The sequence below is a fragment of the Astatotilapia calliptera genome, chromosome 18 (assembly GCF_900246225.1).
Source record: "Astatotilapia calliptera chromosome 18, fAstCal1.2, whole genome shotgun sequence".
NCBI lineage: Eukaryota > Metazoa > Chordata > Actinopteri > Cichliformes > Cichlidae > Astatotilapia > Astatotilapia calliptera.
This window is the reverse complement of record NC_039319.1, coordinates 27,003,201-27,074,802: the sequence shown is the minus strand read 5'-3', so window position 1 is coordinate 27,074,802 and position 71,602 is coordinate 27,003,201. Positions and strand designations below refer to the sequence as shown.

Here is a 71,602-nt window from a genome sequence, read left to right as displayed (position 1 = left end):
TGACAGGAACCCCCTCCCCATTAAAGAAATTACCCGGAAGTTCAGGGGGTGTGACCAGTCCGTCCTCACCGGTAAGCCCAAAGTGTTCCTGATCCAGGCCTGCCAAGGAAGTAACATACAGCGTGGAGTGCAGATGAACGATATGGAGATTGATGATGATACTTCACCATTGACCATCCCTGAGGAAGCTGATGTTCTGGTTGCCATAGCCACTGTTGAAGATCATGCTGCAATTAGAGATCCATTCGATGGAAGCTGGTTCGTTCAGTCTCTTTGTGAGCAGCTGAAGGAGCGCTGTCCCAGGTAATTGTTTTAAAATCACCAAACACATGTGCACACTGACCCTGACAGTGATATCAACATGTTTTTGTATCTCTATAAATGCTCTTAGGGGCGAAGACATCGTCTCCATCCTCCACTACGTGAACGATGATGTAGCACATTGAGTAACCTCCTCGTTGGCCAAGCAGATGCCTGAAGTGAGATTCACCCTGAGAAAGAAACTTGTGCTGCCACCTCAGCGCACCTGAAGTCATCATGGAAATACAGCACATCTTACTGTGCAACTAGGGATGCATGATTACTTATCAGAGTTACTTATTATGTTTCTTAAAATGTTCCCTTTATATTTTCCATCATTTTAAATCTTTTCTTTTTCTAAATCTGAATCTCGCATTGAGGTGTTGCATTTTATACTGTAGCAGTTTTATATCAAAGAATAAATCTCAGACTGGGAACACAACTGGTGTTATTTGTGTTGGGAGGTTTTTACATGTGCTGCAGTAGAGCTTCACGGGTGCTTTTCCTAAACTGAGCCTTTACATTCTTAAACCTAGTAACATTACTTAATCAAAAAAGTTACTTTTATTTCAAACAACAAATCTCACAACACTCTCCTGATAGTAACAATAAAAATGTTACATTTCACTTGTTATAATGTTTTTTAATTCTCTCAGAATACATCAGTTTGCTTCAGAACAGTTTGACTTGATTTCTCCCTCCACAAATCCTGAAAGTTACCATGGCTACCATATGTGGTTGAAAGAAACATGTTCCAGCAAAACCTTTTTTCAAAAATGTTGTTTATTTTCTTCTGTCCCTCATTTTGTTTTGTTTTTTTCATGTGGATCTCTGAACTGTTAGATGAAGGGAAATACTTGATTTAAAAAAGGAAGGTGAAGTTCAGAGAAGGACATCCCAGTGTTTGAGTAGTCTATGCTGGAGCAAAGAGACCACAGCTGAAGCCTATTATGGTTAATAGGTATTGCGTAAGTGCTGTAGGAAACATCTGCACTGGCCTTCTATCGTCTGATCACACATTGAAGTCATCTTGTCAGTGCTGGAAAGTAACAGTCTTAAACAATCTGTCTATATGCATTGAAATTGCTATAAATAGTACTGAATATATCCAGATTCAAGTCATGTCATAGATATTAACGTATGATATGCAGCTTATAAATGTTTGGGCTGCCTGCAGAGATGAGCATCTCCCTTTGGTTTGTGTGCTTTGACACTTTCAAGAACCTGGCTGTCTGATCACTGATGCAATCAGTGATCCTCCAGTCATGGTGGTTATAGACAGAGTTGCCCTGTTTTCATGTTTATTGTTAGTCTTTCAACCCAGTGTTAATAGGGTTGAAATTGAATCCATAAAGAAAGAACGGGTAGAGCCAAAAAACACCTTTGGTTACACGCTTGTCCATAAGTGACAGTGGCTTCCTTCTCAGGCTCCTCAGAAGCTGGTGTGCCCTCTGACTCTCACCTCCCTGCACTCCTCCACCTCATCCTATATGCAAGTCTGACTGAGTGAAATCCAGAATTTAAAAGAACTCTACATCACTCAGCCCTCTGCTTCCTGAAGTGTGGACACAGATTGAAAATGTGGGAGTCTTGCTGTCCACTACAAAGGACACTGAATCAAACATTTGTTTAAGGTTAAGTGGGATAGGTTTACTGTACATTTCTGAAGTCCTACTAAATTCAAAATAAGAATCCCCAAGAATATTGAATGAAAAAAAATCGACTTTTAGCAACAGAAACATAATATCTACAAATGTATCTATTTAGATTGTAAGCCCAACAAGGGACAATTGTTGAAAATTAGCAGTAGCTATAAACCTGTGTGCGGTACATCAGTTTCATGTCTTGCACTTGAAATATGTTAAACTGCACTGTCCCTTTTAAATAATAAAAAAAAAAAACCACTTAAGCTCCCTTGTTGCTATAACATGTGAAATGGCCATCATTTTGAAAAGCAAGCATGTTGCCTGCTAGACTGACCCCCACAAATGTGGCCCAGGATGTCCTCCTGACAGTACAGTAGGACTGTTTTTAAGATTGTTCTGTCTAACAGCTTTTGCAATCAGAATTATGATCTGAATTCACTATTGTATATTGTATTGCATAATTGTTTGCTTGATGTAAAGATCTCAGACTTAAGTAAATTAATTCACAAAAATTATTTGCTGGTTTTTAGGAGGAATAGTAATCAGTGTTCTTTGTTTTGTTTTTTATTAGCTTATGTACAGCGCCTCTATTTTTGTATAATTCCTTCCTCTAGATTGGGTGGTGAATAGTCAGCCTACAATTCACACATACAATGGTCTTTACGGTACTGCAGCGTCGTTGCCATGCCAACAGAGATTTGGTCGTCAGCTTCCCTTCCGTAGCAGAAAAATGCTAAGCAGTAAAAGTGTGGGATAAGACTGCTTTGCATAAAATTACCCAGACAGACTGCCTGTCGAGGCAGGCGAGTGTCCTGTGAAGTTGCTCCCACACACTTTTCAGGCTGTTTTAAAGATGGAAGCCACGCTGGGTGAACAGACTGCTGTAGGTTTTTCAGCGGGGACTGAAGGACCTGAACAGCGACAGGAGCTGGAAGCCTCTGACGAAGCTGTCACGTTCATGTCCGGCATCGGTGAGTTCGCATCCAATTTAGGCTAATATGGTCGGTAGGAAACAGCTGAGTCCAAAACTACCTGAAAAGCAAAAAACCGTGAAATCATTACAGATATTTGAATCTGTCCACTTTGGCTTTACCTTCTGTGTCCCTTCGCTTCTCAGAGCCTGCCGAGCTGCAGAAGTGTGTGTTTGCAGACTCGCTGGTGACTGTATCAGAGGGGGGGAGAGAGCTGGGGGAGTTCAGTGTGACGGTGGAGTTTGCCCGGAGAGAGCAGCCATGCATGATGCTTCATGCTCAGAGCCACGGAGCCATTGATGACTGCCCCTGTGGGACAGCAGTGACAGGTGACAGTAGGCAGAGGATGCTAGGACAAACTGATCTTTGCCGTTTCCTGTTGTTAGTATTTCTCTTCATACCCTTTACTCTGTTTAAGCCTACCTAATGACTGACCTGGACGTGCTGGAGGAAGATCACCATGAATATGTCAAGGTGAGTCGCTGAATCCTTTCCGGGCTGTTTCTTTTTACATTGACTCAGCTCAGCAGATGCATTAAGTGGAAATATTGCACCTTTGATGTGCTTCTATACTTCTCTCCTCAGCTCGAGGGCCATAGTGTGGACAAGAGGTGTCACATGGTGCAGTGTGATGGGCAGATGGTGATCCATAAGGTTACGACTGTGGGAGAGGTCAGATAACCACTGCTTTATAGGTCAACTCACTAATATATTAATGAAACAGTACCACAGTCATTCAGAGTAACTTCCATGCTCTCTTTGCAAGAGTTAGTCCAGTATTTACAAAATCCTTACTTACTGTTGCGCATTCACTGCATGTTGTCATTTGTGTGTGTGTGTGTGTGTGTGTGTGTGTGTGTGTGAGTGAGTGAGTGTGAGAGTTTGCTTGTGTCAAAATTGGGGACTTCTATCAGCTCACACACCAGTCAATTTAGGACACCTCTCCCTTTGGGGACCAAAACCACCGTCCCCAATTAGATTTACCTCTAACAACGTTCAGCATGCTCTAAAACGTATCTTAATCCAAAAATCTCACCAGTCCCCAAAAGTGACATTTTTTAGATTTTTTGTGTATGTGTATGACATTGCCCCCCAAAATTTTCGCAATCTGCGTATAACTCTATGTTTCCCCTAGTGGAAGTGTGTGAAATTGCAAGAATTTCCACTGTCCCCAAAAGTGACATTTCTTGGATTTTTTTGTGTGTGTATTACCTCTCCCTAACCCTTATATTATTATAGTGTAAGATTTCTTTTAATTTACTGATCTTTGTTGAAAATCTTATTCAACATTCTTTTGTATGAATGGTTTTATATAAACAAACATTTGTTCTCTTGACTAAATAACAGAAATCAGTAGACTATTTAGTAGATAATATTTTCAAAGGGTAAAGAAGACACTAGAAAATACAAAAGAGTCATATTTCACGTAATTATGATATAAATAGTTTTAATATTTTTTAAAGAGTTATTTGGCATGATGTGACGCAGATGCATGAAATAATGGAGCACTTTAGGTTCATATTTGCTTTCTGAACTGCAGCTTGACATAAATTACTCTAAATTCTTGATACTTGTATTGCAACATATTTAAGATGTTTCTTGAATTTCTGTTGAATGGTGCAGGGATCCAGAATTTGGTGAAACAGCTGAGCTAAATTTAAATTTCAATGTTAATACCTTTTAGGCAGTATGTAAAATACTGCCTAAAAAGCATAAAAAGTCACAAGCATATGGCATAAAACTTAATTCTCACCAAAGTCTCTTTAAGAGCTGATCAAAAACTGTGTAAGACAATGGTCATTACATATGGATCATGACAGACAAAAATGATATCCTGGATACAAGCAGGAAAGATTAGCTCCTGTAGCATGGTTGACTGGGCCTTAGAGATATGTGCAGAGCTTGACTCAAGTCAAATTCAAAGTCAGCTTTATTCTGAAAACCCACATGTACAGATGATACACAGGAATTTTAAATTGTAATGCTCCCATGGTCTACAGTGTACAGTGAACAACTTAAAGATAAAAACAAAACAAAAGTCCTATGTACAACATAATACAATGAACACTAGTGTCATACAATCAGAGTGCTTTCGGGAAAGAGTTCGTGTGCAAGTGGGGGTGGGGCAGTCAGTCAAAGGGCGATGTTTAGAGTTTTGTATGTCTGTCGGGTGGGGGGGATCAGAGGAAAGAGATGAATGCAGGTCTGGAGTTCGTGTGTGTGAGAGTGAAGAGGGACAGAGCAGGGACAGCCTAAAGGTAGGGGAGGTGAGGTAAGACCTCTATGTCACCATAGGCCTTGATCGCAGCCATGGAGGTGTGTGCAAGCAGCAGCATGTAGAGCAGCTTTAAAAGTATGAAGAGTGATTAAAACTTTTTTTAGTTTCTTATACCTATATCTTAAGTGTCTGCTGACAAGTTTCAGAATTTTCTGTTTGAATGTAAGAAAGTTATTTAGTAATAACTGCTAATACTGGTTTGCTAGATGTGCCCTTGATGATTTGGAATAAAAAGACTTGAGCTAATTAACCCGAAAAAGCTAGCCACATATAAGTTACACATTCAGAGCTGTCTTGGATTAAACATCAAGGGATGTTTGAATGAACCAAACTTTCAATATTTTAGGGGATTTCATTTTTTTATGCTTTTATGATTCTAAAATAATAAAATATGTTTATTAGCATCCTCAAGTTTTTCATGTGCAAGCTAACAATGAGGATTATCTTTTTAATTAAGAGAGGCTAATGAAACGGAAAAAATAAATAAGCTTTATGAAGGGGAATATTATGTTATTTGTTTAATTTATTTATTTATTATTCTGAAACAAAGAAACACAAATAAGCTGCAGGATTGTGAATGTCCCCATTTAGGTTAAAGTGGAGTGTATTCCCCAAAAGTCATAAGCATATGGCATACTAATGACTATAGTTGGATATGTTGCGGGATTTTTTTTTCTAAAAATAGTATCATGTCCCTTTTTCAGTATAAATCTACCCATGAAGTCTGTAAACAATTTATCAATGATCCCCACACTCAAGTAAGGGTCTTCTGTTGTGTGACGGCTGTATGCGGACAGGAATAGGACCCAAAGGTGCAGACTCCAGAGACAAACTTAAACCGAAACAGCTTTAATGCTGAACTCAAACATAACATAACTGGAAAAACTCAAAATAAAATAACACCACTGGACTGACAAAACACACAGCAAAATAAACGGTAGATCGCGACACAGACACAGAGAAACACAGAGCTAAAATACACAGAAGGAGCAATCAGGGAATGGGTAACAGGAGGGAAACACAGCTGGGGCAAATCAGGCCTAACGAGACAAGGGGAAGCAAAACCAGACACATTAACATCAGACATGGACTTTCAAAGTAAAACAGGAAACCCATAACACAGACTGAACAAAAGACACAGACTCACATGCAGGCACTACAACAGAGTAGGGATGGCACGATACCACTTTTTTATTACCGATACCGATATCATAAATTTGGATATCTGCCGATACTGATATAAATCCGATATATCTATTTTTTAAACTGTTTTTGTATAAGTTCAAAGTCAAATTTAAAAAGACAGAACACTAAAGCTATTCTCTTATACTTGCATGCAAGAAAAAGACTGCACCCAAAATATTGCTCAGTTCAACAATGCATATCTCTTTATTTAAACTTTAGCACTGTTTAGCTGTCACCACTATCAAAATATCCATCCTGAAAGTGCGCAACATAATGCAGAACTTTAAATGTCGAAGTATTTAAAGTAACATTCATCAAAATAAAAGTGCAACATTATGCAGAACTTTAAATCTCAAAGTATAAAGTAACATTAATCAAAATAAAAGTGCAACATTATGCAGAACTTTAAATCTCAAAGTATTTAAAGTAACATTAATCAAAATAAAAGTGCAACATTATGCAGAATTTTAAATCTTGAAGTATTTAAAGTAAAATTCAAGTAAATAAAAGTGCAACTTTATGCAAATTTCAAAACCCCTTTGGTACTGAAAAAATTTGCAATTTTAGCAGAGCAAACAACATTCTTGTAATAATGCAGTTGTAACTTTTTTTTTCACTTTAACATGAGCGGTAGGTTCTTCTTCAGAAAGATCAACATTTCAACCTTCTCAGCTGTCAGCCTGCTTCTCCTTTCATCAATGATAATAGAGGCTGTACTGAAGAGTCTCTCACTCTCAATACTTGTGGTAGGTGCACAGAGAAATTTAGCTGCTGTAGAAACCAGAGTGGGAAATCTAAGTTTGTTGACTTGCCAGTACAGCAGTGGATTATCTGAGCGTTGAATGGTTGGCTCACTAAGGTAAGTTTGCACTTCAACGCGTGCACTTGTCGTGGCTAACTGAGGAACAGGATCTTGAGTGTTTTTCTTCAGGATTTCATCAAAAACACTTTCAAGTCTGCTTTGGCTGGAAGATTCCACCCGTGGAGTCTTCTTTGCTGGCTCCAAGACTGCTGATGTCCCCTCTGCTGGCTCTGAGGAGTTTAATGTAGTTCTCAAAAACTCCATCTTCCTCATCTCTGCCAACAAAGCATCTTTAGCTTGTTTTGAGGTTTCTACACTCGTGAAGTACCTGAAATGAAAAAAGTCCAAACTTGAATATTAAACAATCATTAAATTTATCATTAGTATCATTCAGCAGTGTGATTAAACTATCATTCTTCATTCTTGCTATTTATTCCATGCCCATTATAAAGACCTCAACATACTTTGCTGTACTACTCTGAATCAGACAATACATGTTATAATGTGCAATGGTGGTGTCCTGACTGAATGACAAGTCTATCACAACTAATCTAGAATGTCCTCACCATTTTCTGACACACTCTCTCTAATGCACTATCACTTACACACACACAGACACACACAAAACAAGTTGATCTGTTAAAATAACATGAGTGAAGCCTTACATACCTGTCTTTATATCTTGGATCCAGCAGTGTTGCAACTGTGTATAGTGGCTCGGATTCCACGTCTCTGAAGCGTCTGTTAACCGCTTCGAGAAGAGTGCCTTTCATTTTCTTTATTCCATCGTCGGCCTCATTTTCTCGGGAGAGCACGCGCTTAAGGACGCAGACAATAGGGATGACATCAGATGCAGATGAGGATGATGCGCTTACCTCCTTTGTTAACTCCTCAAAGGGAGCTAGAGCTGTCAGGACCTTTTCCAGTAACCCCCACTGCTGTGCACTAAGTGTGGCAGGTAGATCATACTCTGCAGAATATGCACACAAGGCTCGCTTCTGTTCTGTGAGGGTCTTGATCATATAATATGTGCTATTCCATCTTGTTCGCACATCTTGTATCAGACGTTTGGGTGACATGTTCAGCTCCATTTGAATGTCCTCCAAACGCGAATATGCCTGTGGTGAGTGTTTGAAGTGACCCACTATTTTTCTGCCCACTGTCACAGCATCACATACACCACGTTGTGCAAGCAGTCCCTCATTCACCACAAGTTGCAAAGTGTGCGCGAAGCATCCCAAACTTGCAACACCTAGCCGGCTCATTGCCTTTTTTATATTGCTGGCATTGTCTCGCAAAACAACGTGGACTTTATTCTTCGGAATTTTCCACGCATTTAACATTTCCTCCATAGCTGCAGCGATGGACTCTCCTGTGTGTGAACCACAAAACTCTTTGGCCTGCAACACTGCTTTTTGCATTGTAAAACTCGAGTCTATCCAGTGTACAGTCAGGCTTAGCAGGGACAACGGACAAACGTCCGAGCTCCAAATATCAGTCGTCATGCTTAACGTGGGAATTATTTCCAAACTTTCGGAGATGAACTTGCGCACCTGTTTGTACTTGCCTGGGATAGCTTCCTCCGAGATGAAATGCCGGTTTGGCAGCATGTAGCGAGGCTCTAAATGCTCAATTAAGCGTCGAAAACCATCATTTTCCACAACGGAAAGGGGCTGGTCATCAAGCACAACAAATTCAACCATTTTCTCCGTTATCAGCTTCGCTCTATTGCTTTCCGGAGGGAATTTCTCACGTCTCTGAATATTTTCCAAAAGCGTTTGTTGATATGGTACACTTTTCTGCTTAGCTTTGGAGGCCAGGCTAAATTCCGCATACTCCTTTGCGTGGTGTTTCTGTAAGTGTTTAATCATGTTTGTGGTGTTAAAAATCCCCACACTGCTACCACCTCGCGAAACACTTGCATCGCATAAGTTGCATTCGGCAGTCTTGCTTTTTTCGTCTTTTAGTTTGAAATAAGTCCACACTGCTGACATGATGGCTCTGATGGCCTCTCCCACACGATAACCGCTCGATCACGTGACGCATATTGCTCTGACGTGCTAAGGTCATGACCTGGGTTATACCATGTTAGCGAGTTTTTGAGGTGCTTTTGTAACATTCACTGGATCGGATAAAAATTTTAAATTTCTCTCCGATATCCGATCCAGTAATTTACGTCAATATCGGACCGATACTGAATATCGGATCGGTCCATCTCTACAACAGAGGGAACAGAGACGTGGGACCAGGGCAGACACAGACACTGATTGGATGTGGGGATACAGCAGACAGGGGAGACAGCAACTATGGAACACAGACAGAAAACCAGAACACTAAAACTCTAACCAAACCCCACCCAGAGAACCTAAACTAAGAATCCTTCATTATGTCTAAGATTTGAAAATATGGAACAAATACCAATCAGAATGAGGACTAAGATAAAGCAATCCATCCCCCAAATCATTACACATACCTCAACATATGCATATGTTTAATAATCAGAGTTCATTGTATTTACCAGTTCCCTAAGGAAGGTTTCTCATTGAATGTCCCCATTTAGGTTAAAGAGGAGTGTATTTGTGTTAGAAACGTCCTCAAAAGTCATAAGCACATGGCATACTAATGACTATAGTTGGATATGCTTTGATTTAAAAAAAAAAAAATGGTATCATGTCCCTATTTTCTGTATAAATCTACCCATGAAGTCGGAGAACAATTTATCAATGATTCCCACACTCAAGTAAGGGTTATGTTGTAAAATCCTTCATTATGTCTAAGATTTGAAAATATGGAACAAATACCAATCAGAATGAGGACTAAGATACAGCAATCCATCCCCCAAATCATTACACATATCTTAATATATGCAGATGTTTAATAATCAGAGTTCATTGTATTAACCAGTTCCCTAAGGAAAGTTTCCCATTGAATGTCCCCATTTAGGTTAAAGCGGAGTGTATTTGTGTTAAAAACGTCCCCAAAAAGTCATAAGTATATGGCATACTAATGACTATAGTTGGATATGTTTTGGAATTTTTTTCTAAAAATAGTATCATGTTCTTTTTCAGTATAAATCTATCCATGAAGTCTGTAAACAATTTATCAATGATCCCCACACTCAAGCAAGGGTTATGTTAAAAAAAAAAAACCTTCACTATGTCTAAGATTTAAAAATAAGGAACAAATACCAATCAGAATGAGGACTAAGATAAAGAAATCCATCCGAAAAGTATTTACACATACCTTAACATATGCAGATGTTTAATAATCAGAGTTTATTGTATTAACCAGTTCCCTAAGGAAAGTTTCCCATTGAATGTCCCCATTTAGGTTAAAGCAGAGTGTTTTTGTGTTAGAAATGTCCCCAAAAGTCATAAGAGTCAGGTGTACCAATAACTATTGTTGCATATGTTTTTGCAATTTTTAAATGGAGGTATATTTGAAAGGCCAGCCGATTATATCTCTCGGCTGGCCTGGGAACGCCTTGGTGTTCCCCCGGATAAGCTGGAGGAGGTGGTTGGGGAGAGGGAGGTCTGGGCTTCTTTGCTTAGGCTGCTGCCCCCGCGACCTGGCCTCGGATAAAGCGGATGAAGATGGATGGATGGATGGGTATATTTCTGTATTTAGTATTAATCTACCCTTGAGATCAGTGACAAAACCGTTTATGGTCACTGATTGTTAATGACGATCAGTTAATGATCACTGTACTCTGGTACTATATCAATTCAATTTCATTTATGTATATCCCTTTTGATTGTCCTCATTCAGATTAACGCAGTGCATTTTTGTTAGAAATGTCCCCGGAAGTCATAAGAGTCATCTTCTTTGGCAGTTTTTAATTGTCTCTTGTCTATTTGTTATTCATGTTAAATCTACTCGTAACATCAGTGAAAACTAAAATTAAGATATCCATTTTAAAATCGTACAGCTTGTCTTATCACTCACAGATATGAGCTAAAGGATATTTTGATTGGTTCTAATGTAGGTTAAAGCAGTGTGTTTATTAATAATTAAATTAAATCTTTTATGATAGGTTTGGATAGTTTCTGAAAATCAAATGAACCCTTGGTAATTGTGTACAAATTACCTGTGTAAACAATTCATAGTTGAAATTAGAAATTTCTTTTAGTTTAAATAGAATATAAAAACTAGTTTAACTGTCTAATGTTTGCCTATTTAACTTATGTTTATCTACTCAAGACTAACCAAGCTGAAGCAGCATCATGAGAAATGCCTGAAACGTGAAAAAAAATTGATCTCCAAAATCCAGATTCCTCAAGCAATGAGATTGAGTCTCTTCTGTCAGGTATGGAGGCAACAAAACCACAATAGAATAAGAAAACGGATCAAGATGAAGACAGGGGACCAGGGACTTCTTCCCAGTGAACATATTTGGAAGCAAAGTTCTTGCCTTACAATTTGCTGGTAACAAACACTCAATACTACAGATGATTTTTTTTTATCCAAGTTTCTCTGCATTAATGATGTGCATATAAACTCCCAAAACAACACAGCAGTAACAAATGCAGTCAAAAATTTAAATTGTTCTGTGGCCGAGACGTTGGACATAGTTTTGATTTCTTCAAGATAAATAGAGACCTTAATTGGAGCACTGTAACAAAAAAAAATTTCCCCCAGGGATCAATAAAGTATTCTGATTCTGATTCTAATTAATTATTGTTTAGATTATTGTTAGATTGGGTAGTTAACCTTACATTGTACTTTGAAGGAACTGCCTTTAAGGGAAGTAATATCCCCAAAACTGACATAAAATAACTTGTGTATGTGTGTATTGCTGAAGACCCAAAAGGGAAGTAAGGTCCCCAAAAGTGGCATAAAATAGTTTGTTTATCTGTGTATCGCTGAAGACCCAAAAGACCCAGTCCCCAATGGGAAGGTAAAAATACTGTCTGGACAAATGTTGCTTAAAATGAAAATCTCAAGTGATTTTTTATTTGTGTGGTCTTGGAGGAGTAAAACTGAGTTGCCAGCTTGCTTCTAAACCATACAGAAAGTGGTGTCCCCAAAGGGTGGGAGTTAAGATATGCGACCCCAAACGGGACTTAAGCGAGTGTGTGTGTGTGTGTGTGTGTGTACAGGAGGTGACAGAAGAGAGCATGTCCTATCCCATGTCTGTCCTGAGAGGGCTGGTAACTGAGGGCTCCAGCTTGCTGCTGATGCGCCTGATCGCTCTGAGGAGGAAGATGCCAGAAAACATGACGTTTGTCTCCTTAGACCCAGGATTACACATAATTAACACCTCTTTTGTAAGTCTTTATGCCTGTGTAAGACATCCTGGTCCATCAGTAACTTGTTTGAGTACTGAGCTCTGATTGTGGTCTCTTTTGTGCTCAGAGAGAGCTGGGTCAGAGGCAGCTAGAGGTCGGGGGTGAGCTCCTGGATGTATTTGGGGTAGAGAGGATTATTCAGTCCATGGAGGGCAGCCCCAGTACCTGGCAGTGCTACTTCCTGGATGATGGGTAAGCTTAATATATGTACCTCTCCATCATCCCACACATGTTGGACTGTGTTACTGCCTCCCTCTGTGCACCAGACAGACTGCAGCTGCCCACTGTTGAGTTTCATGTTTATATTACCTACTGCTGATAGGAGGTCACTAATGTAGACTAAACAACAAATCATTTTAATCACACAATAGCACTACTTATTGAATGCTTCCCTTAATCACAAGGGATCCATTAGTTAGGAGGTTAAAAGGAGAGGACTGTTATCAGCATGGGCAACCAGTATGAATGAACCATCAGTGATTCCCCAGTGGTTGGGTTTATTTAACTTGTAGAAAAAGGTAGTTTAAATTACACAAAAGATTGCCACACATGGACTAGCAATCTCTTAAAAAGACCAAACAAGGTTAGATTTCAAGTCACTGACTTAAAGCTAAATAAGTAAATTAAGCTAACTCACCTTAGCTGCTCCCAGTCCAGAAGCAAACAGAGTGAGGTGGAAGGGAGTGCAGTCATTATATACTCTGTGCCAGGTAAGTTCAGGTATGGAACAAAGGAGCCCACCAGTGATAAGAAAACTCCGACAGTAAGTGAGGTTAAAGAGGTGTGGATGAAACAGGGAAAGGGGTAAATAAAAGAAGAATTTCTACTATTTCCCACATGTTTGATTAGGCATCCTTCCTGGTACAACCCTGCTTGTGATTTATGTCACCTCCTGGTCTTAAACTAGAGATCTTTCACATGTTAGCCAAAACTATTAACCACTGCTAATGGAGCCATTGATGCTTCTTCTTTGTGGGTCCAAACTATAACATTAGCTATAGTAGAATAGTTAACTGCTTTGTGTCCTTGACATCTTAGGAACTATTCAGTTTCTAAAAATGATCATTTTGAAGGGAAAGGTTCCCATAAAGTGTAGATATACATACGGAATAGGACACATCTGATTTTTGTATGCGAAAGAATATTGGTGATACATGAGAACTTTCTGGTTTAACTCAAGCGGTTTCTGAATAACAAGTAAGTGCTATTATTGTTGTTATGTGTTACACTAGTGCTTTCAATTTGACTCGTTACATTCTCTGATCAGGCATCTGGTGACCAGAGTTCAGGTGGGGTCACCAGTCACCATGAGACTTCTAGAGTTGCCATCAAAGGCAGAAAAAGGTTACACACATCCCCCACACACATATTCACACATAAGAGGTATGATTCCAATGAAAGATTCAGTGATATTTGTGTATTTGTAATTTTACAGTAGATTTCAAGAAGATCCCCCTTGTGTGGGAGGAAGACATGCAGATGCGTTCTAAGTTTCTGGACAGAAAGGTAGCTGGTCATGTGCAACAGGAGATTAATACTAGACTTCCATTACTCTACTGACCATCTGAGCAGAAAATGAATGTGTGTTTATGTCTTGTTTTGGCAGGAAGAGCTTAAGGCCGACCACTCCTCATACTTGAGACAGCATCCAGAGATTCGAGCACTAATATCTGACTTCCTGCAGTTGCTGTTGTTGAGGAAACCAGACGACGTCTTTCTGTTTGCCAGAGAGTACTTCACCCCTTTTGCCTCCAATCATCCTGCAGACGCAGACCAGGAAGCCCAGTCCCTCTAGTCACATTATCACATGCATAGCTGGACTGGCCATTGGGCATACGGTGGGCCGCTGGCGATTTTTTGTTTTTATGGGCCGATGGATTTTTTTTTTTTTTTAGGAAGGGTATATATAATGAAAGGTGTTGGATCGGCCAATTAATAATAATAATGGATTGGATTTATATAGCGCTTTTCAAGGCACCCAAAGCGCTTTACAATGCCACTATTCATTCACTCTCACATTCACACACTGGTGGAGGCAGCTACGGTTGTAGCCACAGCTGCCCTGGGACAGACTGACAGAAGCGAGGCTGCCATATCGCGCCATCGGCCCCTCTGGCCAACACCAGTAGGCAGTAGCGTAAAGTGTCTTGCCCATGGACACAACGATTAGGACAGAGAGCCCGGGGATCGATCCGGCGACCTTCCGGTTACAGATACGCTTCCCAACCCCCTGAGCCACGGTCGTGGTCATGATCGACTCTGGGCTGGACCAATTACAGCCGAGGAGGCTGGATGCACCCTCCCCCTTGTTTAGCAATCACGTGATTTTCGCGCATTGCATGCCGGGAACTCGTGGCAAAACAATCCAAGTACCGCATCAAATGCAAGCGTTTGCAGCACCGCAAAACGTTCATTCTCCGGTTCCAATACCTTCTTGTTTTTTCTTTGCCGCACAAAAAAGGAATGTACAAAACAAAAGGAGAACAATGCCGGTCCGTAAAAAGACAGACTCGACAAAAAGACAAAGAAAAATACGAGGAAAAAATCAAACCAGTGAAAGGGTCAGACCCTTACGAGCACACAGAGGGACAAAAGACGTCAGCGTGCTGCTCAACTTTCACCACGCTCAGATTTATAATTATACGGTTCTTGGAGTGAGTGCATACACTCATGAAGTTTAGTAACTTCAGGTCACTGCAACAAGCCCAGGTACAGTTTACCGACGGATGGGTGCAGGACCTTGAAATGCACCGTGTAGAACGAAAGACCATCGTATGAACAAAGGTAAGTTTACCAGTCTCACAAATCGTCGTCATAAATACACATTCGTTAACCGTTTATTAATATAACCTTTGAGCTCAATGGTAATTAATTAGTAGTGGAAATCATTTCTGGTAGCATTACAGAAATGTAGCAATGACAATAATAATGTATGTTGTAATCGCACTGGACAATTAGTGATACAAAACAACTGTTTTATCCTGTGAATAAAAGTATATGTTTTTGTCAATGTACCATGGTAATAACAGAAGCGAAGCGCAATATTGTGTCAGGACAATTTACTATTTATGCACAATAAACAAAGGAGCATAGCGCGACAATTTCTGTTCAGTGCCAGACTTGCTTGTAACCTATATCACCAATTATGTTAAGAAAAATGACGTATTAACTACTACAAAACTCTGACCTTTGTGGGAATGCTTGGAGGAGACCAACATGTGAGCTGAAGTGTTCTGAGACGTTATATTTGGTATATCCAGACCATCCGTTGGCTCTTACTTCGGAAACATGGCTTAAAAATTTTCTCTTCAACGACGTAATCCGATAAAAAAAAAAAAAAAATCTCTTTACCCGTCGGCTTCCCGTGGCTGTCATGCGACCGGCTATTGCAGTTAATAATACAACAGCTTCTTGGCATTTTTTGGGTTTCTTTTTATCACTGTGTAACTGAGTTTAATTGAACGCCTGCGTGCGCTAGTACCTCTTGCCACAAGTTCCCAGAATCCTTTGCGGTTTTACCCCTGAATGATGTCACATTTTCAATCTTTATCCTGGTGGGCCGGTCTCTAGTCAAAATGCCCGGGCCGATTTTTTGTCCCAGTCCAGCCCTGCTCGCTGACTTTCCATAGTCGTTGATAAGCGAAGCAGACTCTGACCCTGCGTCCCATATTTGATGAGTTAGGAGTGAGAACGTGTTGCAATGTATATATGTAGGTGTGGTTTGGCTCTAGAAGAAATGTGAGTTTCACTTGTCATTACACTTCAGCGGAAGTATCAACAGTGCATGCATTAACCTGGACATGGACAACAGCAGAGGTGGGCAGTAAAGATAAATATTTTGTTACTGTGCTAAGTAGAGTTTTAAATTTACATCTACTTCACTTGAGTAGGTTTTTTTCATTTTCAAAACAGGCTCGTTACTTTCGGTTTGACGTGTTTGAATGGAGTCATTACTTCGTCATTGCGAGAAACACATGAAAGGCAGTCCTGCTCGTGCATTAATCACCAGATGTGGTATAAAAAGAGATGAAAGAGGCAAACACATGTGCCATAGTTAGGGGTTTAAGTGGGCCTTTTTATTTATTTATCATCAGCAAGGAACAAGTGACTTTTAATGTCATAAACTTTATGGACAGGATTATACTTCTACTTTTTAACGACACCACCCTCTACTGGTGCAGTTTGATATATAGCATTACAGGAGGCAACAATTACTTGTGGCTGGAACGACTTCGGGTGTCCATAAGTTATGTTTGTGATACTTCAGCATCTAGCTAGCCCTACCGACGACCAGCGAGCATAAAGGGAGTGAGGTTTTTTTGGAGTGTCAGGTAATTTCAAATGCAACATTTCTATCAGCTCAACAAACAGCAAACACACGAACTGTTTGTGTGCAGTTTCTTTTCAGTGTTGCTAGCTAAAGGCCCAGCTGAGAAGAAGGAGAGAACAGTTTTCAAATGAAACAAGTACTTTCTAGGGTACGTGTCATGGAGGGACTAAGTGGGGGTAGGTTTTGATTATTGATTTTCCAAATAAAATCGATTCTAGATTGAGTAACACGATATCGATTCAGTGTAAAAAATAATTACACTGTTAGATCCCAAGTACCCTGTGATTACGTGTAATTTCATTTATACGTGTTGTGCCAAAAGTGACTTGAGTTATTTAGTTGATGATATTTTCCTCTAACCCAGGGGTCTCAAACTAACCACCCGTATATTGACGTGAAAAAAATGTGATGGAGTTTGGCCCTTGAAGTTACTTTTTTGTGTTAGAGAGGATTTGTTTGTTGTTGAGTGCAATGTTAAAACAAGTTGTGTGGCCAGCTCATTTAAGTTTGAGACCCCTGCTCTAACCCATTTACAACTGGACTAGTTATGGGAAATGAAACTGGTTATAAATACCAAGGCTGTAAACATGTTTATTCCTACTGTAGTGTTCGACATTTTAACTTTCTGTCTGTGAGGACTGAGTTACATTTGCAATTACCAGCCAAAATGGCAAAACAATGTTTTGTTCAAAAACAAAAATAAACAAATATCTTCAATGAAATCCTCTGATCACACTTTTCTGCTGTCACACAGAGTCACCCTCTGCTCATCCACTTGAATAAGTGCCTTTCGTTCCAGCCTGTTAAGGTCATTTAGGAAACAAGCCTGTATTAACTGGTGATAGTTACAGCTTGACTCATGCAGGTGCCTGCTAATGATCTACTTCGTGGTGGTGCTTTATAGGATGGGGACAAATGTGGCAGATGGGGACATGCAGCCTGAGGAAATATATCCCCTTTTACATTTGGGTAGGACGGAGAAAACCAGGGTGACTTCTGAGAGGTTATTAGTTATTCTCTCAAATATTATCTTTGAAAAAGAAAAAAACAACAAAAACAAACAAAAGAATCCTCATAAACTTGATTGTAGGACAGAGTAGTTATACACTACAGGTCCAGCCTGCTTCCTTTTTGATAGGTACTGATGGTGCACAAAACAGTTATATAAGCAAAATATATTTGTTATCAGTAGTATTATTATTTTGTCTGTCACTTAACATTTTAGACAGAGAAGATCTGAATTATTTGGTTAACGGACTGTCATACATTTCATACAGCTACATTTTGAATAGAAATTCCAACTATGTCTGAGTTTGCAGTATTATGGCATCAACATTTATGTCTAAACAAATTTTTCCCAACAAGTTGTTGTAATACACATTTTAGGCTACAGGGCACACATGAAATTATCATTCAGGCACATTCACATTTCTTGCTAAATTATCGCTTTGTTTCCAGCCATTATTAATTACTGCAGCAAGTACAGTAGCTTACAGAAGAATGGAAGTATTTGCTTTGAGGAGTTGCATATTCTTTTGCAGAACATAATGCAATGAAGCAGGGCCACTGAATCATCTGTGCGCACACTCTCAAGGACACCAAAAGAGGTAACATGCAATAACTATTACATTTAAAATGAAGACTTTGTAAGATAATAAAACCTGTGTGCTGCTGTTAGTTGCAGTTGTGATATTTAAACTGTGTAATTGTCTGTAATGCAGACTCAGCATGTCTGCCAAAGACATTGTGAGGAGAAATAAAACAGCCATCCAAACGATTCTGTCTGGAGACTACAGGCTGATCCTCAACAAAGTTTATGAGAAGGAGCTGATCAATGAACGGGAGTACAACATTCTTAAAAGTATCGGCGGAAAAGATGTGGAGGGACACATTGTTGAGCTCGTGGATAAGATCATGAGTAAAGGAGACGATACCTGCGGAGCTTTTCTGAACTTCCTGCAAACTGATGAAGACATTAAAACTACTTCCCCTCAGCTGAAGGACTTAAAAAATGACATCCTGTTTTTACATGGTAATTAAACACACACAGAAAAGTTGTGTCTGAGATCATATTCTGGTTGGATGTGTAACTCTGTTTCTCTCTATGTTCTGTCACAAGACGGCTCCAGTCAAATGGAGGTGAGGTCCTACTTCTGGAAATACAGAGCAGCTCAAATAAGTTACAACATTTGTGTCACAGAGATAGTGTGCTGTTTAATCAATTTCCTTCACATAATATTGCAAGATGTATGACATAGGGTCATCTCAAAGACTGTTGCTACATTCATATAGCCTATGGTACTTAGTGTTTGTATCTATCAGTCCATCCAGGCCTGTGATACAAAGCTTGTCCTCAACTCTAGAAGATGAGCTGGACTCTACCGAGGTGGCAGCACTTTGCTTCCTGTGTCGTGATGTTGTTAGTAGAAGTCATCTGAAAGTGGTCAGTGCTGCATGTTCTATACTGTTATCCTTCCACTTGTTTTACTGACATGTTTATGGATGCGTCACTTGTAGGACTGACAGTATGATAGATAGCTTAGATATGTTCATATTCACTGATAGACTTTCTAATGACCCCCCCCCCCCCCCTACCCCACAGATCACTAATATCAAAGACCTGTTCTCAAGCTTAAAGGAAAAAGGTCTCCTGCAGAACAATTGTTTCCTTTCTCAGCTTCTCTCAACTATTGATTGAGTAGACCTCGTCAGGTCCCTGGGCATAGATAGCAAACGATCAAAGGACACAGATGGAAGTCCTGTTCTGTCACAGTACAGGTGAACGCAGTCCCACATTGACTTTAATATGACAGCATGCATATAGTAGTAATTAGTACTTAAATGCTATCAGTTTGAATTACAAAATCTTTGTGTCCTTTTTCCTTTCTCTCCACATTTTTATTTTTTCTTCTTTTTTTCCCCACTGTTAGGGTGATGCTGTACAAAATATGTGATGCTATGAATAACGACAATATCGCAATCATGAAGTTTCTACTGAGATCAAAGCTGCTCAAAAGCACACTGGATCAATGCAAAGTGAGATAACATTTGCACACATCTCCAGCTATTTTAAAATCAACTCACCATATCTACATCTACAGGATGTAGTCATTAAGAAACAACTGTATCTGGGCTTCAGATTTTAAATCCTATGGTCATTTTCTTTTTAACAAAACATTTATTTCTCAATAAATGAACATCAGTACATCACAAGAAGAAAATAAATTGTCACAGGGCTGAAATATAATTGACCATATATAACAAAACACACTATTTTCTTAAAGCACCACTGAGAAGAAAAATCAGTTAAATTATTTGTCAATGGATACAATGGAAATTCAGCTTTAACCTCCTAAGACCCGAACTCTTTCATGGCATGAATTTTTACTTTCTCTTTGCTATTTGGGCTGATTGGGAGCGGATGAATGTAAAAACAAAGAATTTACAGATTTTTATTTTTATTTTTTTTCCTGATTTTTGTTTCTGAGAAAAGTGAGATCCACATATTGGGACATTTTAAATTTAAAAGAACAGTGGCAGTATAATGTCCTCGTGTGGATATCAGGCCCTTGTAGAGCTTGTAGACATCTATATTTAACCAGCTAAATGAAAGTTGTATCAACCCTTTTCCCTGCAATATTATTAATCTTATTTTTTCTTCTTTTATATATAGAATGTTTTGCTTGACCCACCACAAAATTTAACAGCTTCCATCTTACCAGCCTCTTTTTTGTATAGCTGGCACAAAACAGAAATGCCAATGAAGACAAACCCTCTCCACATTTTTCAAAGACATGTGTTAACATAATGAACAGTGGTTCATTTCTATGTTTCTCTTGATCATAGACTGGATGTAAAAAATAAACAAAAGATATATAAAGCTAACTTCTGGATCTGAAATGTGAAAGCATTTAAGAAGTGCTTTAAACTTGCAAGTATTCTAAGTGCATCCATCCCTAAATCTAAATTACAAACTGAAGGTCACAGAGAATTTCAGTCTATGATCTGTGCACCCAGCTGACTTGTTCATCACAGAGCTGAAGATTTGTGTCTTTAAACTGGCATTTGAGTAACATTTTGCTGTGAAGCAGTTGATAGATTTATAGTGTAGCTGCAGAGTGTAAGGAAGAGGACTCCCTTACTGCATGTATTTATATTAGATTATCTGTATAGCACTTTAGAACACACCTTTCACTTTATTAAAAGCACCTTATCAAGCACTTTATTTAGCATTGCACTTTAAGCATGGATTTGCACACAAGTTTAAATATTTATTGACTATTTATTGGGAATTTTAAAATCAGTTGGTGGCCTTGTTTCAGATCCTGCACAGCTGCTCCTCATCAAGGAATGTGGTGGTTGTCTGTCAGGAGAGAAGAATGGTGATTGAGATTGTGATTAAGGTTTACCAGTAAGGAAAACTAATGCAAGTGTGTGTGAAATCTAGGGATAAAAGTGGTGCAAATAAGTGTAAGATAATGATTACTCACCTTTCTTGCCTGTGTCCTCTTCAAGGTGTTTGGGCAAATGTTTCCCTGAGGGTCCAGACACCATTTAAAGGTTCCGGGAGAGACCATAGGTAAAGAGAGTGTGGTGAATCTTTGTGCTTGGGTTTCTGGGTTTTTATAATAGTGGGTTTGGTGTAACATTAAAGTGTGAAATATTTATTAATATGTAAATGTGAAAATGTATTTATGTATTTATTTATTCTAATTAATATATTGTATACTGTGGTGGAAGGTTGGGATTTAAGAATTTACCTGAGAGTGGAATAATGGTTAAGTCGGTGTAGACTTGTAGTCAAGACCGCCTAATCCGAGACCAAGACAAGACCAAGACCAGAGGGTATCGAGAGCAAGACCAAGTTGAGACGAGACCGAGTCGAGACGAGACCAAGACCAAGACCGAGACAGAGACAAAAAAAGTCTTTAAACTGCAGCCAGATGCTATTCTATAGACATATGCAGGACACCTTAAACTAGCTTTTTAATTAAGCAGCAAGGCAGAACAAAGTCAGGCCTGTATCAAGACACAGGGACTAAACCCCAATTCAACCAGACCCAGAACTGATCCGGAATTAAAACAGGACTACAACAGTAACCAAGACAGAACCAGAATCAGAACTAGATGATAGTAGCACTAAAAATCATCATAGACCTGCACTACACTTATTTTTTAATTCTACCAAAGTACAATATTTAGATTGAGAAAAGTTTATATAATTATTTAGCCTTGTTGTGCAAACAAGCCTGCATAACTTAATAAATATAGAATTTGAAAAGTAACAAATTGTATCTAAAAAGAAACACTAGGTACGAGATACATGTTCTGATGAGTTTTGGCAAACAACCATTTGACTAACATGTGTGTCTCACCTGCTCTTGTTCCATCTCTGTTCTGTCGTCATTCTCTCTCTCCCTCTCTGTTCCTCTCTCTCCCTCTCTGTTCCTCTCTCTCCCCCTTTGTGCTGACAATCAAGCCAAACACCAACATCATCAAATATACAGTTGAAACCAGATATTTTTGTACTCTTCAGATAAAAACACAAACACTTTTTTAATTGTAACATCAAATCAGACTAAATGTTTATTTTTTTAGATTGATAAATATAAAAAACATATTTGTTAACTTTAAGAGTAAAGAGAGAAACTATCTGTATTTCTTAATTGCAAATGGCACCAAATTGTATTCAAAATTGAGCCACATTTATGGAGCTCCACAGTTCTTTTCCTGGTGTTTTGATTGACATCTCTTGATTTTCCCATGTCAAAGAAACAGGCTCTGTGTTTTGCCTTATATGCATCCACAGCTGTTCCACCAGTTTACTCACATGGACTCTACTAACCTATCAGAAGCTTCTTCAGCTCAGAATGGAATCGTCTGGAGTTTTCCTATTAATTAACAATAAACTTAGTGTATATGTACTCCTAAATTTGATGAAAGTGATTAAAATAGACAGCTCCCTCTTTTTATTCTGACATTTAACTAATTCAAAAGATATTTCAACATTTATTTATCTAAAACAAAAGTTTACTCTAAATTGATGTTTAACAGTAAAAAAAAGTTTTTATGTTTTCTCCATAAAGTGTATGTAAATATCTGGTTTCAACTGTGAATATACTGTTGTGTATTGAAATTCCTCTTGTTTTGCATAGATATACTGAACAACATCCAAAGCATAATATATAAAATAACATCTACCTGAGTTTTTTCTTTGACAGAAGCTCCTTATGTCCATTGTTGTGTACATCAGTACACAATTGAAACCGATTTAGAGAGTTTGTTTATCCGTGGAGGGAAACAACTGAAAATATGAAATGTAAGCTAAGACTCTCTAAAAAATCAGCATTGCTGTTCGGCTTTTTATTTATCCATTTGTTGATTCACTCGAAGAGCAAGTAACGCAACCAAGTGATCAGTTTGATATCAATCTTTTGTGATACACCGTCATATTTACATTATTAGTTCAGTACGAATGATTTGCTTTGGTACCTGGTCAAACTTAAGCTCTCCTCTGTCTGCAGCAAACTCGCAAGGAGCAGCTTCTCCCCCCTCGCTCACATGGGTGCTGTGCTCAGTCGCCTAGTGCCTGAGCTCGGATCATACCAATATTAGGGGGAATTTACGACGGTGCGCTCTGTGCTTCGTGTGTTGTTTTTGTTTTATACAGTTGTCAGTCAGGCATCTAACTAACAAATTACACTCCAAAAGACCCCATGCTTCTGAAAAAATGACCCGGGCTTAAGCCCAGTAAGCCACCCCCCCGCTCCGCTGATGGTTGACTCAAATCTCCCGAACACTATGTCGATTTGAGAACACAAGACCGAAACAGCGAGACCGAGACCAAGGCAAAAGTCCGTCGATACCAAGACAAAAGTCCATCGAGACCAAGACCGAGACCAAGACAAAAGTCCGTCGAGACCAAGACCGAGACCAAGACCACGTAAAAGTGGTCTCGAGACCGGTCTCGAGACATCCAACTCTAAGTCGGTGACAGCTGAACATATTAAAGCTGCCAGTTGTCATTAGAGACAGATTATTTTTGTGCTGTGAAGAAGCTCGACAAGTTAATTGTTGTAAGGAGAGCTGTATGGCAAATAAATACTTTGTTCCACTACTTCTGCCTTGGTCCATCTCACTGTGTTTCCAGCTGCTAAGGGCCGCCCTGTTACAAGAGCCTCTGTGAACTAAAACCATCTTTGCTGTTAATTCCAGACAGCGCTGGATGTGTTTGCTCAGATGGAAAAGAAAGATTTAATATCAGACAAAAATGTCAGTGTGTTGCATGAAATACTCCAAGAGATTGATCCTGAGCTGGCAATGATTGTAGAGAACTACATTCAAGGTAAGAGAGACATTTTTCACTTTACCACAGAAAAACATTTAGATGTAAACAGTGTGTTTCTGTGAACATCATCAAATGATTGTACTCGTTACAGGAGTCCCCCAGCAGCAGCAGATGTTACCTCCTCATGTCAGTATTGACAACTGTATCTGTCTGTGTGTTTCTGAACATTTAATTCTGTGTGTCAGTTTGCTGATCACTGTGATGTTTATTCCCACAGAGGTTTTTTAACACAAATGAATCCCATCTTCCTCTGTCTGTAACTGAAACTCAGTGCAGTTGTAAGTATCTCTGTTCAGAAAAAATTGTAGTTATTTTTTAGGAATTCCTACAGTCACTCTGGTTTTTATTATTTTGTCATAATACTGAACATGTAAATATGTTGTTCTTTTGTCTCTAAGGCAGAGGAGAGATTATTTACACTGATGCACGATCACAGCCCATCTCTCTTCCTGATCAGGTAGTTCATTCATTTTGTTGCTATGATGCCAGGTCTCTCTTGGAAATGAGATTTTTAATCTCAATGAGATTTTTTACCTGGATAAATAAAGGATTAATAATAAATTCAGACTTTTATGCTTTCATTCATTCTTTTGTCGGAACACTAACATTTATATTAATGTAAAAACATAATACTTCACATTTTCTTTGTTTGTGTCCTGTAGTCAGAATACTACACTTTGACTCATACGTCTCATGGTTTATGTGTGATCATCAATAATGAGACCTTCACTACTGAAACATGTCTACATGCTCGAAGGGGAACTCAGAAGGATGCAGGTAGAGTTCTTACCTTCAAACCATATCATGACCTGATTTATGTAGGACTGTTTTAACTAGAAGCACTGAGACCTGCAACAATTGCTGCACATACAGATCAGATATTCTTTGGTTTTGTAATCTACTGCTATACCTTCATTTGTTTCTTTTCTAAATGGCACAGATGCTCTGAACACAGTGTTCACAAGCTTAGGCTTTAAAGTGCTGATACACAACAACCTGACTGAAGCACAAATACGAAATGAATTAAGAATGTACAGCAAGAAGAATTTTGTGAATGATAATGCCTTGGTAAGTAGATTCATACATCTTTGGAATTGTATCCTCAACCACCATTCTATATTCTTAATTTATTTTATATCCCTGGATTTGCATCTCCCAGTGATCCCAGAGGCTATGTTGCCAAGGACTTTTTGTAACCTGGTAAAGTTTTGCATGGCAAATTGGCCCTGGGTGAGGGACCAGACAGAGCAATTCAAAAACCCCTATGAGCAGAATATCCAGGGCACAGTTTCCCAGCATAGGGTTACCAGGATCTACCCAGGAGCCGGGCCTGGGGAGGGTGCCCAAGAGTGAGTGTCTGGTGGGCAGGCCTTAGTCTATGTGGGCTGGTTGGGACAGCCCGAAAAGGGACATGGGCCCACCCTCCTGTAGGCCCAACACCCACAGGAGGTGCCATAGGGGTCAGGTGCATTGTGTGCTGGTTGGCAGCCAGGGGCGGAAACCCTGGTGGACAGACCCTTGGCTACCGAGACTAGCGAATAGGATATGGAATATATTGCGTGAAGTCGAGATGTACCCGCTAGATCGGGCTCTGGAACCAGTCTCCTGGAGAGGGGCTGGACTCTGTCTCAGTCTGGTGTTGGTGTAAACCGATCACCACCTGGTGGTGATTCTGACCAGGTGGTGGGAGAGGAGGCTGGATAGACCTGGCAAGCCTAAACATATAGTGAGGGTGCACTGGGAACACCTGGCAGAGGCCACGGTCCGGCTGAGCTTTGACCCATCCCGAGGGAGACTGGGGACATTAAGTCCGAATGGACCACCTCCATTGCTGAAGCTGCTGCACTGACCTGTGGCTTAAAGATGGTTAGGGCCTTTGGTGGTGGTAACACCTGAACCAGATGGTGGACACTAGAGGTTAAGAGAACCATCTTAACCTCTGCTTAAAGCTGTAGCGCCCAGATTACTTACAGCTACTTCGGTGCAACTGATATAAGATGCGGTAAGCTGAAGCTGTCTTCTTTCTTTAAAACAGAAGCAGCACAAACAAAAATTTTAGCAGCACAAACCAGCACAAACGTAGCACAGTTGATTGACACCCATTTTGTTTGATTTAATTAATGTGGGGGGGCTGGTTGACCTCTGACCTCTAGAAATTTTTATTAATATCTTAAAAATAATAGCAGCACAAACGAAAATTTTTGCAGCACAAACGTAGCACAAACGTTTGATACCACTTTTGTTGGATTTGAAGAAGGTGGGGGGGCCAACTTCACTCACATCTGAAAATGTAGTGTTTTGTTTGTTTGTTTTTATTTCAAATATTGCATAATTAGACAAAACTGCAAACGTGAACCCAATTTTTTTCACAGTCTTAACTGAAGCCTTTTATTGAACTACCAAATAAACAAATTGGTACCCTCTTTTGGCCAGACATGTGGCAGCACTTCTGCTGTCATTTTGCTCGTATTTAACAAAATAAAAATGCAGACACAAGTGTACACATTAGTTTTTGACTGCTAGTGAAAATTGTTTTATTTATTTTTGTACTCTCTTATACCTCGGCCAGGTCCGTGGCTCCGAACCATAGTAAAGGGACCTCTGGCTAATATGTCGGGTTCCGTGTCGGGCTCATAGCCGGGAACTAGCTTTACTGTCTGGGTCAAATTTGCTAGCGAGAGACAGAGAGAGGCATTGAAGGGCTGCTCCAATGGAAATTATTGTTTTGGAGGCGGCAAACCCAGTGTGCAGTCGAGTCATGACCCCTTACAACTGGACTCGTCAGGCACTCTGCACTGGCTGCAGCGGTTATTATTATATTTACATGCTTCCATCTCCCGTTTCTGGTGGGTAGCAACTCATACTTTTTGACTTTCCTTTTTCTCCCTTCCTCGTGCTCACAAACACACATAACACCAGGGGCAGTCCCACACATTCTCCCTGCAACACGAACTACACTGGCCATTAGGCTACATTCTTTAGGGCTATGCCTGTAACACTCTGCTCATATTGCCTTCATATTAAATCATTCTTTGGATATTAATTTTAAAAAAATATTTCTTCACGTCATTATGCGGGCCGCAAGTAGAGGTGACATGGGCCGCGAGATTGAGACCCAGGCATTAGAGCCTCTTATTGCACGTTTTATTTGGGTTTCCACCGGTATGGATTACCAAAAAGTAAAGAGGGGATAGCCTACAATATGAAACAGGAAAAGACCACCGTGTTATCCATCTGTTTTTACAAAGTAACTGTATTCTGACTATTACCTTTTTAAATGGTAACTTTATCGAAAAACAGTTACACTTATTTTGCATTTTAAATACGTAATGCCGGTACATGTATTCAGTACTCCCCAACACTGACTGCCATGAACAAATTTTTCACCAAAAAATTTAAACCTAATTTTTCATGATTTATTTGGTTAACAGATTACTCGATTAATCAATGAAATAATCGATAGATTAGTTGATTACAAAAATAATTGATAGCTGCATCCCTAACTCATTGCATACGTCAGGGTTGGGTCCAGGGCAACTGTCAGTTTTGAATTAGTTAATTTAGTATCATTTACCAACATTCGTACTACCTTTTTACTGACCAGAGGTTGATAAGCAGCCCTGATAGTTCATATAACATCTGCCTATATACTGCACAATGTCCTTCTTCTTCACTTAATCCTTGCTTTTGGCTTCATTCACTTCCCCTTCTTCATTTCTAAACTTAACTTTCAGAGTACCATTTAAATCTACCTAGCTACATTCTCCCCTGACACCACCTTGCAGTATCCTCTCTCTTTACGATTCTGCACAAGATGTAGTTTACCTTTGTGAACCTTTCTCTACTCTTATAATTCTCCTTATATTCTACCTTCTTCTTAAAGTATGTGGTCACCACAGCTATTTTTATCCTTTTCACAAAATTCACTACCATGTGTCCTTTTGCATTTTTTTGTTCTTAACACCACATCTATCCAATATGCCTCTGATTTAAGGTGGTATGCGTGCTTTCGCATGGAACAAAGGGGTGTGTCTTTGGCACCGATGGGGAAAAGGTGTTCCTGAAAGATCTGATGCTCCCTTTTACAAGTGGAAGAGTCCCAACCTTGTCAGGGAAGCCCAAACTCTTCTTCATTGAAGCAAGTCAGGGTGAAGGATTACAAAAAGGATACTGTCCCTGCAGCTTGGGGCCTCAAGAGGATGGGAGGGAGACACAATTCTTCTTGGAAGGAAATGCAGACCCGGGGAGACAGATTGAGACAATGCCTTCAGAAGCAGACTTTCTGATAGGCATGGCCACCGTGGAGGATTTCGTGACGTTTCAAAACAGAGTCACAGGATGTATCTACACCCAGGAGCTGTGCAAGCAGCTGACAAGATCAGCAGAAAGGTGAGAGAAATAGTTTAATAGGATAAAATGCTACTTTGGAAGAAAACTGTAATATATGACACATTTCACAATTTATTTGTTGACATACAGAAAACATTTTAAGTAAGCCTAATTTTATTTATACTTTACTTAGGCACAACTGTCATGTAAAGTGACACAATCTGACATCTTTATAGCACACTGTTATAAACTGTTTTTATAGTTTTTGCAATGATAAAAGATATTTAGAAAGCTATACTTATGTGCATATCTGTAGGTCTGCTTTTGGTGATGTAAGATGTGCTTATGTAAAACATCAGAAAGCTCAATGTTTCAAGTATTCCAAAAATTCAAGTTGTTATTTTTAGTGTGTTTCTGATGTTTTCCTTGCAGTCAGGAGATGGATGATATCCTCACTGTCCTGACACGTGTTAACAGGGAGGTCAGCAAAAGAGAGTTTTTCAACCACAAATACAAACAAATGCCAGAGCCCAGATACACTCTCACCAAGAAGCTCGTCCTCAAACCTGTCACCCGCCTGTGACCAAAAATAATTCCCAGATTCACATAGACTTGATGAGCCTGATTTACAGCGTGTATGTATGAATGAATTTCTATTTTAATCTCATCTCAAAAATCAAAGAAAATATCATAATATATAAAATGTGGTTATGAAATTTAGCTTCTGAAATTGTTAACATGCCATTTCTCCTTTCTTCTGCCACATAATTATACGCTGCTGAATTGTGATTAAGTGGTGGTCATTTGTTTTACAAATCGTTCTTCCACATTTAAAAACTGATTAATAATGCCATTTAATGTGTACATGTCATTGAATTGGGCACTGAAGTGATTAATAAAATGTATATTATTGTGTTTTTATTGGTGTTTACATATAGGCAGAAGTGCCTGTGTCCTATATGTAAAGTTGGCGAGAGATCATATTTTTGGTGCTGCTGGTCTAATAAAATCAGCAATAACTTTTCAGACTTCTTCACCTTCTATATGTTCTGGTTTCAGACTTTCAAGCATCCAACCCATAACTTGTTATGACTAATTACAGATATATGTTAAGTACAATTTCAAAAGAAATTACATAAGAGTAGTAGAAATATGGTGACAATTATTATAAACAAATGACTTTCTTTTGGGACATGAGTTCAATAAATAAATAAAAAGGAAAGTTTCACTGTCATATGTATCGTTTTTAACTCTTTATTTGTAGAAACGTGATATTTTGTTAGGTCCTGTGTATGATACACAACAAATGAACTTCTATACTTAATGGCTCAAAACAAAAAGAAATATAATTATAGACAATTATAAAAAAAATATCTTTTTCTTTAAAGGAATGACTGCTGTTGTTTTTCTTTATAGTTGCTTATAAGCTGTAAACATGTTTATTCTTATGGAATAGAATAGAATAGAATAGAATAGAATAGAATAGAATAGAATAGAATTCTATGGACAGTTAGATGAAGCAGTCTGGATGTTGTAGGGCTGTCTTGGTTGACACCGCTCTGCAATGTTGCGTGAGGATCAGGGGCAGTACCCCTGGACTGACAGACCGGGGTGGTGGTCCCCATCTTTAAGAAGGGGGACCGGAGGGTGTGTTCCAACTACAGGGGGATCACACTCCTCAGCCTCCCTGGGAAAGTCTATGCCAGGGTGCTGGAGAGGACAGTTCGTCTGTTAGTCGAACCTCGGATACAGGAGGAACAATGCGGTTTTCGTCCTGGCCGTGGAACACTGGACCAGCTCCTTACCCTCTCGAGGATACTCGATGGCGCATGGGAATTTGCCCAACCAGTCTACATGTGTTTTGTGGACTTGGAGAAGGCATTTGACCATGTCCCTCGGGGGGTCCTGTGGGGGGTGCTCCGGGAGTGTGGGGTGTCTGGCCCATTGCTATTGGCCATTCAGTCCTTATACGATTGTTGCAAGAGCTTGGTCTGCATAGCCGGCAATAAGTCGGACTTGTTCCTGGTGTGTGTTTGGCTCCGCCAGGTCTGCACTTTGTCAACGATTCTGTTCTTAATTTTTATGATGAACAGAATCGGTCCATTAGAATGGACAGAATTTCTAGGCGTAGCCAAGTGGCAGAAGGCTTTCTCTTTGGTGGTCTCAGGATCTCATCTCTGCTTTTCGCAGATGATGTGGTCCTGTTGGCTTCGTCAGTTGATGGCGTCCAGCTTGCCTTGGAACGGTTCGCCGCCGAGTGTGAAGTGATGGGAATGAGAATCAGCACCTCCAAATCTGAGGCCATGGTCCGCAGCCGGAAAAGGGAGGAGTGCCCACTCCGGGTCAGGGATTCAACACAATCTTTAACCCATTTGGGCTCTGGAAGAGTCTCTCTGAAGGCACACCCACACAGCGAGGCCTGAAAGGCGCAGACTCATTTTCATCATTCGCGTGTCACATTACTGAATCCACGCGCTCTCCTAAAGTGCTCTCTGCTGCTGGCGCACGAGTCTTCCACACTTTGCAGAGTTTTGACTCCTTTCACCTGATATAATTTGAGCTGTTATTATTTGGATTCTGAAGTTTTACAAAGTGATGTAAACAAGCTCATCAAATATGCTGAATTTCTCTCAGGCTAATGAAGGCCAGCGTTATGATGAAGCTGATATTTACATGCGTCAGAGGTAACCTGAAAACATCTTTTATATGTGCCCTCTGCAGATCAGCTCATTCATGATTTAACATAAGGAAGATTTAAGTGAGATATATTATAGAGTACTGTGCAAGTCGTTAATTTCTTTATGTTTTGCTTCCAAGTAGCCAAACTTTGTTATTTTTCAAAATGATCTTGAACATTAATCCTATAGGCTTTCTGAAAGTCATTCAAAGGGTTTTTTGTGGACATTGGCTGCTTTTTCACTCATTTTCAATCCAATCCTTGTATCTGACCTGAAAAATGTTTTTCCGTTAGTATTTTTAGACAATTTATTGTTAGCAGCCTGTTCCAAAAGCACGTCTCTTCAAATTTATTGGATGCATTGTGTACTGTGTGTCCTTATGAAAAGGACAGAAGAGGATGTAGCAGACCTTTAAAAACTATTTACAACAGTATATGAAAGTCATGTCCCTAATAAATATGAAGAAAATCTAGCAAAGACCCGACAAAGGACCCGAGAGATCTGGCCCTTCAGTTTATCCAGCTTCTGTTCACTGAAGCATCATCAGAAAAAGTCTTAGTGGAAGGGTGACTGTCCACCCAGATGAGAAGAATGGGTTGAGGCATGCAAGATTACACAAGAACTGCAATGAAATCAGTCCATGTCTTATGCAGCGACGGATCCAAATTCTAATTTTTTGGTTCAAATGATGAGTGATTTATATATGACGCTTTTTTCTTTTCCGAGTACTCAAAAGTGCTTTATACAACCTGTCTCATTCACCTGTGGTTGTCACTGTGTACAGAGGTCGAGAGGGAAGTACAACAGTGTCTATATGGCGTATCTCTGTCATGGTTTGAAGCTGAAATTTATACTACGCTTACACTAATCCGTTTTCGTCTAAAAACACTCAGTGTCCACACTATCATTTTCAATCGTTTCCGAACAGTTGTTCATCCACGCTGAAACGACTAAAACCGCTTACACATCTGTGAAACATAAGACGATTCGACCTGCATCATATCGGTCCGCTGTTTAGGCTCTTTGAAACGTCACGGCAAAATGTTGAGGAAAAACACAGTTGTTTTTTAATGGACTGACAATGATGTGGCGTTGTTGCTGCGATTAACACAGAAGTACAAAGTTGCAAAAGCGAGTGAGAATGAAAGAATTTGAAGAAAAGCTATCTGGAACATGTACAGACTGATATTAAACTTTATTAGGGCTGTCAAAACTGAGAGCAAACTAAACAACTGCTGTATAATGCCCTCCGCTATCTTAGTTTAATGACTGCATCATGTGACTAAAATGTGTCATTGTTTTCGTAAAGGCTCCGGGTTTGCTGTCCACACTGCGACGCAAAAACGTTTTCAAATGTATCTGCTTTGGAGAGCGTTTTCAAAAAGCTCTGTTTCCCTTCACCAAAAACGTTATCTGAGTGTGGACGGAAAGCCAAAACAGAGAGAAAAAGATGTGTTTTCAAACGAAAATGAATTAGTGTGGACATGGCAGAGCACCTCTGCACCTCCTTTACCTGTAATGTTTCTTTTTGGCAGCTGCTTAAATAATACAAACCACTTTAATGTTTTTTTTATTTCATGACAAAAAACCAAACAAACATGTCTTTCCTATTAAAAATTTAATTTAGGTAAATAGCACTATAGGCCCAAGAAAGAATGTATGATTCTGAGGTGAAAAACATTTTTCTATGCAGGAATTGTGCAGACTTGCAGTGTTGTATTTGGTCACAGTCAGGTCATATATATTTGAGGACAAGCTTCTTGGTGAGAGTGTATTTGGGCTCCGGCATTTGTTTGTAGGATAAAAACTCTCCTTTGCTGATCTCCCTGTTCACACGTGTCAGGACAGTGAGGATATCGTCCATCACCTGGCTGCAAGGACAACATGAGAATAAAAAAGGACACATTTTGGATAGTTTCAAAATTTTAACAAAACACCCAACTCATGCCAACACCATGTCTGAAAGCACCAAAAGCAGGCAGACAGAAATGTACAGCGATTTGATGCATTTGATTTGCCTTCCCTCATTACTTTTGAGTCTCAGAAAATGGTGGAGTTTGTGTAAAGATGAGTAATTTTGGAACTGTTAAACTGTTTTGTAAAACTCAAAGCTCAAAGTCTTCACTTGAGTCACATCATGATTGTGTGAAAATTTATTGAGGTATTCTAAAAAGGAAAAACGACTACATTTTTGTTTTTGTCCAAAATTCTATGGACCTAACTGTATGTGACATTTTAAAAAATCTACTCTGTAGGAAACTACTGCACTACGACCTTCCCATATGACAGTGGTGTGGTCTGTTATAAAGAAACTAATCATTTTAACTCACCTTTCTGCTGCTATTTTCAGCTGTTTGCACAGCTCCTGGATGTAGATAGATCCTGTGCGTTTGTTTCGAAAGGACTTGCACTCCTCTACTGTGGACATGCCGATCAGAAAGTCTGCTAGCTCAGGCACTGTCTCATCAGGGATTGAAGCGTCAGCTTGCCATGCTTCTTTTTTTCGGTTCTCGTCCTCTCTACTGCAGGGACGGTATCCTTTCTGGTATCCATCACCTTGACAGGCTTGAATGAAGAAGAGTTTGGGCTTCCCTGTCAAGGTTGGAGCTCTTCCACTTGTAAAGGGGTCCGTCAGCTCTTTCAGGAGCACCTTTTCCCAATCAGTGCCAAAGACACACCCCTTTTCTCCATGTGAAAGCACGAACACCACCTTAAATCAGAGGTAGACCTATGTTTTATTATTTATACTAACACTACTGCTGACATGTTGCTGCTGTTACAATCACAGAGACATGCACTACACGGTGACATTTTTTAGAAATGTGCTGATCTAAGACCTTTTTGAGAAGCCTGATACCGCATATCTGCACAGTAAATGATAAACAATAGCTGAAAAAATGTAAATGTAATACTGAGAAGTTATGGTTTTATGGTAAAGTGTCTGTAGGTTATGTTTATGGTAAGAGCCTCAGAGCTCGCTGCTTGTATTACCTTCTCAGATAACTCTTTTTTCAAAATAATTTCAAAATAAGTGCATGTGTATGAAGTACTACAACTCTGAAGATGTGTGACTACGCACCAAGGCATCATCACTTTTGAAATTATTCTTGCCAAGATCATTTATTTTCTTCTTCATCTGCTCTGCAGTACAGTTGTTGTGTATCTTCACTTGAAAACCTAAGCGAGTGAACACTTCTTTCAGAGTATCTGTATCAGACAGAAAAGAAGCAAAAGAAGGATTATAAGTACATTACATGGTCATGGCATACGTATATATGCATTAATTGTTACAGGGCTCAGGAGCTTCCAGATAAAACAGTCATAGATAAATCAGGTCATTGTTTAAAGGCAAGAACTGTACCTGCATCCTCCTGAGTTCCTTTTCGATTATTCAGACCTCCTGTGAAGATCTCATTGTTGAAGACCACGCACCAACCACGTGGGTTATGAGTCAGAGTGTAGTAGTCTGACTACAGGACACAAACACAGAAAACAGACTGATGATAAATGTCACTGATGTGACAAAAGAATGAATGAAAGCATGAGAACCTGTGAATGAATTACCTCATTAGGAGGAGGAGTGGGCCGTGGCTCATGGGTCCTCTGTGGGAATAAAACACAGCGGTCAGCAAACTGACAAACTGCAACATTAACTGCTCAGAAACACACATTTACAGACACACATATACACACACATATACCTCAATATCCATGCTGACGTCAGGATGTAACTTGAACTGCTGCTGTGGATGCCGGGCCCCTGTAATGATCACAATCATTCGATGGTGTTACCAACATGTACAATTTCATGCGTACATGTTCTGGTATATGGAAGTGCATCCTGTACTTTGTGTGTAGTTCTCTAAAATAATTGCCAGTTGTTGATCCGGCTTCTGCACTGCTTCATGCAGCAAAGTAACATCTGTCTCTGACTCTCAGATCCTCATATAATGCTAAGAGGCTGCACAAAAGTGCCCTCAGTGACCCAAACTTTAGAAAAACTTCATATGTACTTTTTAATATTTTTAACATTAACTATGCAAGAAACATCTCCTGGATGCACTGGTATGCATCTTCGGCGATGTATCCTGGAGTAATCAGGTGTTTCGGGACTCGCAAAATCATACATCCTCACCCTGGCGACCAAGTCACGGGTGATCAGGCCACAACTTGCGTACCAATAGCTATCCACAGATCCGCTCTCTTTATCCACAGCCACCTTTGTGGCTCTCTCTGCAGTTTCACTCATAGCCTGGATGGCCCTCTTCTTGGCTGGCCCACCCACACCTAGCCGGCCGAGGACTTTGCAGAGTGATTGACCTGCAAAGTCCCTTCATCCCACTTCTATGGACTCATAGAATGTCTCCCAACCCCTTTCCCTGCACTAGTTCCTGGTCCTCAGCGCATTTCCTCTCGTTGGCCTCCTTGATCCGCTCTTCCCAGGGCACTGTAAGTTCCAGCATAATCAGTTGTTTTGAGGCCTCAGAAGTGATGATCATGTGTGGCTAGAGGGAAGTTTTTAAGATGTGCTGGGGGAATTTTAGCTGTTTACCCCGGTCAGCCTGTTGCTGCCAATCTGAGACTGTGCTGAGGAGGCCAGCTGTTAACTGTGGACACACCTGGGTTTCTCTCCAGCCTTAATGAAAGAAATTGCCTTCTCTGGAGCGTGATGGTGCTTGCTCAGGTACTACTCTAAGCACCTGGTTGTGACGCCAACAATACCGACCATCAGCCAGGGCCTTTCGGCAGCTCCTGAGGAGGTGTTCTAGGGTGCCTCTTCTAGAGCACAGCGGACAGTCTGATGTCTCACTCTTCTCCCCCACATGGAGGTTAACTGGGCTTGGTAGGGTGCTGTATACTTCCTGCACGAGGAATCGTACTTGGTGGAAGTCTGGGTTCCTGCATGATGACTTGGCGCTGCAAGGTACTCTCCCACCTTGTCCATGCTCCTTGCTGCCTGAGTCCTATGGCCCTGCTCACTCGCTTCTCCTCATCACCTGCTTGTACCTCTTCCTGGAGTAGCTGGTGTCCTTTCCCGGCACCTTGGTGACCTGGGCCTTTGGGAAATAAGACTATAAACATGGCCAGCATGTAACGTCTCACTCTGTAACAGTGAATAAGCTCATTGTGGGCCTGTGACTCAATGTCACAGGAACACAACACTGATTTGTGTCCTTGCACACAAACATTTCTCCAGATACTGAAAGTATCAACAGGGAAGATGTGGTGGGACATACTGAGCTTGTGGATAAGATCATGAGTAAAGCAGAAGATACCTGCAGAACTTTCCTCAACTTCCTGCAAACTGATGAAGACATTTAAAGTACTTTCCCTGAACTGAAGAACTTACATATCATTGACACCCTGTTTCTACCTAAGCCTAACCAAGCTTCGTTACTTCAGCATAGTAATTACACACAGAGAAATGTTGTGTCTGAGATCATGTTCAGGTTGGATGTGCAACTCTGTTTCTCTCTGATTCCCTCGCATGTTCTATCACATGAGGGCTCCAGTCAAATGGAGGTGAGGTCCTACTTCTGGAAAGGCAGAGGACCTGTGAGTGTCTGAGCGGTCAGCTGTTGAGCTGATACTTGTATTGCTAATAAAATTAGGAATATTTTTTAAGATTCTGCTTTGAGACTTTTCTGAAGTTATTTTTGTGGATTTGTGTCTGATTTTTAAACCTGACTTGGAGCAGGGTGCACCAGCTGAACTGTGGTTAAATGTTCAGATGATCAGTAACCATTAATAACTAAGTAGTAGTATTTCTAACTACTTATTTCAACACAAATCGTCAATATTTGTCAATTAAAGCTAGCAACACTGAGCTGTTGCAACAACCAGCAGACCTGGTTAGTTGGGTTTTTTCTGTATAAAAAAGAAAATGGAAAAAAAAAAATCCAAAACAATAACTAAATGAAAATTAATAATAATAATGGATACTTTATTGATCCCCATGGGGAAATTACTTGTTTTTCTCTGCATTTGACCCATTCACTCAGTGAAGCAGTGGGCAGCCACTAAGCAGGCGCCCGGGGAGCAGTGTGTAGGGACGGTACCTTGCTCAGGGGTACCTCAGGGTAGCCGTTCAGTGGATTCGAACCCCCGACCTTCCGATCATGGGGTGACCACTTTATCTACTGAGCTATCCCTGCCCTAATTAATTAATGCACGAGGACAATACCTATGATTAAATGTACTGACACTCAACTAATAAAATCGAGAACAGAATGTTTTGGAGAGACAAGAACTCATCCAGAATTCATTAACTGTGTATAGAGATGGGTGGAGCGATCCAATAAGTCACTCCCCTTTTACGCGCAATTTGATCTGCTGTCGATAATCAGGGTGTGAGGGGCAGAGAAAGCTTCCGCGCTCCCATGAAAACGCGTTCACAGACTAAAGCTAAAAGAATTTAGACTTTAGATTAAAACTAACTCAAATGTTGTTGTCAAAAGTAGCGCTTGTCTATACTGTGAAATATTGGTAAAGAGTAAAGGAAAACAGTAAATCAGCCACGTCTCATAGCCGGAAAGGTAAAAGAGAGCAGAAACTCACTGTCACCGGGATCAGGTTTTGAGAAGTTTCCACCTGTAGCATCCTCTGCAAAAATGAAGACACGGTGTTAGAGTCCGATCCCTGTGATGGTGTTTCAGTCGATCACACAGAGAAGAACAGTAATATTAAAACATCACACATGGGTGTAATATTACATTCATTAAAGTACCTGACCCACACAGCCATCACGTATTATGGCTTCAGTTGCACATTTATACAGAGGAATGAAGCAGCCAGCAGCTCCATCAGAGCGATCAGGACATTTTATAAGATTATTATTACTAAAACAAGTCTAAGTCCAGATTGTATTGTGGGACTGGAGTTAATTTAATTTATTGTATAAATGTGCGAATCTGCCATCAGCCCAGTTACTCGTTATTAGTCAATCGGTCGTTAAGTTTTCGCTCTGTAGCATGCAGTAGCCCAACACTCAGTCCTCATTAAACTCCGACCTCCGTCTGTGCGGGCTTTACTTTATCGATGCAGAATCACAGTCGTTAATCTTACCGAGTTCTTTCGCCAGCTGATTGCAGCCGATCGCTTTCAGGATCTTGAGAACCACCGTCAGAGCCCCCTCCTCGGTAAAAGTAGACACCAGCACGTCTGTGATCTGCAGACGGCTTTTGCCCTCCACCCTGTTGCGTTTTACCCGCGGCTCTTCTCTGCGGTCCAGAAGCTGGTGGCAGAACCTCTTAAAATCCCCCTTTGATAGGTTCTCCAGAGTGTCTGCCAAAGCGGATTTAATAGTTTTGGCCATTCTTCACCGAGATCCAAGACTGAGCCTCTGATTGTAACCGCTGTTGCTTCCTGGTGTGTTGCCAGAGAAGTTAACTACGTAATTCCTTTCTGAGCAATTCGAAACTATAGTCAAGAGAAAAAAAAAAGATACATTCAAATGCCTTTGGAAACAGAAGACCTCTAATGAAAGCAAATGGACACGAGTACTCATTAAAATAGCTCAGTCTGTTTCACGACTTTTACAGATTATTTCAGTGTAGTGGTTTCACAAGCCCATTTATTTATTTATTTATTTATTTATTTATTTTGTCATGTTGCATCGGAGCAAACACAGCATCTCCGATTCTCTCTCGGACACCTTTATCAAAGTTTATGCTAAACTTACACAGTCTTCTTTAACCGTGCCACCACAAGCCCAAAACATTTCAGCCTTTCTAAAGTAACATAAGGACACTGCGATGTTTGTCAGCATGGAACAAATGAGAGAAGCCCATTAACTGCAGGTCCTCAAAAGCTCACTGGATGAGTCACAAGCAGGAAGTAACAAGCACAGTTACAGTTACACAATTCCTCGTTCATCACTCATTTCCAGCCAACCACCTTATACATCACATCCGTTTATTACAGTATAACAGCATATTTTCAAGATATGAGTGCTAACAACAACATTTCATTCTTTTAGAGAAACACAAACAACTTTCATATTTCGGGGCTCACAAGTCAGTGACACCACCGCTTAAATCCAAAGGCGATAAACTCACCATGCTCTCTGTTCTCCTTCCTTTTTTAAGCACCATTTGTTTGCTTTTCTTTCTAATAATTTAAACTGCTGCTGCACCGGCTAACTAGGAACTGCGTACTCTTGTACAAATGAGAGGGAGCAAGGTCCGGATGTATAAGTAATGTATTTCCCAGCATATAAAACATTTCAGAAAAAAATCAGTGGACTGTGTAATGACTGTAAATTGAAAGTGAAAGCTTATATACATAAGGAAAATGTAAACTGCATAACAACAAAGTAGAACCATGTCATGAAAAAATAATGTCAGTGTTCCAGAGAACAGGGTACAGTGAAATGTTTTTCTGGTTACACCCTAAGCAACAAAAAGAAGAATACATTTCATTCATGGATGTGTTTTAATGTAATGGGTGAAAAAATAGTACAGTTTACAATACACAACAATAACAACACAGTGAAAATAAAAGTGCCACAGGTCCCCAGTAAGAGCCTTATACTATGAGAGTGCAAATTGCATTAATAAATGATATGTGCACTATAAATGTAAGAAAAACAGCTGGATGAAACTATAATAGAAAATATGTTTGGGATCTTGTGCCTGACAGGTGTGTTCACCGGTCACAGAGTGAAGGATTATTATACAGATATATTTAAAGAATGGAATGATTTCCTGAAGCGCTCTTTATGGCATCAGTGGGAGAAGGAGAGTGTGGAGTGGAGCGGGAGTGAAGCTTGTCCATAATGGAGAGCAGTTTGTTTGTTTGTTCAGTGACCTTTGACCCTCACTGACTCAAACGCCTCAAAATTCTGATGCTTCTAGCTTTGCAGATTAGTTTATTAATTTATACAATATAATTAAAATTTATTATATTTATTTAACTTAGACTGTAAATTTAATATTACAGAACATGTTCTTCATTAAGAACACAAAGTTTCATCAAATATTAATAATATTCTATATTTAAATAGCACAATAGCTTGTAAACACTGATGTTTTAACGTTTGAAACCCCTTTGAGCTCCATGTTTCAGTTACTGCGAACAGCTAGGAGATTAAAAGACAATGTGGTTTTCAAAAGGCATAAAACTTGACACATTTCTCGACTGTTCGGAGCAGGATTTGTTTATTTCCATCTTTTACAGTTTTAAAATAATAAAAAGGGCCCAAAGTAAATGTTTAGGGACCCCACAGTTCCCCACAGCATGTAAACTCTTTTTATAGCAGTTGAATCTCTTTTAATTCTTGTTTTGCAGATTTCTTCCTTCCACGTTCATCTGTTTCTGATTCTTGGTCCATCTTGCGTGTGGCTTTTTTTGGAACAGATTTTCCACAATGTTTATCTCAGGGGAGTGAGAGAAATGGTTAAACCTTCAGCTTAAAACCTTGGAGGTAGCGTATACTCATCTAAAGCAGGGTTAAGGAAAGCTTCCAGTCTGCATGCTTGCTTGAGTGTAAAATTTTATAACAGGTTAGCTCTGAACAGATGGATGATCCAGTTTGGCAACAATAGAAATGGAAAACACTGAGCTATGACTAACTTTACAGGAAAAAGAGAACTGGTTTTACTTGAAATGGCATTTTTAGCAATGAAATCTTTTTATTCTATGAGATCTGAAAGGACAAAATGCATCTAATGAAACAAAAATGGCACTAACAAAAATTACATAACAATGGAGTCTTATTTTATGAAATTCTTTGGGTTTAAAACTTTAACGAGACAACAGTTATTTGTTTTGAAATAAATCTGTAGTTGGAGCTTGTGTGTGAGTACTAGATCTCTCAGTTTACAGAAAACCTTTCACATTGAGATTTCCAGCTGTCGTGAAGTCTTTCACCTGCAAAACATAAAATAAATCATAGCATATAGTTCTTTATATGAACAAACGACAGGAAGATCAACTCTGTCCAGACGAGAATCTAATTTCCTCCAACGGCTTCTGTGACTGAAAAACACAAATGAAACAAAACTTTAACACTTTGTAGGGCTGCATTTTAACACAGACCATCCATCCATCCATCTTCATCCGCTTTATCCGAGGCCAGGTCGCGGGGGCAGCAGCCTAAGCAAAGAGGCCCAGACCTCCCTCTCCCCAGCCACCTCCTCCAGCTTATCCGGGGGAACACCAAGACGTTCCCAGGCCAGCCGAGAGATATAATCTCTCCAGCGTGTCCTGGGTCCAGTGGCGTGTCTAGAAAATTTTTGTTGGGGGGGGGGGAAGGTAGGGGCACAGATTTGGAGAAGGGTGGTAGATGTAATTCGCAGATAATGTTTAAAAAAAAATTCTACCAACCGTTAACCATAATTCAATAATCCTATAAACCTAATAACCGAATGCACTTTTAACTCTTATTAGAATGAGATTTTAACCACTACGGTGAATAGTTTTCAGATACTTCGTTGATAAAGTACAAGAGTTACAATCAGTCAGTGTTTACTCAGCATTCAAGGACATCAATATTTGCATAGTATTTTGACTGACATATAGTGCACATACACTCTAAAAAATATTTTGTTGCCTCAACTTAAAAAAGTAAGGTAACAATTTCCACTCAGCTTTTTAAGTTACAAATTTTGCATATTATTAAGTAAATTCAGCAAGTAATTTTTAGGTTTGGCTAACTCAACTTGTTTAACAAACCAACATGATTTACCTTGACCTCCACAAGCATAATTAAGTTTATTCAACCTAATATTAATTTAAAATTTCTGGTAAAATTAAGTTGAGAAATTACATTAGTTGAGTTACACCAACGAACTTTTTTACATATATCCTACTCACAATTATCCATGCCAATTAGTTTAGGTTTCTATAGTAGCTTTTCTAAAAATCACACAAAGCCATTTCACTTATTCCAATTGATTATTTTATTACAAAACATTTTCAAAGTAATACACTTCTGTGTCAATACAACATAAATGAAACATTACAGCAGCCCTTTAATTATAAATGACTAAAAAAAAAAAAAGTACTTCATGTACATTAACATTAACATAAATTGGTATCAACTTGTTCAACTTGTCGCAGAATCAAGGAAATGACAAAAGATTTTAATGTTCAACAACAGAACAATCCAAAGCTAAGATTATATGTATTACAAACTTTTCTCAAAACTACACTCATCTGGGACTGCATACAAAAACGTAAGAGGCACATCGGAATACTACAGTCCAATTCACATTCGTTTCATGACAGAAGTTTGCACTTAACAGACATTACCCGTGGACTGGTTTAAGCCCATCAAGTTCCAGAAATACCTCTAGTGTTCTTTACTTGTTTTGGGTAGCTCAGATTGAGAGTGTATATAAGCCCCATCATTAAGGCACACACTCTGGGCACATCAAGGTCTTCCAGGACTGCTGTTCCTTCAATCACAATTTTAGCGACAGCTTTGAGAGACACTGCTGCACGTCTGGTGACTACAATCTTTACCACTTCTTCTGGGAACTGTTGTTCACCATCCTGGCAAGTAGGTAGTTTAAATGGAAACATGTCAGCATTTTATGTGCCATTTAAAAATAAAACACAAAAGAATGCGAGATTCACCTACCAGCTGTTCTCTGAAGAGATCCTCTTCCTTCTCTTTCAGATACACCTTCAGGCAACGGATTGCGACCTCTCTCTTCATTTCCACCGAACTCTGGAGAATAAAAAAAGCAAAACAAAACTTAAACTTACAGTTTATTAGGTGAAAAGTCAAAACTATTACATTTATGTGACTTGCATTGTGCCAAATATTGATTTTAAATATGTTTTTAAAAGAAATAAAGATTTAATCTTTGTAACTTCAATTTAAACTGTTACACACTGGCCTGCTTTAAATGCCCACTTTGCTAGCAATAGGATAAAGTGACTAAAAGTAAATGTAACCTAAATTTCATCAACAGCACAATTGTGCTTTTGATGAATAGGACCTGAATCAGAGAATGACATGAACTATAACTGTAACTGTAACAACTAATTCATCAATACACCTGCGAGGTACATTATATATACTTTCCAGTTTTAGTAGTAGGTGGGCTAAATGTTTCTCAATTAAATTAGGCAATTCCCCAATTTCTTCATCCTCTTCATTTGCTACATCTTCACACAATGGATTTTCATTATGTTCCTCAAGAGGATCATCTCCTGCATTCAAACGACTGACACACCGCTGTATCAGCTCAGGCTTGAAGTCATCCAATGAGTGAGGAGTGTGTTTTCGGTTCCTATGAGAAGCATATGTTCAAATGAGCAGTTACAATCCCAGTACAGGCAAGGCATAAACAGTCCACCATGGCTATGTTTAAGCCTGTAATGCTTTAAGAGCTCATTCCTTCTTGATGTTTCAAACTTGCAAATTTTGCAAGTCCAATGCATTTTGAAATTTACTGCAACCTTTTGTAATGCAAAGAATTATTGAAGCTTTTGAGTTAACAAGCTATTTTAAGTATAAAACCTTCTCTAAAACACTACAATGCAACACTGAAAAAGATTAATCATAAAGACTGAACAAAATTGAATTTTAAAATTGACATCTACAGACTGCAGTTTAAACTTGTAATAAGGTGTCAAATCCAAATGTGCAAGAGAAATTTCTTTTAAACTATTTAAATACCACTGTGGACATGCCACAATCCCACACTTTACATTATGCTTACAATTACAGAAAGCAAATGCAAGTCGTATGCACGCGCACGCACACACACACACACACACACACACACACACAATATTGTTTTTTGTTTTTTTTTTTTGCTAGGTCAACCAACTTTAATCTCAGGCAGAATTCCCAGTCGAGCTTAGAACATCAACACAATTGATAGAAATACTTTTAGTCAGGGATAAATTCACCACATTTTACTCTGTCAGTAATTAGTTACCTCACCCGAGACCATCTTGTGGAAACACGAATTTACTCTGACACCATGATAAAAATGCAGGCAGCTACTGACCGGTTAATTTGAACATATACGGGTTCAAATTGAACATGCTCTGCTGTCGACATAGTCTATCAGCTAACCAAATGTACCCTGACAAGTGACATGTTTTAATTGTATCTGTACTCTTTTATTTGTGAGGAACGTTTGCTAGCTAAAAGAAACGGCTAGCTAAACTTAAAAAAACAACAACAACTATACTCTGCTAAATTACGATTAAAACCATCAAATTTCAGTTTTTTTTAAATATGACATTTTAGAGTGTACAAATATAACTTGTAATTCATCTATTTAGAATTCAGTACTTACTTAACTCACCGAACACAGTCGAGGGCAAACACACCTCTTCTCCCACGAAGCCACAAGAATCCAGAAACTGTTGCGCACGATACGAACATATGCTACGGGGTTGCCCTTGTCTGTCTGAATGGTCTCAATTCAAACAGGAAGGATGTTGAAACTCATTTTTACATGTTACACAAACTTAATATTTTCTGTTGTTGATTGATGACAAAAGTATTTTATTCAATATACTCAAACATTTAAGTTAAGGAGCTGTTTTTTAATTTTTGTGTTGCACTGACTTCTAACATTGATTATTCAACTCACTAAAACGTGTACATGTAGGCAACTTACTTTTTTTAGCAGAAAAATGCTTTTTTGTTAAGTTCTACCGACAAACACAACGAATATTTTTTAGAGTGTATGTTTTGGGCAAAAACATTTTTGAGTATTAAAATACGAACATTTGTAGCAAACAATTGACAAATTAGCCAATGCCAATGTAAAACTTTATCTGCCTGTTAAAAAAAAGAAGATAATCTTCTCACAAACTGGTGTTTGATTTTGAAACAGGAAAAAAGTGGGGAAACAACTGAAAAGACTAACATTTGAATAAAACCTGAAAGCAAGTAAATACTTTATATGCTGCCTTATGGTAAACTTTGGTAATATTGATAAAGAACAACACTGGCTGATGATGAAATACAGTCAGCTGGCATGGTGACACTGACAGTATTAACCTGCAGGGCTGGACTGGGACACAAAATCGGGCATTTTGACCGGCTCACCAGGTATTAAAGCCATAAAGACTTTGAATGAAAACAAATACTGTTGTGACAGTGCCCATATGGAAAAGAAATAGTAAAAACTTATATGATTTACTCATGAAAGTGGCCACTTTCTCATTACTTTCATATATTGTTTTAGTAAGTATCCAAAACATACAAGTTTCATTGTATAATTTTTCAAGGGATCTTATATCTGTTTTTACTCTTGTATCCTTTTCATACAAGTTTCACACAAGACAGATACAAACTTTATAAGATTTATATATATCTTTTCCATATGTACACTGTCTTGTTGGTATATGTATTTCTATATATATCTATATATAGAAATACATATCCAAATTGATTTCTATACATTTTACATCAGATAAAAACTTTGGTTGTAAGATTCAGATAATTATTTAATAAAAGCTAGATATTTTAAATGAGAATAAGAAAGAAAAGTATTTCTTTGTGCCCCCCTCTCCCTGTTAATGCTCTACCTGCCCCCCTGGCAAAACTTTGCAAGACCCGCCCCCGCTCCTTGTTCGAGGAAACCCCTGCACATGCGCGGTACGGATTGGGTAGACCAGATTTGTACGGTCTAACTTTGCACATGCGCAGTAAGGATCGGGAGTCCCGATCTGTCACTATCTTTTAATTTTTTTATTTTTGTCTACATTATATTAAATGTTTCATTATCGGAAACATGTTAAGAGATACTTGTTATTCTTAACATCTTAACAGATACTCTGACCTGTAACTATCGTAAAATGCTTCGACCGGAAGTAGACACCTTTCGCGCATGCGGGGTACCGATCGGGTTTCCGGTACGGATCGGGTAGTGACAGTGACAGTGCCCTGTACTTCTCGACAGCAGGAATAACAGGTTTACAGCCTTTGGTGTCACACTGAGAAGAAGCTGTGCTGCAGCACCCCCTGTCGCAGCAGGCAGACATCACAGCACTGCATGACTATGCAAAAATGTGTGTGCCCATGTAGGATCTTTGAATTGTAAATAATGATATAAAAACTCTCAAAAGCTGCATTTTAAGCAACAAATTTTATGAGTACATTGTGTATACCATGATAATTTCTTTGGTGAAGGCAGAGCCCTTGTACATATAAGATAAGATAACCTTTATTAGTCCCACACATGGAAAATTTGTTTTGTCACAGCAGAAAGTGGACAATGCAAAGATTAGAGAACACTGTAATACAACAAGAATAAGATACTGCACACAACTGTACAGAATAAAATAAAATACTATTGGTGGATGTTCGCTGTCTCATCCTGGATTGTGGTGCTGACACTCACCAGTCCCTGGCCTCCTTCCTTCCGCTTAGCGTACAGCCTCAGGGTCCTGGACTTGGGGTGAAAACCTTCATGCATGGTCAGGAGCTTCCTTGTCTTGATGTCAGTGGCTTCTATCTCCTCCTTTGGCCAACTTATCCCAGCAGGGTGAGTGTCCAGTGTGCGAGGCGTCCTTGATGATGATACTGGCTTTCTGCTGAAGTCTGCCAGTATAAATGTCTCTGAGTGAGTGAAGTGCCAATTGCCGGCTTTGCCGCACTCACCATCCGCTGGATTTTCCTTTTGTCTTGGCGTACTGCTTGATGACATCAAGCTGTATGCCAAACTTGTACTCATTTTTATAAATGAGTACAAGTTTTGTACTCATTTATATAGAGTACAAAACACAGTAGAAGTTAAAAGAAATAGAGGAACAAGTAGGCAGGAGGAGATAATTATAAGTAGAATAAGAAGAGGTCATTGTTTTCTTAATTGCACTCTTTTTAGGATGGGGAAACATCCGACTGGTTTGTGTAATTGGTGTAATGCTATGGAAACAGTTGAACATGTGCTTATTAGTTGCAGGAAGTATGTCAGTCAAGAGATTGTTGAGGGTAGAAATGAGTAGTACTAGGGAACTCAAATTTGAAAAGGTGGTTGAGTGGTTATGTTATGATGAAGGGAAAGGAGTGATTTTTCGTTTTTTGAGAAATACTCATCATGAGGATCTAAGGATTTGGAAGTAATGTTGTAGTAAAACCCAGGAGATGGCAGTAGTGCAACACCTTTGAATGCAAGCTGAAAACAAAGGGGAAAAAAAGGAAAGAAGAAGAATGCATGCATTAACCTGGGCGTGGACAACAGCAGAGGTGGGAAGTAAGTAAGTACAAATACTTTGTTATTGTAAAAAAAAGTTTTAAGGTATACCTACGTTACTTGAATAGTTTCTTTCAGACAAGTTTTTACCTTTACTCCCAACATATTCAAAACAAGCTGATTATTTCCGGTATGACGTTTTTGAAGGGAGTTCGTCACTGTGAGCCTTGAAACATCAAATCGAGTTGAGCCTAAACAGAAACACGTGAAAGGCAGTCCTGCTCGTGTATTAATCACCAGGAGATATAAAGAGATGAAAGCAAAATCGTGGGCCCGCGCTTTTATTTAGTATTGCAATGGTGACTGATAATGAAGTCCCCAGCAAGGAACAAATGACTTTTAATGAACACAGCACATAAACCTAGTTGAATGTAAGCCGGCATTACATGTGCCTTTATCAGTTAGCCAGCTTAACTATATTCCTGGTCAGCAGTAGTGATGTGCGGATCGATCCTGAAATATCGATTCCTCCGATACCAATCGTTTATGTTCTAGAATCGATTTTCACATTAAAATATCGATATTTTAGTAATTTAGGGTAAATTTGTAGTTTATCATTAACAGGAACACAGTGGAAAGAAACTATATCATTCGGATTGTCTACATTCAAAGGAACTACTTCCTCTTCCGCCTTTCATAAGAAACTGTGCGAAATACGGCTGTATAAATGTCTCGCAGCTGCTGGCGTGCTCACTCACAACAATGGCTGATCGTAGTTGGAGTCATGTGCGGACGTATTTTACCTCCACAAACAGCTGAGACGTGGTTTGTGATACATGTGGCAAAAAAGTGAGGTGTTGTCGCTGCTTCCACCTGAGGACCCGGCCTTCGCGGTCTAAAGAAAGCCGGGTAGTACGTCATGAGCTCCCTCGGTGGAGTGAAACTCTGCCGTCTGCTCCTTGCTATCTAAAATATAACCGGGCGCTGACTTAAACTCTCGACCGTCTCACACTTCTGTTTAATCAGTTTTCTGTTTGACGTTTATTCAGCTGTGTGAAAACCCCGGAGGAACCCTCCCGAGGGATTAATAACGTTTTATTTAATCTAATCTAATAACTTTAATCTCAGCCAAACCGATTTACTCACGAACAAATAAAACACTGAAAAAGCCAAACAATAACATTTTTAAGTTATCAAAGTGACTTATACAGGTCCTTCTCAAAAAATTAGCATATTGTGATAAAGTTCATTATTTTCTGTAATGTACTGATAAACATTAGACTTTCATATATTTTAGATTAATCACACACAACTGAAGTAGTTCAAGCCTTTTATTGTTTTAATATTGATGATTTTGGCATACAGCTCATGAAAACCCAAAATTCCTATCTCAAAAAATTAGCATATTTCATCCGACCAATAAAAGAAAAGTGTTTTTAATACAAAAAAAGTCAACCTTCAAATAATTATGTTCAGTTAAGCACTCAATACTTGGTCGGGAATCCTTTTGCAGAAATGACTGCTTCAATGCGGCGTGACATGGAGGCAATCAGCCTGTGGCACTGCTGAGGTGTTATGGAGGCCCAGGATGTTTCGATAGCGGTCTTAAGCTCATCCAGAGTGTTGGGTCTTGCGTCTCTCAACTTTCTCTTCACAATATCCCACAGATTCTCTATGGGGTTCAGGTCAGGAGAGTTGGCAGGCCAAGTGAGCACAGTAATACCATGGTCAGTAAACCATTTACCAGTGGTTTTGGCACTGTGAGCGGGTGCCAGGTCGTGCTGAAAAATGAAATCTTCATCTCCATAAAGCTTTTCAGCAGATGGAAGCACGAAGTGCTCCAAAATCTCCTGATAGCTAGCTGCATTGACCCTGCCCTTGCCTAGTGGACCAACACCAGCAGCTGACATGGCACCCCAGACCATCACTGACTGTGGGTACTTGAAACTGGACTTCAGGCATTTTGGCATTTCCCTCCAGACTCTGGCACCTTGATTTCCGAATGACATGCAAAAGTTGCTTTCATCCGAAAAAAGTACTTTGGACCACTGAGCAACAGTCCAGTGCTGCTTCTCTGTAGCCCAGGTCAGGCGCTTCTGCCGCTGTTTCTGGTTCAAAAGTGGCTTGACCTGGGGAATGCGGCACCTGTAGCCCATTTCCTGCACACGCCTGTACACGGTGGCTCTGGATGTTTCTACTCCAGACTCAGTCCACTGCTTCCGCAGGTCCCCCAAGGTCTGGAATCGGTCCTTCTCCACAATCTTCCTCAGGGTCCGGTCACCTCTTCTCATTGTGCAGCGTTTTCTGCCACACTTTTTCCTTCCCACAGACTTCCCACTGAGGTGCCTTGATACAGCACTCTGTGAACAGCCTATTCGTTCAGAAATTTCTTTCTGTGTCTTACCCTCTTGCTTGAGGGTGTCAATGATGGCTTTCTGGACAGCAGTCAGGTCGGCAGTCTTACCCATGATTGCGGTTTTGAGTAATGAACCAGGCTGGGGTTTTTTAAAAGCCTCAGGAATCTTTTGCAGGTGTTTAGAGTTAATTCGTTGATTCAGATGATTAGGTTAATAGCTCGTTTAGAGGACCTTTTCATGATATGCTAATTTTTTGAGATAGGAATTTTGGGTTTTCATGAGCTGTATGCCAAAATCATCAATATTAAAACAATGAAAGGCTTGAACTACTTCAGTTGTGTGTAATTAATCTAAAATATATGAAAGTCTAATGTTTGTCAGTACATTACAGAAAATAATGAACTTTATCACAATATGCTCATTTTTTGAGAAGGACCTGTATATCATGTTTAACCCGAGTAGTGAAAGACCGCGGGGGTTTGAAAATGATGTGTCGGTCGGCTCAGATATTTGAAGTTTACACAGCTACATTCTCACCTGAAAATATGTTAAAAGTTTTTTTGCGACCCAGAAAGAGAAATAAGAGTAATATTAAAACTAAGTAGCTGCCGTCATTGTTGGAAACTGGAATTGGCTGGGCCGCGCTATGAATTCTGCGATGTGATTTTCCTATTTTGTTGTCCGGGTGGAAAATCGGGAGAATGGTGGCTCTGGGAGATTTTCGGGAGGGGCACTGAAATTTGGGATTCTCCCGGAAAAATCGGGAGGGTTGGCATGTATGGTTGTGGCAACATCATTAACCTTGTCAAACACCTCAGAGTAAATCATATCACAGAATATGACGAGCTTATGTTGAGGCGAACTGAAGAAGAGGACAGGGACAGGTGCTGCTAGGGCGAGACAGACGTCCTTTAGTGCTGCAGGCAGGCAAGGTGTTCAAATAGCACACAACTTCAGTTTTTTTTTATTTCTATATGATGAACTCTGCATTATTAAGTGATAAGAACAAGAAATCTGATGTCCTGTAATCATTATGACGCTATAATTTGAGATACAATAAATAAAATGTTTTTGTACAAAGTATCGGTATCGGATCAGTATTGTTGATACCACCCTGAATATTACTTGGTATCGGATCGGAAAGGAAATCAGTGGTATCGCACATCACTAGTCAGCAGCATTATTCTTCTCCTTTTTTTACGACACCACCCTCTAGTGGTGCAGTTTTGGTACATAACATTACAGGACACAACCATTATTATTATTACTTTTGGCACAACACCAGAATGACTGCAGGTGTCCATACATTATGTTTGCGTAGGGTTAGCTAGCATCTAGGCAACCCTACAGTAGACGAGCTAGCACGAAAGGAGTGACGTTTTTGAAGTTTCAGGTAATTTCAAATGCAACATTTCTATCACCTCAACAAACATCAGCAAACGCACAAACTGTTTGTGTGCAGTTTGTCTCACCGTGTGTTGCTAGCTAAAGGCCCAGCTGCTGTATTTCCCAAGGAGAGAAAACACAGAGAGCTAACTTCACTCAGAGATGGAGAAAGATAAAGAGATAAAGAGAGGTCAGATTTAAAGATACGGACTGATCAGTGGTGTTTGATAAACTGGAAATTTAAAGCTCACATGCAAGTGTTTATAAATCAAATTTCAGGCCTGTACATCTGACATTATGATTTTCATATTGTGAAACCTGCTGCAAAACAAACTAAGGTAGACTCTCTGTGTTATTTAAAGGCTGCATGAAAATCCTCTGCAGAATAAACAGGTTAGTTTGCTGTGATGGGTTTAAAGTAAAGAACAGTCTGTGAGTAGTGCACAGTGGCTGTGTTTTAATGGCAGAGTTAGGTTACATAAAGAGTAGCAGAGATGAGAGTAAAGGTGATGATACTTAGATTCGTTCATTGAATTTCACCTTCATACCAACTTTATACCATTTAGAAAAAAGACAGCATAAACAGTGCACTGTCAGTGTTGAGGATGGAAATCAGCCAGTATAACTGTGAAACATCTGCTGACATCTGGTTGTATTCTGTAATGCACATCCACAAAGGCAGGGCTCTAGACTAACTTTTTGCCATGGGTGTACCGGTACGCCTAACTTTTTAAAGTTAGGCGTACCGGTACAAAAGTTAGGCACACACAAATTTTATAATAATTCATATAATATAATGTGTTTTTCTGGATACACTGTGCTTTTTCAGCTTTCAAAGATTGATGACACCGTGTCAGAGCACTGGCTATGAATTTCAGAAGGATCAGGCCTTAACTTAACAGAAAAGTTAGCAATAGTTCTTTTCCTATTACAGCTACATCCACTTCTGTCATGCCCAGGCTGCTCACTAGGGCTGGGTATCATCACTGATTTCTATAATCCATTCGATTCCGGTTTTCAAAGTCCCGATTCGATTCAACTTAGCCTCAGACAGTCAGAAATATTATAATTCTGATCATTTATCAGTACTGACTTCATCAGAATTGTGAACATCACAGCAGATGCCTTTGTGTGAAAGTAACTGAGAATAAAACACAGAAAAACATGAAGGAGATTTTCCTGGTCTGGCTTTTTATAGCAGATAACCTTAAAAATATTCTACAATGTTCTGCATATAAAGTTTACATGTCTTCAGTATTGAACAACAGAAAAAATAGGCTTTCTTGTCCGAGGTCATTTAAGTGAAAAAAAGAAAAGGACAGCAGCCGACAGCGCTGTAAACAACGGTACACTGGTGGGTAATAAGCGAATGAATAATACAGAAAACAGAGATTGGAGACAGGAAACTGTTCTTGAAGTACAGAGAGAGAGAGAGAGAGCTAGCTGTGCATGACCCTACGCTGTGTTCACTGCATCATTCCATGTTTGTCACTGATCACCACCTGCACTCATGTATATATCATGTATATATCTATCCACTTAGCACTTTAATTCTTATTCTTATTTTTATATTTTTATGACAGTATGTTTGCACTGAAGCACCGCAGCAATTTCCTAATGTTGTAAACCTGCTCAACATTTGGCAATAAAACCCTTTCTGATTCTGATGAAGTGTGATTTTAATAGTCGTGGAAGCAAAACAGCAAAATTCATGACGACATTGATCAAATGTGAAGCGCAGTTTGCTGCTTCTTTTGCTGCTGGCTCGGTGAATTTTGGTCAGAGAGACAAAACCTGCAGCTCAGGATCAGCGCAAAAAGACATAAACACAGCGCGGACCGGACGCATCAGGATCGCTGAGCTCCGACAGCGTGTCCGTCTACGGGCCGTCGGGTGAGAAAGCCGAGAAAGACAAAGTTGATTCTGATACGTCGGTCCGTTCTGTGTTTACGTCTTTGTGTGGAGTCCGTGTACCTGCTCTCATTTGCTGTTTGGTTGTTGTTGAAATGGTTTTGTGAGCTTTAATCTGAGAATCTGGCGTTTCTGGCAAAACACAGTTCTATTTAAAAGTCGATTCAGGATTTAATGAATTGATATCGCTTTATTCAAGCTACTCACCTCCCACTTCCACCTGCACTTTCAACTGGACCACGGCCAATCAGAGAGGTCCCGCCCCTTACTATCTCTGATTGGTTTGGTCCACGATAGGGGCATAATGTGTGTCTGTTGTTGACCACAGGGAAGGTTGCAGATTTATTTATTTATTTTTTGCTACCCGAACAGTTGGTCGCACAGGTGCAACCAAATATTTTTTTTTAGTCGCACCACTGAAAAATTTGGTCGCACTCTAGAGCCCTGAAAGGGCAATGAACCTCAGAGCAGTAACTGCCGAGACCAGCTGATCACAGCCTGTATACTAAAATCTACTACAACTCTCAATAGAAATTATTGTGAGTTTGGATTCTTTTCCCCACACTGAGCCACTACTAATTTTAGGGTTCACCACGTGCTGAATCCCTCTTTAACCCCTGACTGTACACATTTTCCAGGTTAGAGGCAAAGTCACCCTCTACAAGTAGCAACACAAAATAGAGAGTACTTCAACTTCTACTGGAGTATTTTTTTTTTTAACTCTAGTATCTGTACTTTACTTAAGTAGAGAATGTATGTACGTTAGGTAGGTCTTAACAGGAATAATTTCAACCCAAACATGGCTGGCAAGCTTGGTAAGTCATCGTGTTAAAGTCGTGTTTTCCAGTGTAACAACAGTGATTTTTGAGTTTAATCAGATTTTGTGCAGTTTCTACAGATAAATCCTTTTATAAAAAACAGCCATTTAGTCACAGGGAGGCACAAGGACCCCATATCTTCTTGGCAGTCATAACACTTGGCAGAAACACTGAAGAGGAAAAGCAAATGGTGCAATGGATTTATTAAATCATTAGTGATGCTGCAGACAAATAAAGCATGGTTCTCTGTACCCCACTAGGGCCAACCTGAAGGAACCTCAATTGAAAAATTCTTAGAAGAAAGTCTAGGCCTGGTGGAAGCCATTTACAGGTGTAATGGTCAGTACCACATCTTCAAAAATAAGCTGAAGGAGGTCAGTTCATTCATATAGCTAAGCCTGTAAATGTTACACACATCTCCACGTGTGTAACATTTACAGACTACAGAGTAGTTATACACTACAGTTCCAGCCTTTTTCCTCTTTGACAGGTGCTAAAGGTGCACAAAACAGTTATATAGACAAAATGTGTTTTTTGTCATTAGTATTATTATTTTGTCTGTCACTTAACATTTTAGACAGAAGATCTGAATTATTTGGTTAACAGATTATCATACATTTCATACAACTACATTTGAATAGAAATTACAACCATGTCTGATTTTGCAGTATTACGGCATCAATGTTTATGTACTGAACAAGTTGTTCCCAACAGGTTGTTGTAATGTACAATTTAAGCAAGTGTTTCAAAGGGCACACGTGAAATTATCATTAAAGAATATTCACATTCATTGCAAAATGATTGCCTTGCTTTTCAGCCATTATTAGTTATTTCAGTGAACACAGTAGCTTACAGAAGAATTTATTATTTGCTTTGAGTGAGGAATTGTATATTCATTTGCAGAACATAATGCAGTGAAGCAGGGCCACTGAATCATCTGTGTACACTCTCGAGGACACTGAAAGAGGCAACATGCAATAATTATTACATTTGAAATGAAGACTTTCTTAAGAAAATAAAACCTGTATTGTGCTGCTGTTGCAAACTTAAACTGTGTAAGCGTTCTGTAATGCAGACTCAGCATGTCTGCCAAAGACATTGTGAGGAGAAATAAAACAGCCATCCAAACGATTCTGTCCGGAGACTACAGGCTGATCCTCAACAAAGTTTATGAGAAGGAGCTGATCACTGATGAGGACTACAACAACCTTAAAAGTATCAACAGGGAAGATGTGGAGGGACACATTGTTGAGCTTGTGGATAAGATCATGAATAAAGGAGACGATACCTGCAGAGCTTTTCTGAACCTCCTGCAAACTGATGAAAAAATGCAAACTACTTTCCCTCAGCTGAAGAACACTCCGTTTCTACCTAAGCCTGACCAAGCTTCTTTACTTCAGCATGGTAATTACACACACAGAAATGTTGTGTCTGAGATCATATTCTGGTTGGATGTGTAACTGTGTTTCTCTCTGATTCCCTCACAAGACGGCTCCAGTCAAATGGAGGTGAGGCTTTCATTCATTCTTTTGTCGGAACACTAACATTTATATTAATGTAAAAACATAATAATTCACATTTGCTTTGTTTGTGTCCTGTAGTCAGAATACTACACTTTGACTCATACGTCTCATGGTTTATGTGTGATCATCAATAATGAGACCTTCACTACTGAAACATGTCTACGTGCTCGAAAGGGGAACTCAGAAGGATGCAGGTAGAGTTCTTACCTTCAAACCATATCATGACCTGATTTATGTAGGACTTTTTTAACTAGAAGCACTGAGACCTGCAACAATTACTGCACATACAGATCAGATATTCTTTGGTTTTGTAATCTACTGCTATACCTTCATTTGTTTCTTTTCTATGTGGCACAGATGCTCTGAACACAGTGTTCACAAGCTTAGGCTTTAAAGTGCTGATACACAACAACCTGACTGCAGCACAAATACGAAATGAATTAAGAATGTACAGCAAGAAGAATTTTGTGAATGATAATGCCTTGGTAAGTAGATTCATACATCTTTGGAATTGTATCCTCAACCACCATTCTATATTCTTAATTTATTTTATATCCCTGGATTTGCATGTCCCAGTGATCCCAGAGGCTATGTTGCCAAGGACTTTTTGTACCCTGGTAGGGTCTTGCATGACGAATGGGCCCTGGATGAGGGACCAGACAGAGTGATTCAAAAACCCCAATGAGCAGAATATCCAGGTTACAGTTGCCCAGCATAGGGTTACCAGGATCTGCCCTTGAGCCAGGCCCGTGGAGGGTGCCCAGGAGTGAGCGTCTGGTGGGCAGGCCATAATCTCTGTGGGCTGGCTGGGACAGCCTGGAAAAGGGACATGGGCCCACCCTCCTGCAGGTCCAACACCTGCAGGAGGTGTTATAGGGGTCAGGTGCATTGTGTGCTGGGCTGCGGCCAGGGGCGGAGACCCTGCTGGACAGACCCCTGGCTACCAAGACTAGCGATTAGGATATGGAATATATTACGTGAAGTTGAAATGTACCCGCTAGATCTGGCTCTGGACTCTGTCTCAGTCTGGTGTTGCTGTAAGCCAATCACTACCTGGTGGTTTTCAGTTTTTGTCCCGGTTGCGGAACACTGGACGAGCTCTTTACTGAGTTTGCTCAATCAGTCTACATGTGTTTTGTGGACAAGGAAAAGACATTTGCATGGAAACTGCTGCTTGCCTTGTACCGGTCCTCAGTGGAGAGCATGCTCTCCTACTGTCTAGGTGTTTGGTGTGCAGGGGCCACTGCTAAGAAAAGGAAGGCTGCACAGAGGGTAATCAAGACTCCCACCCCCAAAACATCATTGGCTGCCCTCTGCCACCCCTGGAGGTTATACAGGCCAGATCCTCCTGTCTCAGGAAAACCAGGGCCATCACAGATGACCCACTGCACCACCTGTTTGGCCCACTGCCCTCTGGTTGGCGCCTCAGGTCAATCAGCTCGCACACCTCTAGACTTTTTAAAGTCTGCTTACCCTTATGTTATTGTGATTATCTGTAAACATATAATCTGAGTTTAAAGTCTGCTTGAAAAAAATAGAAAAACATTTCTGACAGATCAGGAAATATCACAAAACACACAGGATGTGTTTGTGTAGTTTGTTTAGGGGTAGGGGTAGCATTAAGTAAATAGTGGACTTGTAAGATCTGGTATAGAGGTGAAGGAAGGATAGAACTTGCTCCAAAGTAATAACCAGTAGATTTGGGGGTGTGGGACAGGCTGTGATCACATGACCTGGGCTTTGGAGAGTTTACCAACTGTATTTAACAGTAAACAGGGAGATGTTACTTGAGATGTGAGGGCTGATTTCATCTCCACTTTCCAAAAGGTTTAAGATCACCAAATTCCATCATGAGTTTAATCTAAATCTGATGACTACTGCCATGGACCTAACACAGCTGTGTTCACCCACATTTGTGACTGAAACAGGCCTGCAATACAAAATTATTTAGAAGCGGGTGAATAAAAAGTCTGACAACATTTATTATCCAACAAACCCCCCAATTTTAAACAGAAACATTGATAACACCATAGCAGCAGTTTTGATGACCTTGGCAAAGTTTAACATGTAGCCAGAGTTTGTACACACACCGCAAAGAGCAAAAAGACTGAGCCGTTACTGAGACGGTGAACTCCGGTAGAGTGAAAGAAAACGTGCTTTTCATGTCCAAAACAGCAGCACTGTTCCTGTACTCACCATTAAAACTTTTACTGGGAAAAAGTTTGTTGATCAAAGCACCTGATCAACACAGGGAGGAATTTTCTAGAGAACAGTAACATCTGCCTGTTTATTGTTAAATATAGTTGGTAAGCTCTCCAAAGCCCAGGTCATTTTCTAGACAAAATTTCTAAATGAAAATCAAATCAATCAAAATTTATTTATATAGCACATTTTAAAGACCGAAGTACACCAAAGTGCTTTCCAGTAAAATCATGATACAGATAAAAAAAATATCACAATATAAAATATAAATTACAGATATAAATAAAATATTAAATAATTACATAATCTAAATGCAAAGCCAGATGTAAATTACCCTAATTAGCCTTGAATGCCAGGTTAAACAAATACGTTTTTAGACGTGATTTAAAAGACTGAATGGAATCTGATGCGTGAATATGAAGAGGAAGAGTATTCCATAACCTGGGTGCGGCAACGGCAAAAGCACGGTCTCCTCTGGTCTTCAGCCGAGACCTAGGTTGCACTAAGAGCAGTTGGCCCGAGGATCTTAGTGCTCTCTGAGGGCTATACAGACAGAGGAGATCAGCTAGAGAGAAAACCAGAGAAACTTTCCAAGGGTGGCACTGAAATGAAATGGGGTGGGAAAATCAAAGCCATTCTTTTCACATAATGCAGGTGTTACATTCTGTAATATGCATTATATAAATGGTTAGAACATTTCACACAGTTTTTCATTTGAAATAATCAAATTTTTACATGTTTAAATTTACACAAAATGTCAGGAATCTGCACTGTCATCAGTGTTGGGAAGGTTACTTTTAAAATATGTTCAACTACAGATTACAGAATACATGCCCCAAAATGTAATTTTTTTATAACGTATTCCGTTAAGTTACTCAATGAGAGTAATGTATTCTGAATACTTTGGATTACTTAATATACTGTCGTGCTTTTTAAAACTACATGAATGTACTATTGCTGTGTGATTTATTACTATTACTGAAGGCTACTCGCCATACCAATACCAATTAGATTTTTAAATCTTAATATAAAATGAGTAACAGTAGGGTGGACATTAGGGACCTTTTGCAGTGATCTCCTATAGAAAACTATTTCTGTATCAGTACATGATTATTTGCAGCTAGCAGGTTGTTAATGTAGCCTTCATTAATAGTAATAAGTCATAGCAATACTACATCAAATATACTGAATTGGCACATAACCCAGGTAGCTACCACAACTTAAACAAGGTTGTTGCAGTAGGCTAACGTTAGTTTTTTAAAAAAAAGATTTACCGTAATTGTCGGGCTATAAGCCGCTACTTTTTCCACAAGCTTTGAACCCTGCGGCTTTTAGTCAGGTGCGGCTTTTCTATGGATTATCCCTGATTTTTGTCATATCGTAAGACGATTTGTTTTGTTTGTTCCGCTGTTGTACGGCACTACGTTGCCTGGCGGAAGGGCATGTGATCAGACACACAGTATCGGGGTTCAAGAGTGGTATGTTGGTCACATGTCCATCCGCCAGGCAACATAGTGCCGTACAAGTAGCGCGAAAAACAAACTTCAAAGTAGCGCTACGCGTTCAGCGGGAGTCGTGGATGGTGTGCGGCAATAAACTTGCGAAAAGCAAGTTATGCTCAACTCCACCGGTGGAATCTGACAGCGTGGAAAAGTGTGAAAACATACATCCATCCACCTGAGCCTAAAAGGTAGTCTGAATCTATTTTTCTGGTGTGCTGTAGGTTATTGTTATGTACTACATTTGTTACTCGTTTATGAAGCACAGCACATGTTTTGTACTTGTAATTACCGCTACTTGTACATATACCTAAAAAGTTGTGCAAATATGTACCCATAACTTGTTTTTCAAAATATTAATAAAAGGGGTGTGTCTCCAAACAGCCATCTCTTTCCTGACAATTCGCTTTGTGCATATTCTCTTACATATGATAAGTCAACATTGAAACACCTGCGGCTTTTAGTCAGGTGCGGCTAATGTATGTACAAAACAGGATTTTCCCCTGATTTTAGCTTGTGCGGCTAATATTCAGGTGCGCTTTGTAGTCCGGAAAATACGGTACTAAAAGCAGAATATTACTTTAGGTCTGCACTCGCAGGCCTCGCTGGCTCAGAGACTCATCCCCATGAACAAAGCAAGACAATCAGAGCTCAATCGGTTTTTACTTGTGCAAGGGAAGTCGGTCCGGTCAGGATTCAGAGCTGCCAGCTCCTCACCTGATCCCAGACAACTCCAAATTCCAGCCTCCCCTTGCAGCCTTTTTGTTCAGTGAACACAATTACACAGTCCCCCGTTGTAAAAGTTAAGGCACTGTGTGTGTGTGTGTGTGTGTGTGTGTGTGTGTGTGTATATATGCACGTGCGAGCATGTGAGTGATTGTTTATGTGTGTGTGTGTCTGTATACGTGACTTCCTGGTTCTTGGTCGTTTAACCACATCCCTTGCTTAACTCCTCTAAATGGTTCACCATATACAAGCATAGGTGAGCCCATAAATGGCAAGAAGTAAACTTTCCTTATCAAATGAGGAAACCAGACTCTTACATGCAATGTGCCTGCAGTTAAACACTATAGTTAATAGCATCCCCCGCCATCCTAGATGTAGGGGAGGGACAGAAAAATATCTGAACATGCAGTTCAGGACAAGGTTTACAGTTTTAAGCACAACAATGACAACTTTTATCAAACTCACTCCAACAATTACTCTGTTGCGACATTTTGCCCCAGACCTGACCCTGTTCCTCCTGAACTTCCTCCTTTCATGGCCTTTGCTTTCTGTATTATTTTAGGTGTTTCTTCCATTTCTTTCATTCTGTTTTGCTTATCTACTACGTAATTGTATTTTATCGGCACCATTCTACTTGTACTCCTCATACTTCTTTCTATGAAGAATGAGGAGAATATTTCAATGGTCCATCTTTGTTTTGGCTCTTGGTCTTCCTGCACCAGCACTGGTGTCTTTCAGGGCCCCTTTCTGCTTTTGTTGTCTTCATCTGCTAGTCAAATCTATAATTTGAATTTGAGTCTTAAATGTAGAAAACAAAAGGGTTTGGGGTTGGTTTTTTTACATTCTTGTTGGACAAGACAGTGGATATGATGACCAATGAGACCATCAACAGTCAGAAATCTTTCTCAGTGTTCTGCAAAATTCTACTGTTACTCACTGACTTGAGATAAAATCTACTCAGCTGCTTTGAGAATAGCTTCTAACTGGTTCCTCCGATAACAGGATGGCTAGCTGGTTAAAGTGATCATGCAACCCAGAAACCTTTCTGCTTCTGCTTTGATTCAGCAGGGACAGGTAGAGTTTTTCACATCCTGATCAAATTACTGCTTGTGGCAGTAATTTGATCAGGATATGATGCAGTAGATAAATAACAATGAGAAGCTAAGATACTACTATTCAACCTGTAATTTTTATATTTTGTGTTTTCCAGAATTATATTAATAAAATTCTAAAGTTAACCAGCAACACTGAGAACAACACTCAGTTGAATTATGACCTTGACTCACAAATTTATTTTAAAGGAGAAAACTAGGTTACAAGGTTAGGGTTCCTGGGTCGTTGACCCAGTGGTTTCTGTTTTGTACCCTGTATTTGTGTTCTCTTCTTAGTTTATTTTTGTGAAGATTTTGGTTTCTGTTTTGCATTTCTATTTTTTCTCCAGTTCTTGCTGTTTGATTATGTAGTTCTCAGGTTTTGGTTTCCTTATTCCCTCCATTCTATGTCCAGTCAGTGTCTGCCCTGTTCCCACGTTTCTGTTGCCGTGCCTGTGTCATGTTTCGGCTGTGTGGCAGGCAGGAGAGGACCCAAACGCAAACTCACGGAGACAAAATGTAAACTCAAAACACAGCTTTAATGCTGGCATAAAGCGAGACACAAAAAACAGTACTAAACTGGGAAGACTAAAGTACAAGGAGCCACAGGGAAAAAATCACACAGCTATGAGGGAGACTACCACACTGACAAAGAGAAACACAGAGCTTAAATACACAGAGGGATAACGAGGGAATGAGACAAAGAAGGGGAGCACAGCTGGGAGTAATCAGGCTGGACGAAACAGGGACACAAAACTAGAAACACTCACATGAGGCATGGACCTACAAAGTAAAACAGGAAACACACTGACTGAATTCTAAACATGCAACTTAACAGCAACAGGGGAGACAGAACATAGGAACCTGAAACATGGTACAAAACATCACAGTAGACATAACATGGAACACAGGGAAGCCATATGACAAGGCCAAAGAACTAAACCTATGATAACCATAACTGAAATCTAGGGAAACAGGAAGCAGTACAACAAAAGACTCAAAACATAATCCATAATATAAAAACACGAGATCTCTTCAAAATAAAACGGGAAACATGAGAGGCAGACATGACAACATAAGACAACAGACATGAAACACACGAAGGGCAAGGGAGACTTCACAGGGGTTGAAAACACAAGGGGGAGCTAATAAGCAAATGAACATAGGAGACATGAGCTTAAACATACTATAAACATCAAAATGAACTAAAACTCAAAACACTGGGCCATAAGACCCAGGACCGTGACAGCCTGCTTGTGAGTCTGTGTCTATAAGTTCAGTCTGTTTTACTTTGATAGTCTTGTGTTAATGTGTCTGGTTTTGCTTCCTTTGTGTCGTTAGGCCTGATTTGCCCCAGCTGTGTTTCCCTCCTGTTTTCCATTCTGTGATTGCTCCCTCTGCGTATTGAAGTTCTGTGTCCTGTCGTGATCTACACCTGTCCATATGCCCGCCCGCGCTTAGGGTCCTCCATATCACCACTCCTGCCTGCACACAGCCTTCACATGACAGACAAATGCTTACAGTTCTAGAGGTCATGGCACAAAGTTCACAAATCTAAGTTTATTGTCAGGTTGCGAGTCACACATGTGAAGAAAAAGGCAACGCAAACAACTGAGTCAAGGGGAAGGTAAAAGTTGGAGCAAAGATGGATTCGTTCACCAAGAAAGTGAAGAAAAGTAAATCTCACAAACAAAAAAAACAACATCATTGGCAACAAGAGAAGTTACAAAGATACATACATATAGATATCTCTAACTAAAATAATGACTGAATACTGAATGTCCCAAAAGCCCACAGTAAGACTCTACTTCAACTAATAAATGACTAAGATAACATAAAAAGGAAATTCAATATGTCCACTGGATCTGCTGTTTGAAAACAGGTAGCAAAAAAAAAGACGATAAAGCTTCAAAACTTCAGAAAGAAGATTGAAAATTTTTTACGGGAACCTTACATATAATTCCCAAAATATTACATTTTTTGAACTTGTTGCTATCTGTAACATCATGCTAGGAAGTCTAGACAGGCAGGGAACGCTAAGAAAAAGTTTAAAACAATGATACAGAGCGGCAGTCATGTATTTCTATATAAAAAGATCCTGACTGTCATTCAATGCATGAGTGAAAATTTAAATTCGAAGCCAAAATTTTAACACCGTCCCAAGTGTTTTAATTCCTGCAACCAGCAAAGGTAATGGATTAAACTTCTCAGCTTCATCTCTGGCTTCATTTTCATATCTCGACTGAATCTTGCATCTTTCTTCCTCCACTTCTCTCTCACACTTCTCCTTTAACTTCTTCATGTCCCATTCTCTCTCCTCTCTCTCCTTCCTCTCCTCCTCTCTCTCCTTCCTCTCCCTCTTCCTCTCCTCCTCTCTCTCCTCCTCTCTCTCCTCTCTCTCCCTCTTCCTCTCCTCCTGTCTCTCCTTCCTCTCCCTCTCTCTCTCAGCCTGGAGTTGTCTTTTGTATTTCTGCATCTCTTTCTCATATCTTTCCCGTATTTCTCTCTCCATTTTCACTTTTTCTTTCTGTATTTCTTCTTCTTTCTCTTTCAGGATGCGTTGTTTGTCCTCTTCAATCGCCCTCTTAGCCTTTTGGAACATCTCGTTGGTGTAGTGGCTTCCTCTGTTCTTCTGGACTATCTCTCTGATCTTCTGGATCAGCTCAGTAACCTGAGAGTGCTCCTTCAATTTATTGTTGAAGACGTGGTACTGACCGTTACATCTGGCCACGAGTTCCTGAAGGTCTGAGCTTCCTTCTAAGAACTCTTCAATAGTGGTGCCTTCAAGTTGGTCCCCATGGGTAAAGAGAACCATGCTGTATTTGTCTGCTGCGTGGCCAAAGATTTTTTGAATCCTTTGCACCGTCTGTTTTTCCTCTTCAGTGAATCTGCCCAGTCTGATGACCACCAAGAAGATATGGGGTCCTGGAGAAGCATAGGAGATGCACTGGCATATATTTTTCTGAGTTTCCTCTTCATCAACCCTGGTATCAAACAGGCCTGGGGTGTCAATGACAGCAACGCGATGTCCATCCACTGTAGCTTTTCCTTTGGAAGATTCTACAGTCATAGATATGGGACTGAACTTGGATTTAAAGCACTCACGGCCCAGAATGGTGTTTCCAGTAGCACTCTTCCCAATTCCAGTCTTCCCCACCATCACAATCCTCATCTCATCATTTGTGTAGAAATCTGTGTAGAAAGATCAGAAAGAATGCATGGCAGGAAATATATTGTACTTATTATACATATACCTGATCATGCACCGGGTTTGGGGTTTGTATTTTAGGTTACAAATGTTCTGGTAGATGGTCAAAAGTTAATTCAACATCTACAGAGATGGGTCACAAGTCTCTATTCTGCTGTTGATCCTGTGAAATCAGAGTCATTCTCAGTAATGACCCTGACACTCTGCTATCAGGAAGTGCAATTAATCCTTTTTTTCTTTTCTGGTCGATATAATCACGAATGGCTTGTAAATATCACACTTATGAACCATGTAACTAGAATGTTACAGTGGATAACATATTTAATAGCAGGAATCTTAATGGACATTCAAAAGTTATGACCTCTCTTCCACATCTCAGAGCTAAATTCACAAACTGCTGTCTCAGAGACTTTAAATTTAATTTTAAATAAGGAGCACGTTGACATGGTTAGAAAGAAGCACTATGGACAATAATAATGACCAAAGGAGAACAGTGAGTCTTTGTCTTCCTATTGCCCATTATTATTGCTTGTTATTATTATTAGCTAATGAAAATGTAGGCAGTGCAAAAGTAGTTTTGTAGTTTTTATTTTTTGTTCATTTTTGTATAATGGGGTAGGTCTTGATAAACATTAAGCTTCTACCTACTCTCTTTCAGACTTAAAACATTTATTGAAACCATCACAGGTCTGTGTCTAATATTAACCTCAATGATCTTGTTTTTGTTTTTATAATCTATCGACCTACCTGCCAACCAACCATGATTTTAAATCAGCCATGATCACTGTTGTAACACTAGAAAACATGACTAACATGATGACTTACCGAACTTGCCAGCCATGCTTGGGTTGTAATTGCTTCTGTCGATGTTCAGTCTAAACAGTGTTGTGTAGCCAACAGAAGTGGAGCAAGAAGTGAAAGGCAAAGACTGTGCTGCAGCTTCTTCAACAGGCAGCATGAGCCAAACCACACCTACAATGACTCTACTGAACACAGAGTGAAAATGAAATTATAGTTTGGCCCCGTTATTTCCGTTACAAGCTGATTGTTCTAAAACCGGACATGGACTCAAATGTGTTCAGAAATCAGCATCTGTCTGCATTAACTACTATGTGAATAAATCTTTTTTTTGTTCCTGAATATTGTTTATTAAAAGTTATTTGTCAATGGAAAATTGTACTTAGTAGTCAGTATAAGCTTTTAATGATATAAGTTTGCATATGACCTTTTGATGACTTAGACCAGCGGTCTCCAACCTTTTTTGCGCCACGGACCGGTTTATGCCCGACAATATTTTCACGGACCGGCCTTTAAGGTGTCGCGGATAAATACAACAAAATAAAACTAGTACCGGTACCGAAAAAAAGAATTTCTTCATAACACACGTGAAAAGACCCAGGAAAACAGAGTTAACGATAAAAACGATAACAAAATAACGCTGAAAACCGATAAAAGCCCTGAAAACTATACATTTCACAACTGATTCTCAACTCTCGCGGCCCGGTACCAAACGACTCACAGTCCGTGAGTCGGTACCGGGCCGAGGCCCAGGGGTTGGGGACCGCTGACTTAGACTGTTGTCCACTACAAGACTTGTTTCTGTTTTATAAATCTTTCTCACAGCGATAATAGCTGAACAAGCTATTACTGTTTCACTCCTGCCAGGAAGAGGAGAGCTGGACACTTTTATCTGCGCTCCCTAACAAGAAGCGGGGCCGCGTCCTTCTGAATCCCACAACACACACACATACACCTGAACCACTCTTATCTTCACTCCCTTCTTGTATCCAACAACACACACATGCACATACATACGCACTAACATTCTTCTGTCTATGAACAGACGTATTCATTATTGTATTACTTTTCTCGTGTATAAATAAAGACAAGTGCAAGAACAGAGCGCACATCACAGGGATCCCACTCTGGTGTGAGCGTTCTGTGATCACCATTGCAAGTAAAAACTTCAGCGTGTGTGTCTCCACTCTCTGACTCTCAGCTGAAGAAGTGTCTTTTAGAATAAATCTCTTGACATTTATTTTGGTCCTTCGTAGCCGGGGCAGAAACATCAGAACTGTTATCTGTGACTCTGTTCTAGGATCCAGCACTGATTTCTGATGATTTCTGCTACCTGCAATACTCCAATCTTCTCAGTAAAGAAAGCTAATACTGGAAAGTATCGTTTGGTACATGATCTGCGAGCAATAAATTAAATTACTGAAATGATACCACCAGTAGTAGCAAATCCTCACACTATACTGAATCAAGTCACACCAAAAGAACAATGGTTCTCAGTGATAGATTTATCAAACGCCTTTTTCTCAGTGCCTTTACATCCTGACTCACACCATCTGTTTGGCTTCACATTTGAGGGACAGAGATACACCTATACTAGGTTACCTCAGGGGTTTCAAAACAGCCCCACTCTCTATGCTGAAGCTTTAAAGAAATCAATGATGTCCTGCCTCCTGCCAGCAGGAGGGCAGTTTCTACTTTACGTAGATGACATTTTAGTGACTGGCCACACAGAGGAAGAGTGTAAACGAAATACTATGGCGGTGTTACATCACTTAGCAGAAAAAGGCCACAAAATGTCTCTGAATAAACTCCAATTATGGAGACCTGAAGTAACATACTTAGGCCACACCCTCTCAGGTGCAGGGAAAAAACTACTAAACAAAAAAGAAGAGGCCATGTTTGTGCCTGCACCACAGCCACAAACTAAGCAACAGATGATGAGTTTTCTCGGGTTATGTAACTTCTGCAGGGCGTGGATTCCAGAATATGCGGCACAGGTACAACCACTGTAAAAACCTAATCTATGGAAAAGATCTTGCTTTAAAAGATAAAATACAGTGGACACCAGAAGCCGAAGGAGCATTTACTAAACTAAAACTCATGCTCCGAACTAACGTTGTGCTTGCATTGCCAGATTATGACAAACCATTCTACTTAAATGTAGACGGAACACATGAAAGCAGTATTGACGCAATCATTTGGAGAAAAACACAGGCCACTAGCTTTCTATTCAAGCAAACTCGATACAGTGGCCTCAGGAATGCCCACGTGTGTACAAGCATGTGCAGCAGCTGCAGAGGCAGTGCAAAAATCTGCTGACATAGTTTTTGGACACACTCTGACTGTTAGAGTACCACATGCAGTAACTTCTATACTGCTACAAGCACATTTGCCTTTCTTAAAGGCCATATTTTGGACTTGGTCTTTACGTATGGCCTGGATATCTGTATTAAGGATATAAATGACGCTGGGATTTCAGATCATTTTCCTATTTCCTTTGATATTGGCTTATCTGCTGCTGAACCGCAGTCTGAAGCTCTTTTTTGTCCACTACGCGTACTCAGCTCTGAAGCTGTGTCAAAGTTTTCTGTTTTTTTTAGATTTGGCGTTTATGATTCCTGACTGCTGCTCAGTTCGCTGATCTGATGGTTATGCTGATATTTTGTTATCATTATTTTCATCTACCCCTGATTTGGCTGTACCTGACGACTGTTCTTTCTGCTCGATTGATGGTTGTGCTAATATCTGTGGTGTATTCATAATTGTCTCTGGTACATTTGTTGTATGGGCAGTATGTGTTCACTGTTTGATTGTGTAATTACGTGTTACGCACTGGCAATGCATGCCGGTAGATGGTAATACAGGAAGTAAAAGAGATGGTCTTACCGCACACAGTGGTCCCGCGTACTTATTCAGATTCAGAGTAAGAATCACACATGGTGTCAGAAGTGCTGTGTGACTCGTAAGACTCCATACATCTGCCGAGTGTGAGGAGAAGGGGAAGGTGGAAACAAAATGCCGAATGACGACGTAGACGATCGTCCGAGGGCAGGAGTTAGCACCGCGGCTAGCACTCCCAGCGCTACGTTTAGCATCCAACCACCGGAGCCCTTTGATTTTTCGAAACCACACGAATGGACAAGATGGGTCCGTCGCTTCGAGAGATTCCGTCAGGCAAGTAATCTGTCTGCGAGCTCGGAGGAAAATCAAGTGAACACTCTCATATATTGTATGGGAGACGAAGCGGATGACGTCCTGAGAGGACTAAAGTTAAGTGATGTAGACCAATGGGACTATGCTAAAGTGAGAGATAGCTTCCACAACTTTTTCATTGTCAGGAAAAATGTTGTTTATGAGCGCGCACGTTTTAATATGCGCAAACAAGAGCCGAATGAGACTGTTGATGCATTTGTGACTGCCTTGCATGCATTAGCAGAGCACTGTAACTACAGACCGCTCCACGATGAGCTGATAAGAGACAGAATAGTAGTGGGCTTGGCCGACACGAGGCTGTCTGAGCGCATGCAGATGGAAAAAGACTTGGACTTGGATAAAGCTATAAATATGGCCAGGCAGTCAGAAGAAATCAAAAAGCAACAGTCAGCTTTGAGAAGTGAAACAAATGTAATGCATGTAAATGCGAAAACAGTTGACAGAGTGATACAAAAGCACGACAAAACAAAGTTCAACATGTTCAAAAATAAAACTGTCAAAACACAACAGCAATATAGCAAGAGACAAAGTAACAAATGCTACAAGTGCGGAGGCTCTCCACATCAGAAACCTGAGTGCCCAGCAAATGATGCAAAATGTCATTTATGTGGAAAAAAAGGTCACTACCAGCGAGTCTGCAGACAAAGCAAGACAGTGCAAAGTATTGAGGAGGAAGAGGAGCAAGGTTTCTTCCTAGGCTCAGTTTCCAGTGACGGCCAGGCGTGGACAGCCAACATACAAGTGAAAGATGCAAAAATCACTTTCAAACTGGATACTGGAGCAGATGTGACTGTAATAGCTGACTCGGACTTATCAAAGATTTTTGCTAACGAACACAGACCAGTCCTCCAGCAGCCAGAAAAACCTTTGTTAGGCCCTGGAAAAACACCACTGGACGTTGCAGGTTTTACAAAGCTACAGCTCAACTACGGAGCGAAACAGACAACAGAGAAGGTCTATGTTGTAAGAAACCTGAGCACTCCACTGCTAGGCCTGCCCGCCATTACAGCTCTTGGCCTGCTGGTGCGAGTTGACGCGGTTTCAATGGACACTCTGAAGACTACTTACCCTAAACTTTGCAATGGTCTAGGGAAAGTGCAGCGGGCCTATCACATTAAACTCAAACCGAATGCTGTGCCGTACTCACTCAAAACTCCGCGAAGGCTTCCTCTGCCTCTGATGGGAAGGGTAAAAGAGGAACTCCAACGAATGGAAGAGCTTGGTGTCATTACCCGAGTTGAGGAACCAACGGATTGGTGTGCCGGCATGGTTGTTGTTCCAAAGAAAAACAGCCCTAGGCTAAGACTTTGCGTAGACTTTACCGGACTAAATGAGTATGTGTGCAGGGAAAAATATGTGCTGCCATCGGTTGAACAAAGTCTCGGAATGCTCGCAGGAGCCAAAGTGTTTAGCAAACTGGATGCCAACATGGGCTTCTGGCAGATTCCCCTGTCCGATGAGTCTGCCAAACTCACCACCTTCATCACACCCTTTGGGCGGTTCCACTTTAACCGCCTACCGTTTGGGATCAACTCAGTGCCCGAACACTTTCAGCACATGATGGCGGAGGTCATCGAGGGTCTCGAAGGAGTGGTGTGTCACATTGACGATGTGTTGGTGTGGGGACGTAACCATCAGGAGCACGATTCCCGTCTCCATGCTACACTGCAAAGACTGGGAAAAGCAGGCATAACGCTGAATGTTGAAAAATGCGAGCTCTCCCAGAGCAAGGTTGCTTTCTTGGGTCACATCATAGCGGATACAGGAATCAGTCCTGACCCGAAGAAAACGGAGGCAATTACAGAAATGACAGAGCCAACTAATGTGTCAGAGTTGCGCAGTTTTCTGGGCATGGTGAATCAAGTGGGCAAGTTCATCCCCCATTTAGCTGAAAAAGACAAAGCCCTGCGAGATCTTCTTTCCAAAAAGAACGCATGGTATTGGGGAACTGACCAAGTGAGAGCTTTCAAAACATTACGAGATGCCCTGACCTCACCCCCAGTGCTCGCAATGTATGACCCCAACAGAGACATTAAAGTATCAGCAGATGCTTCATCCTATGGTCTCGGAGGTGTTCTTTTGCAGCTGTGGGAAGAAGGATGGCGACCAGTGGCGTATGCATCGAGGTCCCTTTCTCCTACAGAACAACGATACGCACAAATGGAAAAAGAGGCACTGGCATCTACATGGGCGTGTGAGCGTTTTCGTGATTTCCTGATTGGTAAACATTTTTGTCTTGAAACGGACCACAAACCTCTCGTTTCCTTACTGGGAGGACAAGCTCTGGATCTCTTGCCACCCAGGATCCAGCGATTCAGAATGAGACTCATGCGTTACTTGTACACTGTGCAGTACGCCCCAGGGAAATCGCTCTGGACAGCAGATACTTTGTCCCGCTCACCTCTGAAAAAACCAATGAACCTGTCAGACAAAGAGCTAATGGAAAGCACAGACATATATGTCGACAGTATTGTAGCAAACATGCCTGTCAGTTCATCATATATGCAAACACTGAAGGAACGACTGAAAAGCGACAGTGTGTGTGCTCGCGTCATGGACATGTGCACCGAAGGCTGGCCAGAACATGCAAAACAAGAGCCTTTACTGCGAAATTACTGGCCTGACCGAGCCACGCTCACTGTTGAAGACGGCCTTTTGTTAAAAGACACACGGCTTGTCATTCCTTCAGCAATGAGAAACGAGGTGCTGGAAAAACTACACGAAGGACATCAAGGTGTTGTAAAATATAAAGCTCGTGCACGCCAAACAGTGTGGTGGCCCGGGCTGAGTCAACAAATCTCTGAGATGGTGCTCAAGTGCAAAACGTGTATTCAAGAAAGACACAATAACAGTGAGCCACTCATGCCAACAGAATACCCTGCCCGCCCATGGCAGAGAGTGGGCACAGAGCTGGGAGGGAAAACTTACCTTCTCGCTGTTGACTATCACTCTAGATTTGTTGAGATTGCTTTGTTAAACAGGACAAAATCAAACGATGTCATTACTCACCTGAAATCTTTCTTTGCCCGTCACGGCATCCCAGAGGTCCTCATGTCTGATAATGGACCACAGTATTCAGGTCAAATCTTTACAGACTTTGCAGCAGCATACGGCTTCAAACACATCACAAGCAGTCCCAAGCTTCCGCAAAGTAATGGAGAAGCAGAACGTGCTGTGCAGACTGTAAAAAATCTTCTGAAAAAAGCAGCTGATCCTTATCTAGCTCTTCTTGCCTATAGAGCTACACCACTGCAGTCCGGATACAGCCCTGCAGAGCTTTTAATGGGCAGACGTCTGCGAACCACACTGCCGATGCTTCCATCGCAGCTGGAGCCCACACTGCCGGACAACGCACTGCTCGCTCGAAAGGAAAGGGAGAAGAGGATGATGGACATGGCAAACTTCAACAGGCGCCACCGCGCAAAACCTTTATGCAGCCTGTCCCCAGGAGAGCAAGTTTGGGTGACTGATGTCAAAACTACAGGCACTGTTATCCAAAATCACTCTACACCCCGATCATACACAGTGGAGTTACCACAAGGGACTGTGAGGCGTAATCGTGTGCATTTGATTCCTTTAAGTTCACCTGTGCATGAACCTGCT

At 40.2% G+C, this 71,602-nt stretch overlaps 4 protein-coding genes, 1 long non-coding RNA gene and 1 pseudogene across 6 annotated transcripts; 4 read left to right on the top strand and 2 right to left on the bottom strand.

Moving 5' to 3' along the window:
• The window catches only part of LOC113010040 (caspase-8-like), a 1,633-nt pseudogene extending 1,037 nt beyond the window's left edge, over positions 1-596 (top strand).
• A 1,991-nt stretch (positions 597-2,587) lies between these two features.
• On the top strand, positions 2,588-14,316 carry LOC113010037 (ciliogenesis-associated TTC17-interacting protein-like). 2 transcript variants are annotated; one of them, XM_026148819.1, is made up of 9 exons: positions 2,588-2,917; positions 3,064-3,246; positions 3,336-3,391; positions 3,503-3,589; positions 12,282-12,449; positions 12,538-12,662; positions 13,738-13,814; positions 13,909-13,976; positions 14,077-14,316. In XM_026148819.1, the coding sequence occupies exons 1-9, from the start codon at positions 2,800-2,802 to the stop codon at positions 14,263-14,265; spliced, it is 1,071 nt and encodes a 356-aa protein (XP_026004604.1). In that variant the 5' UTR covers positions 2,588-2,799; the 3' UTR covers positions 14,266-14,316. The 2 variants fall into 2 exon arrangements, with proteins under 2 accessions (XP_026004604.1, XP_026004603.1); XM_026148818.1 differs by having other exon boundaries at positions 2,590-2,917; positions 13,906-13,976.
• A 7,032-nt stretch (positions 14,317-21,348) lies between these two features.
• LOC113010038 (caspase-8-like) lies at positions 21,349-29,626 on the top strand. The gene is made up of 9 exons (XM_026148821.1): positions 21,349-21,379; positions 24,016-24,145; positions 24,240-24,274; positions 24,366-24,426; positions 24,547-24,605; positions 24,811-24,925; positions 25,089-25,216; positions 28,143-28,537; positions 28,910-29,626. The coding sequence occupies exons 2-9, from the start codon at positions 24,040-24,042 to the stop codon at positions 29,058-29,060; spliced, it is 1,050 nt and encodes a 349-aa protein (XP_026004606.1). The 5' UTR covers positions 21,349-21,379; positions 24,016-24,039; the 3' UTR covers positions 29,061-29,626.
• A 3,132-nt stretch (positions 29,627-32,758) lies between these two features.
• On the bottom strand, positions 32,759-39,077 carry LOC113010039 (caspase-8-like). The gene is made up of 8 exons (XM_026148822.1): positions 38,221-39,077; positions 37,714-37,758; positions 34,857-34,915; positions 34,720-34,758; positions 34,517-34,625; positions 34,235-34,362; positions 33,486-33,865; positions 32,759-33,026 (listed from the first exon to the last, which is right to left on the bottom strand). Exons 1-8 carry the CDS (start codon positions 38,468-38,470, stop codon positions 32,891-32,893), a joined length of 1,146 nt encoding a protein of 381 aa, XP_026004607.1. The 5' UTR covers positions 38,471-39,077; the 3' UTR covers positions 32,759-32,890.
• An 8,204-nt stretch (positions 39,078-47,281) lies between these two features.
• On the top strand, positions 47,282-54,726 carry LOC113010488 (uncharacterized). The gene is made up of 3 exons (XR_003270350.1): positions 47,282-47,331; positions 54,000-54,078; positions 54,643-54,726. It is a non-coding gene; the product is annotated as an uncharacterized LOC113010488 (long non-coding RNA).
• Positions 54,727-62,136: 7,410 nt separating this feature from the next.
• On the bottom strand, positions 62,137-65,044 carry LOC113010486 (GTPase IMAP family member 4-like). Its single transcript, XM_026149561.1, has 2 exons — positions 64,814-65,044; positions 62,137-63,972 (listed from the first exon to the last, which is right to left on the bottom strand). Exons 1-2 carry the CDS (start codon positions 64,944-64,946, stop codon positions 62,909-62,911), a joined length of 1,197 nt encoding a protein of 398 aa, XP_026005346.1. The 5' UTR covers positions 64,947-65,044; the 3' UTR covers positions 62,137-62,908.
• Between the last annotated feature and the right edge of the window lie 6,558 nt (positions 65,045-71,602).

Coding starts and splice junctions, on each gene's coding strand:
- LOC113010037 (XM_026148818.1), top strand. CDS start 2,800: ATGGAAGCCACGCTGGGTGAACAGACTGCTGTAGGTTTTTCAGCGGGG. Junction 13,815..13,905: donor GCCATCAAAGGCAGAAAAAG/GTTACACACATC, acceptor GTAATTTTACAG/TAGATTTCAAGAAGATCCCC. Junction 13,977..14,076: donor CTAAGTTTCTGGACAGAAAG/GTAGCTGGTCAT, acceptor TTGTTTTGGCAG/GAAGAGCTTAAGGCCGACCA.
- LOC113010038 (XM_026148821.1), top strand. CDS start 24,040: ATGGAAAAGAAAGATTTAATATCAGACAAAAATGTCAGTGTGTTGCAT. Junction 24,275..24,365: donor AGCAGATGTTACCTCCTCAT/GTCAGTATTGAC, acceptor TTATTCCCACAG/AGGTTTTTTAACACAAATGA. Junction 28,538..28,909: donor CTGACAAGATCAGCAGAAAG/GTGAGAGAAATA, acceptor TTTTCCTTGCAG/TCAGGAGATGGATGATATCC.
- LOC113010039 (XM_026148822.1), bottom strand. CDS start 38,470: ATGGCCAAAACTATTAAATCCGCTTTGGCAGACACTCTGGAGAACCTA. Junction 34,916..37,713: donor AAAACCTGATCCCGGTGACA/GTGAGTTTCTGC, acceptor TGATCATTACAG/GGGCCCGGCATCCACAGCAG. Junction 34,363..34,516: donor AGGAACTCAGGAGGATGCAG/GTACAGTTCTTG, acceptor TGTCTGATACAG/ATACTCTGAAAGAAGTGTTC.
- LOC113010486 (XM_026149561.1), bottom strand. CDS start 64,946: ATGCTGCCTGTTGAAGAAGCTGCAGCACAGTCTTTGCCTTTCACTTCT. Junction 63,973..64,813: donor AAGCATGGCTGGCAAGTTCG/GTAAGTCATCAT, acceptor CTTTCTACACAG/ATTTCTACACAAATGATGAG.